General features: G+C 54.3%; 3 protein-coding genes across 7 annotated transcripts in view; 1 reads left to right on the top strand and 2 right to left on the bottom strand.

Moving 5' to 3' along the window:
- DDX6 (DEAD-box helicase 6) overlaps positions 1–9,945 on the bottom strand; it is an 11,977-nt gene extending 2,032 nt beyond the window's left edge. Inside the window, exons 1-13 of the mRNA XM_062014185.1 lie at positions 9,818–9,945; positions 7,239–7,702; positions 5,782–5,845; positions 5,218–5,322; positions 4,668–4,797; positions 4,050–4,196; positions 3,857–3,955; positions 3,002–3,120; positions 2,395–2,523; positions 1,960–2,076; positions 1,082–1,145; positions 573–674; positions 250–429 (exon numbers count right to left, since the gene is read on the bottom strand). Of these exons, the coding sequence (XP_061870169.1) occupies positions 254–429; positions 573–674; positions 1,082–1,145; positions 1,960–2,076; positions 2,395–2,523; positions 3,002–3,120; positions 3,857–3,955; positions 4,050–4,196; positions 4,668–4,797; positions 5,218–5,322; positions 5,782–5,845; positions 7,239–7,438 (1,452 nt within the window). The 5' untranslated portion in view covers positions 7,439–7,702; positions 9,818–9,945 and the 3' untranslated portion in view covers positions 250–253. The remainder of the gene's footprint in view (positions 1–249; positions 430–572; positions 675–1,081; positions 1,146–1,959; positions 2,077–2,394; positions 2,524–3,001; positions 3,121–3,856; positions 3,956–4,049; positions 4,197–4,667; positions 4,798–5,217; positions 5,323–5,781; positions 5,846–7,238; positions 7,703–9,817) is intronic.
- Positions 9,946–12,273: 2,328 nt separating this feature from the next.
- On the top strand, positions 12,274–19,034 carry CXCR5 (C-X-C motif chemokine receptor 5). The gene is made up of 2 exons (XM_010207061.2): positions 12,274–12,442; positions 17,093–19,034. The coding sequence occupies exons 1-2, from the start codon at positions 12,404–12,406 to the stop codon at positions 18,167–18,169; spliced, it is 1,116 nt and encodes a 371-aa protein (XP_010205363.1). The 5' UTR covers positions 12,274–12,403; the 3' UTR covers positions 18,170–19,034.
- A 2,428-nt stretch (positions 19,035–21,462) lies between these two features.
- On the bottom strand, positions 21,463–67,987 carry BCL9L (BCL9 like). Of its 5 annotated transcripts, none has more exons than XM_062014022.1 (8): positions 67,913–67,987; positions 34,681–35,044; positions 33,053–33,175; positions 31,554–31,764; positions 30,713–30,797; positions 27,929–30,311; positions 27,318–27,578; positions 21,463–26,096 (listed from the first exon to the last, which is right to left on the bottom strand). In XM_062014022.1, the coding sequence occupies exons 2-8, from the start codon at positions 34,979–34,981 to the stop codon at positions 24,937–24,939; spliced, it is 4,524 nt and encodes a 1,507-aa protein (XP_061870006.1). In that variant the 5' UTR covers positions 34,982–35,044; positions 67,913–67,987; the 3' UTR covers positions 21,463–24,936. The 5 variants fall into 5 exon arrangements, with proteins under 5 accessions (XP_061870006.1, XP_061870007.1, XP_061870010.1 ...); XM_062014023.1 differs by having other exon boundaries at positions 27,318–27,482; XM_062014026.1 differs by lacking the exon at positions 67,913–67,987 and adding an exon at positions 67,168–67,199.
- Positions 67,988–69,349: the final 1,362 nt, after the last annotated feature.

Genomic DNA, 69,349 nt, shown 5'->3' with positions numbered 1-69,349 from the left:
TGTGTTTGATCTCCTCAGCACACGGTCAGCATTTCCATTGAATGAGCTACAAATTGCTCATCCCCTGCTCCCAATTTCCACACACGCTCTCAGTTTCTCACACCACCAATCTATTTCAAACCCTCGGCTTCACAGTCAAAGCCCCTTTGGTGCATCGGTTGCCCTCTTTCCCCCATGTTAACATTCCCACATCAGCTTTTCTTTCACGCAGCACAACTTCTCTATCCAGGAAAGCATTCACATACTCACACATTTACTGTTTCTCATCTTCTACAGGTTCACTGTGGTATTCCGCCACGTACAGGCTCTTGTCAATGTTGCTCGGTATGGGTTTAATTTCAGTTCCCAGCTGCTCCTCAATACTTTTCAGGTTGAATCGATCATCATAGGTGATCAAGTTGATGGCCAGACCAAGATGACCAAAGCGACCTTAACGAGGAAAAAAAAAAAAAAAAAAAGAAAAAAAAAAGTGAGCAACAGATGTCGAACAAATCTAACTACAAAGTTCAAGTACACTGAATGTTCCTTCATTCAGTTCCTTCATTCAGCACCTTTCTTCGGCATCCTCTCACCTGATCTGCCGATACGATGGAGATAAGTCTCTGCCAGCTTTGGGAAATCAAAGTTGATCACCACATTCACAGCTTGGATATCAATACCTCGGGTAAACAGATCTGAAAGACAGGTCGGGTCGCCAAGGAAGTTCATTTTAATGCGATGACAGTATTTCGCATGCAGAGATTAACGACAACTAACACTTCCAGACATCAACTTCCCTTGTACCAAAGACAGTTTATATAACAAGTTCCTTAGGACTTTTTGCTCTTTAGCTGTTATAAACATGAATAACTCAAGAAGAATGACCGAAATGTCAGATGTGGGCACCTATGCCAAAAAAGTAATTAGCACAGAGCTAATGCCCAAAGCAGCGCTGCACCCAACTATACGCCGGCCCGACAAAGATGTTTCACCCAGACGTTTCGTTTTCTTACAAACCAAGGGATCGTCTATACCTGGGTTAACACCTAATCTGCTTTCAACCACAACTTCGAGAAACGAGACAATGAGTAGGAACTCTTACCAGTGCAAACAAGATTGCGGCATAAGCCATTTCGGAAATCGTGGAACACACGATTGCGGTGCTCCTGAAAATACAGACACAAAGAAAAAATAAGCAAAATGCGCCCAAAATCAACCAACCAACCAGCTCTAACTTTCAGTTATTATACTGAAGTTACAGACACCGTACTTCAATCACGTGAAGTCCTCCACCTCATCATTACAGAACAGACGAGTCAAAGACAGCTGCTAGCAGGCCTTTTTTTTTTAGCGCTTCTTACCCATACACTCTAAAGAACTTATCAGAGAAGCCCTGGTCACCACTTTCAGACAAAGACACTTAGCAGACTGCGTTGTAAGGCCTCCAGCAGTCGTGGCTTTTGCCGAGAGGTTTGATCAAAGCCACCTCCCTGACTTCAGAGGTTCCCTTGCAGTCACAGCACAAGATTTACTCTTTGCAAAGCCACGTAGGACATGAGTAGCGCCAGTTGTCAGAGTACTGGCTTTTTTGTCCTTTGTTCCAAATCGAGCCCATTTCTGCCCCTTTCAGTTGATGCCATGTGGCCTGCCACGGCTCCCCATGCTGGCAAAAGTGAGGTATAAGCCCAGATGAACTTGTACCTTCTGGTTGCCATCTGTGCTTATGCTGGATCACTTAACCAGACGAGAATCCGACATAGCCTTAAACACCCACTGACCAAGCACACCGAATAGTCCGAGAAGAGGTCTGGGGAGATGGGGGTAGGGGGTGTGCGTTTAAAACCAAATAGATAGCAAAGCAGTAGATGTTACAGTTGTCAAAGTAGGTGCAAATTCAAAGCAAGAAGGAGGCTGAATTCAGTTACGCAGTAAAGTCCAAGGTGGCGTGGAAAAAAAAAACGTGGTAAACTTCATACTCACCTGCCTCATTTTAGCATGGATGTAGAAGCAGGAATAGCCCAGCTGGGAGATCTTTTTGGCTAGCAATTCAACCCGTTGAGAGGAATTGCAGAAAATGATCGACTGGTTGATCTGGAGCTGAACATACAAGTAACACACTCAGCAAATGCAGCACTTTACCAACAAACGAACCCAGATCTAAGATCCCACCCAGAAAGGAAGCAGAGTGGATACACCGCTGGTAATTCACGCAGCATGTGTCTTGGTTCCAGGGTGAAAGTTAAAAAGTTCTGTAACACAAAGGTACAGAGCAAGAGCGTGCATTTTCAGCTTTGGCTACTCAGAAAGTTTTGAGAGCAAGCATCGTCGAGCCATCTTGGCCACCCTCCATTTCAGTGTCCCTTCCAAAAGGAAGACAGAGCTGCTTTACCTTCTAGACCCAGCCCGACTGCTTACCCTGGAAAACAGCGTATTGAGACAGTGTACTTTCTGACGCTCGGTTACATAGGCATAGTACTGGGTAACTCCCTTCAAGGTCAGCTCCTCCATCAGATTAATCTCATAGGGTTTCTGCAAATGGGAATTCTGGAAAACAAAGGTAAGGATAAAGAAGGACGATCTGCATGCAAAACACCTGAACGCTCCCCATCCCTCCACGGTGAGGACGTGATACCCTCCCGTTTGCTCCTCACGCTGAACGGACAAAGCGAGTAAAGTTTCACAGAGGGTGGTTTCTGAACGCAAGGCGACAGAGCAGGCCAAATTGGGGCAAAACTGGAATGCAGAGCAGAACTCTGGAAGCGAACAGACGCAGGTGGCACGTAAGTCACGTACAAAGCCGAGAACAGTACCTCGCAGGCGAGAACCGTGCATATCTGGCTTTCCTGCTAACCACCAGGCAGAAGTCAAACTTCTGTCCTCAACGCAGGCCAATTTAGATTAAAATGGTGAGGTTTGGCGGCGTTGCGAAAATGAGCCCTATCAGCGATATACCCCTCATTCACACACTTCATCTGCAACGTCACCACCACTACTACACGTGTAGAACCATGTCTGCACTCACCATGAACTTCTGTACGCTCAAAGGGAAAGTGGCCGAGTAGAGTAAAATCTGTCTGTTTTTAGGTAGCGTGAGAATAATGTCTTCCATTATTTGAACAAAATCTTGAGACAGCAACTTATCTGCCTGTAACAAAAGAAGTAATACAGGGTAAATTCAATCAGTAGGACAAGATTGCAGTCTTCTGTTTTTCCTGAGGCGAAGAAAGAAAACAAAAAAAGAACAGAATCCCAAACAGAATAGCAGGAGCATTCTCCTTGTCCTGACGATAGGATCGTCCCCTTTGGCACACACACCACGGTCCAAAAGACAAACGGTTTACCTGCTGGAGACCAGAGTCGTTAGTAATACGAGGTTTACCCTCTCCTGGTTTACAGAATTTTATTTAAATAGAATCAAATCCAGGAAAAATAAATACAGTCTAAATTGAACACAGTTATTGGGGTTCCTATCAGAGTCATCCCCGAGCTTTCAGGGGACGACTCGCTCAACCTGTCGCTCAGAACCCTGTACGCTAGGGGACTAGCTGTTCGGTCAAGGTTTATACACAGTTTGCTCATTGTAAATTGAAGCCAAACGAGACGCATTCCTTTGTTTCAGAACAGACTGTCAACCTATTTGTCAGGAAAGGCCGAGAAGACAGGAATGGCTAAAGTTCTCACATCGTTTTCTTCAACGATTTACATGTGGAAAAATTCTCCCATCAGAATACTTTCTCGAGAATAGTGAGGCAAGGATGAGCTATAATCTCATAGGGCCTCTAAGCAAACTCTGACTTCTTGCGGCAACCAGTGAGGCTCAGAGAGAGACATGGCTGCGTTATCCCGTTAAAATCCCGTAACATTTAACGTGAACAACTTGCCTCATCCAATACTATCATCTGGACGTGTTCAACTTTTGCTACTCCTTTCTTGATGAGATCGAGAATTCTCCCAGGGGTAGCTATCACCACGTGCACTGAAAGGTTAGAAGAGAAAAAAACGGTTAGGGCGATGAAAACAAAAAAAGCCACAAAAAGACAACCACCACAGCTTAGCAAAAGCGCTCCAACCTGTATCATCAAGCCTCATTATGTCATCTCGCAAATTGGTTCCTCCCGTCGTCGCCATGACTTTGGCACCTCCCATGTGCTTGCTGACTTGGATACAGATCTGACTGACCTGCAGGGCTAGTTCACGGGTGGGAACGATCACCATTGCTGCAATTAAAAGCATCAGCGTGAGTTACTAGCAACACACTATCTTACAAAGTAATCCCTTAGAGGAGACAGACTTTAGAAAGGCTTTTGCTTCCAGGGTTTTGGAGTTCCACTCTAGATGTCCTGAATAAGGCTCAGAAATGTCTTAGGACAGACAAGGCAAACTCCACACAAGGGTTCTCCATCCCTTGACGTCCCCTCTGCCCAAGCCCCCCGGCCAGCACGCTTGCTCCCTACTCCAAATCCACTTTCCGAGGCAAGACGGTAAAGTCCCACGGACATCTTCCACTAGAAGCTTTTGAAAGCAACGTGGAACAGAGAACTTCCCCTCCACCACTCCCCGATAACCTTCTTTGAAAGTGCGAGCAAGACGCCGCCCAAATTCATTGATCGGTTTTAGATCCGGAGTTTGCCACGTAGTGAGCGATGCCGTTACCTGGCCATAGCTAAGTGAGATCCATCTCGACTGACCTTGTATATTATCCTTCTTTAAGTCTAGCCGTTCAAGTAAAGGAATGAGGTAGGCTCCGCTCTTGCCTGTGCCATTTTTCGCTCTAGCCAAGATATCCCTACCGGACAAAGCAATGGGGATGCTCTCCTCCTGAAACGCAAAGACAGGACGTGGCGTGAGCAATCAGAAGGCACGCTCGGAGGCCAAATTCAACTCTCCTCGCTAACAGTATCATGTCAAAACAAACAGAACACGCTACTATAGCAAGCATTGCAAACTCGCAACAGAAACAAGGTAAACCTAGCGGTGAAGAGCTCCCCAAGAAGGCCCAATAGCTCCGCTCCCCACGGAAAAAGGGAAAAACTACAAAAATGGCAACAGTCGCTAGCAAACTCCTCCACTGGAAAAAGATATACATCTGTATTGGAACATCAGCACCACCTTGGCCCGGCTAATTCATACCTGCAAGCTCTGGGTGACACAAGTATCTGACATGTAAGCACGACTAAGACTTTTGAGAAATTAATAACAATAAAACACAGCTTGTAATTAGTCTGTTTGTAAAACAACCTGAATAGGAGATGGTTTTTCCCAGCCCATTTCAAAAATTCCCATCAGCAACTCCCGTTTCAAACAGTAATCTTCAAACTCGTTTCCTTTTGTGGAGGTCACGTCCTGAATAATCAAAAAAGCACATCCGTAAGATGAGGTCACACAACCCGTGGCTGCCGATCGGTCTGCCTCAATAAGAGCCCATCTATGCCAGAGAGTGCAAAACCCATTCCGGCACCATACAGGTGGTGCTAATCCATGCGATACCGCACAGTAGAGAAGGGAAGGTTACCTTCCTCGTGACCGCATATGGTACTGTGAATATACACTGACAGCAGCCTCCTAAGAGACAGCAATAATCAGTCTCACGCTGCATCACAAAAGAGGTAAGAGATTCAGAGTAAATTCCGTTTCAGAGCTTCCCAAAAGAAGCTTCTCTCCCAGGTGACGGTACAACACGCCAATTTAAAGCAGCAGGAGCCAAACTGCGTTAGAATCTTTGCTTAGGACAAACGTCTTGCCACCGCAGCTTCTCCCTCATCATTTATCTAATACTTATTCCTACCATTCATCGATCCTTACCGAAGTTTTGATTCTCAAATCCTTTGGAGGGAGTTTTAAAGTCTTCTTCCAGTCATCACCAGGTCTATAGCAAAAATAAAATAAAATGTAATATTTTTATAAGCCTGGTTTAGTCATTTTAGCTTGCGTTTTTATTTTCTTTGAAACAGTTATGACCATGTAATGTTTTCACCTCCTGCAAGCTACAAGCGTCTACAGATGAGCTCACGTCTTCTCTCAGCTAAGCAAGACACAACAGGCAGGAAAAGGTAAACACAGAAAATCAGCAGTCTGCCAAGCACACGCAAAATTGCTGAAATCCTTATCCAGTTGTGACTCAAGTCCCGCTTATAGGGCCCCCAAATCAAGCCAGTAGAACATACATTTAAAACTGAGCACTGACTTAGTCCTGAGACAGAAACTAGTTGTAACAAATCTGCACAAGAATATTTCATTGCTTTGAAGGAAAAAAAAAAAAAACCCTTTCAAAGGAAATGTCCATTCTTTACTCAGGAGTAATGTGAGGAGAAAAAAAAAAACACTTTGGGAGAGCAAACTAAGCAAGCTCATACTTCACTTATCGATCCAACGTCATCTTTTGCTCTCAATGAGATTTAGACACCCATCTTCCTTTGAAAGCCACCATAAAGAGGAGACCGAGCCCTTCTTTTCCCCAGGCCCAAGAAGGCATGAGCAAACTTTGATGAGTTTAACTCCTCGGTATCAACTTAAAGAATCCGGTATTTTGCTACCTGCTCTCTGACAACAGCTAGCATTTCCTTTGCAAATAACCAAGTAACAGAAGAAAAGTGAATGTTGTTCAGGGGAAGGAAAAATCACAGAAACAAAAAAGGAACAGTTACCGTACCATCCCAGTCTTTTACACCTTTCAGAACGTCCAACCAACACATTCACATTAGCGCTCTTCCAAAAGCGGTTTGTTGGTAGCAGAGTATCCCAGCAGTACCGTATTAGCTCAGCTCAGGCTTTGAAGAATTAAAGCCAGAGCGGTGCATCGAGGAGAGGAAACGCTACTACTTAAAGTCATTGACAAAAGACAAATGATTTAAATTAACTTCTCACCCTGAGAAAGAGCCACAACAAACAACAAAAAGCATACACAACTGGACCGAGACAAGGTGGTCTTTCCTCATGTCTTAAACACCAGTTCAGTTCCTACCCACTCTCCAACTTCCCTCATACCACTCGCAACGAGCAAACAGGATGCTGCCGCTGCTTAGCGGGCTGCCTCTGACAAGGGGCTACACGTGCTGAAAAGCAAATCGGCAAATTCTGAAACGAACGTGCCGCCAAGACCGCTCACAGAAAAGCTCCATCTTTCCTCACAGGCACATCGTGGGACGCTTCTGACCGCCAATGTCATAAAACAACAGGCTTTGTGACACACAAACTCCGGAACACCTTCCTATATGTGCCTTTTAAACACCATTTTTGTGGCAGATGATATGGACACTTACTTGATAGCGGTGGTCATACTCTGTGCTTGCTGTTGAGTGCCGTTATTGATTGTGTTGGCATTTTTCAGCTGGTTCATCTGTTGCTGAGTCTGTGTGCCTCCACCTCCTGGGCCCCCGCTGGGTTTTACAGGGCCTCTCAACTGCCCGTTCTGACTGGATAGACCCATTATAACAGGGTTCTCTGTTCTGGCCGTGCTCATGTTTTTGTTTTTAAAGATGTCTTTTTAGACTTCAAAACTTTGAAAGTCAGTACAGAAACTGTAATAACAGTTTATTAGACTCTCCAAAACGAAGAGATAAATAAGTCTTGCTCAATATATGAGTCCTTTATTGCAATGCAGGCAAGCACCTGTAAGTCACTCAAAAGTAAAGTAGTAACTTGCTCTGATGCACTGTGGATCAACTTTTTTTTAAAAAAAGCCCTCTAACAAAGTTGAGTTATATCAGAATTCACTTGCTTCAATCTGAAAGAGAAGCAGACAGTAAAAATTAGTATGCAGATTTTGGTCTACGTACATCACATCAGTTCACCTCGTCACTCGACAAATCACTTCTCCCCAGGCAGTTCGCTCTTCTGTTTTCTTGGTAATAATTACCGAGATACTTCTTCCCCCCCTTACTGTAAAGCTGTGCCCAACACCTCCAGTCGCCAAGGATCATTTTCTAAACAGCTGTACTTTTAGTAGCCTTCCATAGTTAGTAACTGCCTGCAAAATACTGTCTGCACCCCCTAAAGTAGAAATTAATTACAATCCGTTGCCTTGCCACTTCTTGGAATCCGCCTGCTTCTAGGACACAGCAAAGCAGCTCTCAAACGCTAAGCAACATCAAGCATGAGTTTGTGAGGAGGGAAGTCCACAGTATAAAGAGGAGATTCCACTCAAAACTGAACAAAAGCTTAAAGTTACTCTCATAGCCCCTTCCGTTTTGACACAGAAACAGCATCTACCCTATTAAAACAAAGCTAACACAGCTTACCCTTCTCTGAACCAAAAAGTCAGTTCGACCAGCTTACTCAAACTTTTAAATGGGGACTTAATTTAACACTGTTCCAAGTAGCGAAACCAACAATAACATCAGGCTGAACTGACAGTAGCTTCCTGTTTTGTTAAGTTTCAGTGACTGGGCCAAAGCTGAAGTGGTGAGTAATACACATTTACACCAGGTATCTAGCTTCCTGCTTATGTGTTCCGCATGATGGTACCTTCAGGCTCTCAGTAATAAATCTTACTGTGCTCAAAGATAACATTCAGTACACAAGACTTAACGTTACCACCATATTTAAGAGAAAGGTCATGAAAATTGTAGAGGCATAGTACAAAGTCTGAACCTTTATATTAAGCAAGCACAAACCAGAGCTGAAAAACTCCTTATGATGCTACTAGAGAAACAAAGCATTCCCAGCCAGAAATGTCTGGGAAGCAACAGAAAGCAAGCTTGCCTGTAAAATTTCTCATCATAACACATCTGGGAAAATGCACAGGGAAAAGCGGCACACTACTGGCTCCCTGACTTCAGCACCCACAGAAAAGTGTGCTTCTCCCCACTGAATAAAAGGCACATTCAAGAGCATTTCAAGAGGATGGAAAAGAAATTGACTCTTCCCAGACTTCCCACCTGTTTCCAAGCACGTCAAATCTAGCGTGACGTAAAAACTGAGAAGTCTGCAGAACTAGGTTTTTTCTGCTAGTTACGTCACTGACTAGAAGCACCGCTTCAAAGCACGTCTCAAGAGAGCTCTCTCCGGCCCGTTAACTTTGTCAAAACCGGACGACACACACAAATAACTGCAGTCACCTCAAAAGCCCAGGTACCAGCACCGAGGAGTTCCTCGGTACCGTACAAGCCAAAATTTCTCCATCCCTTAACGTTCTTGGCTTGTAAGCACCCATTAGAAAGACGGAGATTAAGGGAGAACGCGCAGCCTTCTCGAACCCAATGAATTTCCCTCTTCCGAGAAGAGCCACCATTTCGCAAATCGGCGGCCCAACGGAAAAAAGGGCCCCGTAACACGACTCTCCGGCCGGTGAGCTGGCGATCGGGGCAGCCGCCGCTACGCCTTTGCCTTCTTCTGCCGACGGCCGAACGCCGCGCCTCGGCAGAGGAGGGCCGGGCCGGCACAAAGCGGCCACACGGCTCGCCCGGGAGCAGGAGCCCCCGCAGTGCCCATTGTTGCCGGCGAGCTCGGGCCGCACTGCGGCGTCACTCCCACCGCGGCGAAGAGCGGCGCGGCCCCCGGGCGCCGCGACGGGGCCGGCGCCGCCCGTGAAACGCAGCTGCGCCACACCGGGAGCTCCCGCCCGCGAACAATGGAGCGGCCCCCGCCCGCCACCCGGTCCGGCACCTAACGCCGCCGCGGCCCCGCCCCGCGTGCCAGCCGAGCCGCTCCCGCCGCGGCCTGGCCTTGCCGGTCCCCCCACCCCGCTCGAGCCTCCTCGGCGCCGCCAGGCCCCGCTCAGGCCCCGCCGCTCCCGCGGCCCGCCGCAGGCCGCGAGGCTCGGCCGGACGGCAGCGCCCCCCTCCGCCCCGCCGCTCCCGCGGACCCGCGCTCCCTCCCCGGCGTCCTGGCCCGTCCTCACCGCCACCAGCCGCGCTCTCCCCTCGCCCAGGTATAAAATCCTCCGGCTCCCCCTTGGTGCCTTGTTATGGCGACTCGACGCTCCAAGATGGCGGCTTCCTCCTTCCTCCCGTGCGCCCTCCCCCTCCCGTCAGGGCAGGTTGGCCCCGCCCCTCACGCACTCACGGCGCAGTCACGCACGGCGCAGTCACGCACGGCGCGTGCCCCGCCCGGCTTGTAGCCGCGTAGGACCCCCCTGCCCCGCGCAGCCTCCGCCTCGTGACCGCGCCGCGCGGGTCTCGTTCACGTGTCCGGGAGAGGCGGAGGGAGGCCCCGCGCGCGCTGCCGGGAGCTGCGGCGCGGAGGTAGGCGCTGCTTTTGAGCGAGGCGGTGCCGCGCGCTGTTGCCGATGAGGCTGCGGAGGCAGTTTCGCCTGTTCAGGTCTAATCAGTGTCTAAAATAGATGGGGACACCAGTGACCCAAGGCACACGCCGCCAGCACCGGTGACTTTTCTTGCTCGGAAACAGCACGCGCTTTACCCCTATAACGTGGGTACTGGAAACATTCGCGTTTCCCGAGAAACAGCCTGGAGAGGTAACGCGGGTTCATTATGTAGCCATTAAAATAAAGCTCACGCAAACGTAAGGATTAGTGACCCCCCCCCCCCCCCCCAGCACAACAGGTTGGAAGCAGCGCTGTCTTTCGTAGACAACTGTTACTTAGGGATTTTTACACACTGAGGCAGAAAGGAACGCGATCTTAACCAGGAGGCTAAAAAATGCTGGTAATTCCAAAACTCTGACAAGTTTTTGTTCAGTCCCAAGAACACAAGGAAACTTCATTGTTTCTCCTCACATTATTGGGTTTTTTTTTTTTTCCTAATCCATCACATCTGCATCCATGTTTAGACATGTACCTCGTGTTCCTCACACACCACAGAGCTGGCCTGCCCTCGGTGTCACAACAGGCCTGTGGGTCACAGCGCGAGGAAGATGCTGTGCAGCTTCTTCCTCTGCCAGCCACAGCAGAATCATCTCCATCAGGCCCAGTGACCCTTCTGGTGGGATGATGTCACATATTCCTGCCCGATTCTCTTGGAAAATCAGATCAGCACAGCCTCATGCTTGATTTCTGTCTTTTGCTCACTCCCAGGCTCACACAGCCAGTCCCAAACACACCCCACACAGGGAGCAGCAGCCTCATTGCCAACCCTTGAAGTCCCCGGTGCTGAGTTCTCTACCTTCCAATTCTAGCCCAGTGAGAATGTCCTAACCTCTCCATCTCCCAGGCACAGCAGTACCCTGCTTTTCGCCTCACCCCACAGCCCCAGCAGCACAGAGCCTCGGGACAGCCAAGCCACACGGGACAGGGCTCAGTCCATCCTCCTGCCACAAGGCAGGGGACACGCACAGCACTCCTCATGCCCTCCCTCCCGCTTTGCCGCTCTCGGTCCCCTCGCTTTGGAGAGAAGGGGTGTCCAGAGACCGGTGTGTCAGGTGGGCACACGCAGGGGCACATCAAGGCCCTCACGGGCAGGGGAGGATGGCAACTTCTTTGGGGAACCAGGTCTCATCAAGTCATGGTAACAAGGCTCCTGCTAAGACGAATATGGAACAGCTGAAATCAAACAGTGCCCACCTGAATAACACTGCCTCTTCAGCAGTCCAAGTCCCACCAGGCTCCTCGCTCACACTGAAGCTCTGTTGCAGCTGTGCTCAGACAAGAGGAAGAGGGGCACCATGCATAGTGAACCGCCTCGGCTCCTCACAGACAAGAAGCTTTCTGCCAAAATGCCAGTGACGATGCCCGGGCTGGGGCTTTCACATTATGATTCTGCTACTGTGACATTACTGGACAAAATATCCGTTTCCCTGAGCAGAGGAACTCTTTATTTCCCACTTGGATTTTGGGCAAGACAAGAACTGCAGGAAGGTGTCTAATCAAGGAGCTTTTCTGTCACACAGCAGACTGGCCTCTGCTAGCTAGCACCCATCCTTAGAGCTAGAGAGCGGCCACCAAGGCCGTGCTTTCCCATGCGAGCCAAGGCAAGGGGCGAAACAGCAGGAGAAGGAGCAGAAAACATCCACGAGTCACCAAGGATAAAACAGCCAGGAGGACCCTGAGGCAGAAGGTGATGGTCATACAGACCAGACTCATGCATTTCATCTGAGGTGTCTTGCAAGTCTTAGCTACAGAGAGGTATCCAGATTCAGAGAGATTTCTGGTAAGGGTGTCCGCAGTGCAGAGCTTCCAAAAGCCTTCTGGACTGCCTGGGATGAGGATGGCCATGGGCAACACCCTTGCAGGTTTCCAGGGAAGACCTATGGATGTTCAGGATCTTCCTGATAGAGACCAAAGGAATGTGGATTCTTCAAAGTGAACTTTAAAAAGTCAACTTATGGCACTGAAAACAAAATTGATGATAAAGCGAGATGCTAATCTCTACATCAGTTAGGTCATTCTACGCCTGGAGCTCATTTGCCATGCAAATACTCTATTGTTACATGCTGGGTCCCTCCCTACTCACTTAAACGATTAACTCCACCCCAAAAGAGAAGAACTTTTGCCTAAACTGCTGGAGGAGAGACAGACTCGGCCCCTGAAACCATGGGGCCCGTCAGCTACTCATCAGAGACCTATGATTTGGTGAGTCCAGCCTCGCTTGGCTTGATAATGGGGAGAGCAGGTAGATCCAGGGTGGGCCAAAAGACACAGTTTTTGTCCATCTTACCCTCCTGTTGGCAGAGGGAGAGCTTGAGCAATTACTTAACGCTGGAGCAATCAGCCCTCGCACCCCTTGAGCCCAGACGGGACCGATGAGGGAACTGCAAGCGACAGCACTGTGCTTGTGGAGAGCCAATGTGGCCGCAGCCACTGCGGTCCAGAGGCACGAGGTATTCCCTGGGGCACAGCTGCAAAGTACCAGCACTGCGTGCAGAGATTCTGGCAGGCGCCGAGCCCGACCGCGATCATCACACAGGGACCTAGCACAGTCGCTGCCGATGGGCCGGGCAGCTCACCGGGACAGCTGAGCTGCTTCAGTGTGCAAAGTCCTGACACTCTCATCTAGTATCTCGACATAACAGGAATACCCAACCATATCCAATGCTGTCTGTCCACAAGTGAAGACCCTCAGTAGGGCCACACATGCTCGATGCCCACTTGCCTTGTTAACAGACGTGCTGCTGTAGACTCTAATGGCCAAAAGGGGAATACGCAATATTTTTACAAGAGGGGAATTTTGAAGAGGGGAAGATAAATTGCAAGTACTTCTTCTAAGCGGGGAGTGATGATGCTGTGTATTCTGCCCCGTAGTTCTCTCCCTTGCGTTTGCAAGTGAAAGACAGCAGCTGTGCCTTTTAGAGTATGTTGTGCTGTCCAAGGGGAAGTCCACAGCAGTGCTATCATTAGCTTGGTTTTCAAATGCTGCAGCTCAGAATTTATTTTTTAATACAGAGGCCCTCTCCAGCAGACCTCAGTTTTTGTTTAGTTTCTCTAAAGGGAGACATGCCAGGTTTAATTTTTACCAGTCTTTCTGTCCCTCCTTTGTCCTGCACACCAGAGTAGAGATGGGCAGGGGTAAGCCCTACCCTCCTTGGATTTTCTCACTTATCTGGTATGAAAATTCCTATGTGACCTGTGGTTGTTCCTTTAGAAGTTTTTTTGCATCTGCAAAAAACTCTTCTCTCCTCGACCTCTGCTGAAGTTTGGTGGCAGTGCCAATGCTTGTCGAGAGGTTAAACTCAATCCCAAACCTTTTTCATCTCCATGCCAGTTTGTACCTTCGGCCGAACTCTCCACCATAAAACTATCCCGGCCCTAGAAGAGCAGCAAAGCTGGAGCGTGCTGTCCGCCCGCTCGTGGCATGTCACGTGCCCTAAGCAAACAGCTGTTTGTAGCAAACCTCCGTCATTTTTAATGCAGGGGGATTAGGTAGCATTTGGATTTGTTCTGTGGTTTCTAGAACCTCAGCTTAGCTATTTTACCTCTTCTGTGAATTATTACCACTTATAAAGGAGACTCACGTGAGGGGGGAAACAGCTAAAGCGCTGACGGTCAGGTGCCACAGCGAGAGCAGTTTTATGCCTTCTCCCAGACTTGCCACAGCCGGGAGTTTGTGACACAACATTTCCCACCTCTGTCTCCCGGTAGCTTCCTCCCATGTTTGGCTCCCTCCCTGGAACACAAATCTCACACAAGCAATGCCACATTTGCTTCGGTGGTGCCATACTTTGTTTTGCTTATATTTGGTACTTGTAGCAGCAACCTGCCCCCAGAGATTTGCAACAAAAGCCTCAAAGGTGTCCTGTCAAAGTGGCAACATAAACCTTACCAGAGGATCCAGAGAGGATCTTGTGACCAACTGAGCAAACAGGGAAGGACGAATGATGAGAACACTCGCGTTGAAAGGGCACTTGTCTCGGTATCCACCACTGAGCGCAGCGAGGGCCTGACTTAAACTTTGATACCGTATCTAAGTCATCTCTAACCTTGTGCAAAAGTAATGTAGCCAAAATGGTAACCCAGTTCCTCTGTATCAAGAAAGTTTTGCCAGCTTAACCTTCCTCGGCTGCAGACTGGAGAAACAAAAACACGGTTGCAGAAAGACTGCTGAGATCTCCACCAGATCCTCTGAGAGGCTGAAGGCCAGTTTTAATCGCAACGAGAACAACGTGGCTGTAAAGGCACCTGTGCCACAGCAACACGGCATTTCTGCAGGCTTTGGTCTTAATTTGTGGGCTTCCCTACTTCAGCACCCAAAGAGGGGATGAGCAGAAGCTCTGCCAGTAACTTGCACTAATGCAGGCAATTTCATTTTTAAGGCTTTGGGAATGAAGTGTGCTTCTCCTGGCCCTGGCATGGGCTAGAAGGGAATGACTCACGTGGAAAATCCCTAGTAGCGCACAAGCTGCTTCTCTTCTGTGGCCAAATGTTTTGATGGCTGGCAGTTGTGGGGAACCGAGAAAAGCAGCTGACACGTGGGGACCGGAATAACTCCGAGATGTGTGTTAGAGGGGAAAAGGGATCCCTGAACAAAGAGCACGTGGGAATGGGCTTCCCAGGCATGCACTTCACTGCTTAGTTACAGGAAAAGACACCACTTCATCACCCACCCACAAATCTGGTTGTAATTGTATTTCAGGAGGCCTGTAGAAAGGTCTCCCAGCGTGTGCACTGCTGGCTTCTCCCATCCCACATAGAGCAGCCACCTGCTTCCAGTCGTAGAAATGGGAATCACAGGAGAGTCCCCAAAAGCCTTGTCTCCTCACATTCAAGGATCTCGTGCAGCTCTGGTCTCTACTCTTTCTATCTTGTCCCAGACTCTGATTTTTCATCCTCTTTTGTTTGTCTCCAACTCATCTCTGTCCTCTCCCACCCACACTCGCTGCTCTACTCGGAGATGCACATGAGAGGACGCCTCAGACATGGCTCAGCGCACGCTTCCCCTGCCCACAGCGAGTAGCTTACAGTAAGAGCCTTACCTGCCATCTTATCAGCAATCAGATGGTGTCTGATAGTGGCACTCAGCCTCCATACCTCCGGCTCTGAATGCAAGGCGATGCTGGAAACCATTCTGCAGGTCTGTGTACGAACTAGGCAGGAAATATATTTGAGCCAGGGAGAAAACAAACCAGGAGGGATTTTTAAAGACTTTTGTCTTTAGCAGCCATCTCTGGTGTCCAGAATCATATGCTAAAACAGAAAAATAATTGTTCTTCAGGAATATGAATAGCTTCTCACCTAAGGCCTGAAACCCCACCTTTACATTAGGGGAAGAGTCGTGTGTGTTTGAGGTTTTGGCGAGGGAGGGCTCATTTGCCCTCCTGCTGTCCAGTGCCGGGGGATCGCCTGAGCTAGCCGCCTGCCCCACACCTACGGCAATGATCCGTAGGCTTCTTCCCAATTGACGTGCCTGGGCTCCTCTTAGAGCCACGCAGATGGTTTCAGCAGCACGGCAGTTTGAGATGAGCCCTGCTGCTGTGAAGTCACCTCTTTACCCCAGATAGTCATGTGCAGAGGCATCCAGCGCATCGCCCAGAGAAGGCTGTCAGAGAGAAAAAATCAGAAATCACCCTTCTCTAGCTAGGCACAACACAGGACTCGAGGCTGGTCACGGTCATTTGGCTTAGCAGCACAGGGGGAGAGCAAAAACCCCCAAAATGAGCTCTAGAGCTGTTTAAAGCAGCAGTAATATTTTTAGATGGGAACTTTGGCTGAGGAGGGAAGGAGCAGCAGGTGCAAACAGCTACAGCTGGTAGTGAAAGGTACGAAAGCAGCAAGCAGAAACTTCCGCTGTGGTTGACACCGAAGTGTCAGCGCTGGTCTCCAGAGAGGGTGTGGGTGGGGGGAGCTCAGTCTAACTGCTGCAGAGCTCTTCCCAGTCGTCGCTAATTTCTCAGCTCCCCACGAGCCTCCAGTGCCACTCTTTGTTCTCATCTACTTCTGAGCCCTTTGCTTTTGCAAATGCCCAGCTTCTGCAAGGCGCCTGAGGCCAGCTGAAGCATGCCCACTGTGTAGGGGGAACCTGTCCAGAGCACAAGTCCAGCTTCTGGGTACGCAGGACTTGCCTGCAATCTCAGTCCAGATACAGGCCATTCACCCGGTGAGGAGCTACAGTAGCAGGCTCTGCGCAAATCACATCTGCAGCAGCTCTACCACACTTTCTTTACCAGGTACCAGCCTGGGGGCTGAGTGGTGTTTTCATATTCCCTTTCCTGTTCTGATGGCAATTCATTCAGAAGCATAGGGTTTACCAGCAGAACGGATTTCTCTCTCCAGCATCTGTCCCCATAGCCGTGGCACTATGGCGCCTCAGCAGCATTCCTCTGGTTTGTGTTCAAACAGCCGTCCCATACCGTTCTCTGAGCCCAGAGAAAGAGATCCCGAGAACGGCACCTGTCATCCTCACCTCGTCTTGGTCTGCCCCAGGCAGCTCCAGTTGGTGCCAGAAATGGGTGGAAAAATCCCGAAAGCTGGTAGGGGAGGATTCTGTGCTGAGAAAGTAAAAGCCAGGAGCTGGTAACTCATCAGGAACCTTCTGGTTCTTGGATGAAACTGGAACATCCCCAGATATTCTAGTTAAAGATTACAGACTGAGCAGCCCTCGCTATCAGAGATCAGGGCAATCCTTTCCAGGCCTCCCAGGTCCTCGTGCTGCAGGCAGGCAGCGCCTCCTCCTGACACACGCGTGCTGCGGGACATGGGGCACTCGGCTCCGGCTCTGCCGGTTACAGCCGAGGGACTGGGTTCAAAAACTCCCCTCCGGTAACTAGACTCTCTCTCTGTCTTCCCCAGAGTCAGGTGGAGCTGAGCGGTTACTATGAAGCAGAGAATACCACCCCTTCTTTGGAGGGCTACTTTTGCTTCAACCCAGCCTCTTCCGTGGTCGGCAACCAGAGAGACCCCTTCCGAAAGGTCTTCATGCCCCTTATCTATCTGCTGATGTTCATGTTGGGATCTGTGGGAAATGCCCTGGTCCTGGTCATTTTAGAGAGGTTCAAGCGGTCTCGCACTACCACAGAAAATTTCCTTTTCCACCTCACTCTGGCCAACCTGTCACTGTTGCTCACCTTCCCCTTCAGTGTGGTGGAGAGCTTGGCTGGGTGGGTATTTGGGAAGTTCCTCTGCAAGATCCTCAGCTCTGTCCACAAGATCAATTTCTACTGCAGTAGCATGCTGCTGGGGTGCATTGCGGTGGACCGCTACCTGGCCATCGTCTACGCAATCCACACCTACCGCAAACGCAGAGCTCGCTCCATCCACCTCACCTGCACAGCTGTCTGGCTCTGCTCACTGCTTCTGACCTTACCCGATCTCATCTACATGGAAGTCTGGACTGACGAGAGCAATCGCAGCATTTGCTATTTTCCGGAGGTTGGGATCGATGGCAACAACGCCTGGCTGGCGACTCGTTTCCTCTACCACACCGTGGGCTTCTTTGTGCCTCTGCTTGTCATGTGCTACTGTTACATGGCCATCGTCCGGGCTCTTTGTCAGTCCCAGCGCCTGCAGAGGCAAAAAGCTGTCCGCGTGGCCATCCTGGTCACAGGCGTCTTCCTGCTCTGCTGGAGCCCTTACCACATTGTCATCTTCCTGAACACGCTTACTAAGCTAGAGGCTTTCACCAAGAACTGCCTCCTGGAAGACCAGCTGGACACGGCCATCATGGTGACAGAGGCCATCGGCTTCACGCACTGCTGCCTCAACCCCATCCTCTATGCCTTCATTGGAGTCAAATTCCGTAATGACTTCTTCCGGATCCTGCAGGAGCTCGGCTGCATCAGCCAAGAGACCCTGCAGGAGATCCTGGAGGTGACAAGAAAGGGCAGCGGTATCGAGTCTGACAACACCACTTCTATCTCCACTTTCTAGCTGGGAAAGGCAGCCTACAGGGCAAAACTGCCCGAGGCTCGCCTTCCCAGTGGCATACCTGCTCTGGCCTCAGTCTCAAGGTTCACAAGCATCTCCACCGCTTTCTTCGCTCCTCGAGGAGCTGTGGTCCAATAGCCACCCAACACCCAAATCCCACCAGATACCTTCCTCAGCTCTTCCTGGTTCTCATACCTGCAGGAATCCGCCTGGCAGCTGTCAGTGAATGCTGGCTGTGTGACGGTCACTCAGGCGCAGCCGGATGAATTCGAGCAGGTCGAACCTGATGTTTCCGTGTCAGGTTTCCCTTGAAAAACCCACCGTGGGCCTCCCATGCCTCCCGTACCAGGCACGAGACTGGGGTGCCAGGACAGGGGAAAAGATGCAGCCAAGTAAACGTGGAGTCACGTCAGTGAGTGAGGTCTGAGGCCGGAAGCTAGGCGGGTCTCCATTTCAGCACCTCGGGCCGGTAAGGACATTGGACTGCCACAAATTTATTTCCTGGCACCAGCCACGTGCTTTACCACTCGTTTGATCTGTTTTACACGAGTTGGCATGCGGGGCAGGTGCAGCAGACTCGGGCAGCCCACTACTTCCTAGTAGGTCTTGTCACAGCGTAGCATCACAGCACTGCTCCATTACACTGCTCTCGGTAGCTAAGCTGTGGCCTCAATCGCACAGGAGCAATAAGTACTGGCTGTCACACAGACACAACCCTAATCATGAGCACGCTTTAAAATCTGCTCTACTGCTCACCTCCCTTTTTGAACCAAGTCGGCACGACGTCAGTTCTCCTGCCGCAGCAGGGATTTTGTGCTAAACTCGCTTTTGAAGTTCAGCCTGCTAACAAAGGGCTCAGTTGCAGACGAACTTCACCGAATGCAAGGGCCTCGCTAAAAAGACCGGTCATTGTGGATGGGGTCATATTGCCAGGCTCGGGCAGAGATCTCAATAGCCTGTTCTCAAATTGTGACTGGAGGAGAAAACTCCTTGAGCAAAAGACTTTTACACAAAGACGAGTCCACCATTTCCTGCAGCGCTGCATATTCAAAGCTGAAACCTGCAGATAATGGTGACCACAGTTGTCCATAGCATGCACAGCAGAGGAAGAGCGTCTCTCTGAAGCCCGCCCTTGCCATCTCCACGGTTGCACTGGTGAGCAAACAGGTTGCAGATGCGTTGTAAATGCCTCCTCAGCCCTAGGTCTGATGAAAACTCTGTTCCTATGCAAAAATGTTACTGAAGAAGAGTCAGGGTGTAAAAATCTGACAGTGTTCACAAGGTACAAAGACAATCTGCGTGCAAAATAAGAGTGAACAGAGCTATTGTTACTATAGTTTTTAGTACTGGTATGTTAGTAAACTTTTACAAAGTTTTGACATGAGCTGTAATAAACTGTAATAAACAGCTAAAATTTTGTCTCTTTACTTATAGTGCTTGCAAGCAGTTGTACACAGTCACATCACTTTCGCAAATGAAAAGCATCAGAGAGCACAAAGTGGGTTGAGGGGACCTTTCTGACAAGCATCGCTGTTCACATCTGGAGACCACAAGGCTCGTAAAAGAACTTTCCTCAGATTTCCTCTGACCAGTCCCACAGAAGGCTCTGTTGTTTGCAGAATCAGTCCAGATCTATGTTGTTAGTTCCCTGCTTACAGAGCCTCTTCCCCTGCCTGCAGCACCTCCTACCCTGGTTCTACAGCAGCTGCTAACTGGAGTGGAAAGCTGCCATTGCACCCACATTTGGCTCCACCAGCCTGAGGAAAGCTTGGTTTGGAGTCATCAGTCCCTTCCCCAAAAAGCCCACACTGCTCCTCCTGCAGCTGACTGCAGCCAGCCTGCTGAATGGCGAGGAGAAGAAAGCAAGGGCAACTCTCTCTCCTTCAGCGAAGGGGAAGTTGGGCTTTCCACCCAGTGAAATCCAACCGGTCTCCCCAAGGCTCAGAGCGGGCTTCCCTGCCAAGCGCAAGTGCTCGTGCTGCCAGAGCCATCCTTGGCCGCTGCAGCCCTTGGGCTCCCCCGTGGAGCTCTGCTCGGCCCCCAGCCCACACCTACCGAGGCAGACGGGCCTCAGGTCACCAGGAAGGGGAACTGAGCTGAGGGGAGCTCTGAGGTAGGGAGTGGGGAGAGGGGAGCCGAGTCACCACCTACCCTCAGTGCATGCTCCGAGACCCTGGCCCTGGGCTGTCTCTGCAAACAAGGCTGAAGAAAACAACCCAGAGAAAACCCTGGTCCCTGCTGAAGGCAGCCCCAAACAAAGGGACACAAAAACCCCTCCCCAACAGCACACCGCTGTGAATTTCCTACAGGGTGACCGAGCGTCCTCGGAGACAAAGCTGGGGTGTTTCTGCAGAGCATCCTGCCACACACACAGCAATCACCGGGCTGTGGCAGGCGGTGGAGCATGGTGAGCCAGGGAACGCATCACTGAACGCGTGCTTGGGAGTGCTGCACTATGCCCTCACATTCCCCCTTGCAGCTCCAGCACCCCCTGCCCCACCGTGACTCACATACAGTTTCATTTTCCTTATGAAGATTTGCTTCCTCACTCTGATCTCCCCAAACCAAACAGAAGGCTCAAGCACCTCTGTATGTGTACTGCTGTCTGTCCTTATTTTGAGCACAGGTGGCTCTGGACATATGCCATCACGGCCACCAAGGCCCACGAGCCTGGGTCCCGGGCAGCACGCCACAGGCACCACCCTGGCTCTGTGCATATACAGCAGCACAGGTCCTTTCTCCCTCCAGGCCCCTAGAGCCAGCCGCTCTCCTCGCTGCCGTCACAGCGTACTCTGCATTTGCTCTGGCTCCCCCCAAGCACTCAGCAGCTACAGCACACGTGAGCTTTACCACGACTCAAAGTGCCCAGAACAAGGAGGGAACCAAACAAGCTTCAGCACTGGCAGACAGCTTGGGCAGCGAGTGCCTGCTGTAGGCCACCTCTCTGCTCTCGGTACTGCCCAGGGACCAGAGACATCTAGGGTGGCCCCGTCTGGTCTCCCCCCAGCCCTGTGCGTGTCCCTTCTCTCATCTGGGAAGACGCTGTGCGAAGGTGACTCCCTGACCCCGGCCCAGATTGCGGCAGATGCCGAACAGCCGATCCCTCATGAGAGGGGGCTGCTCAAATTTCACAAGAAGAAAACTGTACCTCAGAAGAGCTCTGCTTCTCTCCTCTCTGACGAAGCCCCTGCCTGATGCAAAGTATTCCCAGCAGGGCCAGCCGAACCAGATGACACGCCTGCGTGCAGCCCTCAGAAAGTCACACAGCCCACCGAACACAGGCAGAAGATCAGGGTTTGAAATTTGTCTTTTTAATAAAAAGGCACCTATAAAACAGGTCAATACATTACAGGCAGCACAGATACCCAAAAACAAGCCTAAAAATCGTTTCAAATAAAAACCAATAAGATGTCTTCACATATTGTATTTATATATTTATATTTATATATATATATTTATATAATGGTACAAAATGACTGGGGAAGTTTCTCCATGGGATGACAGAGAACAGGTCAGTCACCATTACCTTGACGTGAAAGCTAATTCCGGGTGCGTGATTATCTGACGTACTGAGAAATATGGTTTCCCAGCGTTCACTTTTTTGGAGCTGGGGAAACATGGCAAAGTCATGGCTAAAACATGGGCAAACCTTTTACTGTGATTAGGTGGATTCAGTACACAGAACTCAAGCTGAGAAGCTGAGCAATAAACTACAAGACACGAGACTAGACACAGCTCACGGCAGCGGGAGACTGGCTGATGGCAAACCCCGCCCGAGTCTGACAAGGACTGGCTGCTACCAAGCTTCCACGGAAGCTCCTGCCATATTGCTGTTAGCAGACATGGTCAGGAGCAACATCCGTGTGGAGGGGTGTTAGGTGTCTGGCACTACTTCCCCCTGTTGTTCAGCCATCGCTCGGTATGGGTACGACTGGCTCTGGGGAGGTGGGACTTGTGTGGAGGAGCGCCTACCGCTTCTCCAAAGACCCCAGCTCTGACCTAGCGTCAGGATTTCTCTTTCGTACCCAGGGCTGCCGAGCCAAAGGCTTTGCTTCCTACATGCCCATCACCGAAGGACAAGCCTTCCTCCTGTCACCAAACAGAAACACCATCATGCCGCCTCTTCCCCCGCTGCACCACAGTCTGCGGGCTCCGGCCGGCACGGGGACCACACACTGCCAACGCAGCGAGGACCGCACGCCACTTCTTGGTCAGGCTGGGCAAAAGGGATAACGGGGAAAGTAGGGACACGGGGAGATCTCAACCGGGCTTAAAACAACAAGCCGTCTACAGACAAACAAAAAAACTTCCCTACGGAAAAGTGTATGGCTTCAAATTGAGACTAGCTGGTGGATGATGAGCAAGGTTTGGGGCTGGCCCTGGCACTTGGATGTTTACGAGGAACTACCAGCAGCCAACACTCTGAGGTGCAGCCAAGAGAAGCCACGGCCTTTCAGGCAAGTCGAGCTTAGAAAGAGCGACACCTGTTTGAGCCACATCCTCCCACGTGAAACGCACACTCTGAAAGGGTGAAGAATCCAACCAGCTAACGCAGCAGGGCTAAAGTGCACCTCGTTAGCCCAGGCTAAAGATTATTCCTCTGCTCCAACTGTTAAGGCAGAGATGAGCACTTCACGGGACTGTTCCTGTTTTGCCACCTCCGAAAATGCTGCTCGCTCACATGGTACGCAACAAAACCACACAAGGCAGGCCAAAGCAAAATCCTTCCTCGAATCCAGACCTGTGCTTCCCACCCAGTACTGCTCGCTACAAAGTGCCCCGAGGCTCCAAGGTATTCCTAACTGGACTCAGCGAGTCCATCTTCTCCCCCACTGGATCGAGACAGCGGCTGGGATGACACTTCAGCACCCGTCGGCCTTGCCAAGCACCTTGCAAAGTGAAAAAAAGCATTGCCGTTCACTCGCTGCTCGACAATCTACCCTAACGAAAGCTATCTCCTCCCCGTGGTAGCAAGTAGGGAGAGGTGAGCTCTGTTACGACAGAGGTAGTACGCTAAGTCTGGTTCTGCAGAGACCATCCTTCAACTGGTGTGCCTCCAGCAATTGCCTGCCCCGTGTTCACTTGGATACCCACAGGGTACGCCACGCTGGAATGCGGCCCAGAGACACTGCAGCGCGTGCTGAAGCACACACGCGTCACCCTGCGGTCCCCTTGGTGAACAAATACAGGAAAGGCCACCAGTGCCACATGCAGGAAGATCTTATGGAGCCGAGAATGGGGAAGGTGGTGCGCATCCAGAAAAGCTGGAGCTCTTCCGATGACGTGCTTCTGCCAGCCTAGGAACGAGGGGCTGCAGCGCAACCACCGCCCCTCGTCCGAACCAGAGGATGGCCACACCGCTGGTACCGTACAAGCCGACTCTCGTACCGAGATGGAGCGTCACTCGCAGGGATAGGTGGCCTGCGATAGCCAGACCTCTATTATGCCGTACGGTTGGGCTGCTGCTGGGAGCTCAGGGCGAGATGGCGCAAAGGCTGCCCGAGACGCCGGAGGAGGACTGACAAGCACGAGGAAGACCTGGGAGAGTTTGACAGCAGAGGTAGAGGGGCACGTCATGGACAGGTAACGGACTGGGGTAGTAAGGCTGCGAGAGGAGGGTTCTCAGGTAGCCTGTCCTGGAAGCACAGGAACGCATCACCTCGCTCAGAGCCCTTCTATCCCTACACACCACCACCCCCACCCACAGGGGACACAGCGTGAAGGGAGGGGACCAGAGGTGACGCGGCTGGATGAGACTTTTGGGTCCAGCCTCTTATCATCCGCCGAAGGCCAGAACCGTAGCTACCTCTCTGGCCAAAGGGCCGGCACTCTCACTGTCCCAGCCACCGCAGCTTTGCCACGGGCTGCCAGCAGCTGCATCCTGTGAAGCTGCAGCCTCCGTCCTTCGGCTCAGCGCTGCTCCGGCAGCATTTCACCACGGCTACGGCTCCGACCTCCCTGCAGATCCTCGGTTGCGTTCATGTACTCGGCACCGCCTCCACAGGGGCCCAAGAAGTGCATGAAACTACACACCCTGCACATGCAAACCGTTCAGACATGTGAACAACACAGGCTTGACACAGAGTCATTCTACAAGGGGATCTCCCAATGCCCTCTGCACCCTGGGGGAACCTCCTGCCTCCCCCAAGGAGACTTTTCAATCCTTGTACACTGTTGCCTTCAGCATGTTTTTGTTTCTGTTTTTTTGGTTTTTTGGTTTTTTTTTTAAAAAAACATGTTTTGAGGCTTCTATTAAAACACAGAAATACAGAACAATTAAAAACCAGCACAAGTTTTGCCTTTCCCAGCGACCTATTTACAGTGAGTTCCAAAAACCCTCTTGCATGTTTTGGTTGCTTAAAAAAACAAAACCAAAAAGAAAACAAGGGAAAAAAAAAAAACAAAAAGGAAAAAAAGAGAGGGGAAAAAAAAAAAAGGAAAAGAAAAGCAGTTGAAGGAGGAAAACCATAAACCATAAACTTTACAGACTGCCACAGGGTCTGGATGTCCCCAGTCACCACGCAGGCTTCAAAGTAACAGCCCCGACTTCCGGTCCCCTCCACCCTCTCCTTCCCTCTCAAAGAAAAAGAAACGCAATTCACATCAAGTTTACTGCACATCTGGTTTTCTGTGTAGAGGCAAATCCGCTCTGAAAAGCATCCCGCGTGGTGTCCTCCACCGGCGCTGGCCCCCAACCCTCCCCCGACAATAGATTTAAAAGCGTCCGTACGGGTGGCTCCGTCCCCTCCCACCCCAAGCACCAGCCAGGCTTAGAAAGGCAGGTTTGCCATGTTCCCAGGCCCGGGGATATAACTCATCTGGCTGTCCAGGGAGACACTCCTCTGCCTCATCTGGTGCGTGACCATGAGGTTCTGCTGAGGTGGGGGCCCCATGAGAGAGCCCTGAGGTGACATCATATGTCCTGTCTGGGCATACATCTCTCCCGAGACAGACATGCTCCTCTGCTTGGCCTGCATCAGCATGAAATTCTGCTGGGCCATCAGGCTCTGCTGCGGAGACATCATGCCCTGGTGCATGCTGTTGCCCATCATGCCTTGCTGAGGCGGTATGCCTGTCCTGCCCAGCATGGGCACTTGTCCGGGGTGGCACATGGGCATGCTGAGTCCCCTCTGCATGCCCTGCTGCCCGGGGAGGCTGGGGGCGTTCATACCTGGCCGCACCGGAGGCTGGTCGGCCATCATGTTCTGCAGGTTCATGAGGTGGAGGTTGGAAGGCTGTGATTTGGGAGCTTGGCTGTCGCTCTTGGGGAAATACTGCAAGGTGCTGCTCGGCTTCTCCGATGGGATGATCCTGGACAGGTCAAACTCGGGGATACCCGTGGGCGTGGGGCGGATGACCTCGCTGAGCTCAGGGTCGTTCAGCACCGATGCCACCCCGGGGAGCACGGGCGGGTAGGGCTCGCCGATCCGAGGAGGGATGTTCTTTCCCATCATGTGCTGCTGAGGGGGCATCTGGCTGGGCTGCTGGGAGGGAAGGTCTTCAGGCGGCAAGGGCATCCCTGGCGGGTAGTGCTGCTGCATGCCAGGGCCGCCCCCCGCGCCAGGGGCCATGGGCATGCCTCCGGCGGGAGACGGCATGGCATTGTGGGGCTGCTGCATGCGGGGGAACACGAGCTGGTTGGAAGGAATCACCTGCGAGCTGCTGGGCACGGGGCCACACTGCTGGTTCAGTGAGTCCTGGGGCCCTGGGGGCAGCATCATGGGGTTCTGGGGGGGTACGCCGGCCCCCGGAGCACTCGGGTGCAGAGGAATGTTGGAGCCCAGAGGGTTTGGGGAGGACATCATTGGGGTGGGGGGTGGTTCGTGGGAGAGGGGTTGCTGACCAGGCAGGTTCATTCCCATGGGGCTCTGAGAGGATCCAGGCCCCACGGAGTTCATGTGCAGTTGATTGGGCTGGTTCCCTGTCACACCTAAAGAGAAGATAAAGAGAGAAGAGTTAACTCTGCCCACAGACCTCTGAGGGCTGTGAAAGGGAAGCCTGCCGAGCCCTCTGCTCCGAAGGCCCTGAGTGTGGAGCTTGAGGCTCAGTAAACAGCCGCAAGATGGGCTCAGGCTCCAGCTCCCCAAGCTCCTGTGCAGCAGAGACCTATTCGTGCCTCATCCGGGCCCACGCAGGATCTGCAGCTCCCTATCATCCTCTGATCTGAGAGTCCCAACTGATGGGACTGCCCTACACCACAACTTCAGCTGCAGGGCTGTCAGCTGCCTGGAAGGTGTGGAGGAGTGACCCTCAACCACCGCCTGTCTGCGCAGTTGGCCACCCGGGGAGCTCCTTCGACTGCTCGACCTCAAGCAGCGAGGAGAAAAAAAAAGTGAAAGAGTCCTTCAGCCCAACACAGGCCCTGTCCAGGACAGAGGACGTGGGTACGGCACAGACGCCGGTGCCTGCGGACGGGCTTGGGTTTGGAGGGAGTCGATGCATTTGCATGCCTGCGGTCAAATTAAGTGACTACTCAGCAGTGAAAAAGTCAAAAAGTTGATTTTTCATTTCGAAAACTGCCAAAAATACTTATCAGACAGCTTTAAACCCCTAAATCAAGTGGTACAGCATGCTGGAATTCCCCTCGGGGTTGGTCACCAAGTGACAAAAAACACTCATTTGCCTAGCTGCCTTCACCAGTGCCACCAGTTAGTGGAGCGTATCTGGCCATCACCTACTGAAATCAGAATTAAGCTACGGCATGGCCTTGCCGGTGCAGGCACCTGGGCTCCGCTCCAAACACCAGACTCGATAACCCTGTTAAGAGCATCCCTGTCTCACTGCACAAGAATACAAGGGCTCCAAGCAGCAGACCTCTGGCTGCAGGTCCCAGGCCTGACACACCTGCAGGAGCCTTGAAACTTTGCAGGCAACGTGTGTGCATGGGGTAAAAGTAGCTCCGAAAACCTCCTGAGCTCGCAGCAAATGGGTGTCTGAAATGTCAGCCTGGTGCACGCCTGTCCGGATGGCATGGCCGAGGCGAAAGCCAACGGATGACCCGGGCAAGGGGTGGAGAAGTGAGCAGGCCGTTAGGAACGAGGGCAAACGTAAGCCATTTGACATGGCAGTCGAGGAGAGAAGACAGTGCCTGATGCTGTCCCTCAGGCCTGCCAGCAGCAAGGAGATGGTCCGATCCTCACCAAGTACGTACCTGACATGCTCCCTGGCGGGAGCATAGGCCTGTCCGGCAGCAGCTCGTCATCAGAGGTGGCAATCGTTTTGATGGCATTGTGGTAAAGCGGCGTGGAGCTGGGCATGGCATACTTGGACATCTGGGACATCATCAGCGAGAGGGGGTTCTGGGAGGGGGATGGATCTGGAGAGGAAGTAAAAGGCATGTTGGGATTCATGGTGCTAGAGGTGTTACTGGCTGATGCGGAAGAGCTGCTCCGAGGCCCAGAAGGGAGAGAACCTGCAAGCGAGAGAAAGAGCAGCTTAGTACCGCCCACATGCCCAGCTCCCGTCGCACAGCAATCCCGTCCCCTCCCGATGGCAGCAACCAGGAGAGGCTGCAGAAGAAAGAGCTGATCCAGCCCACCACCCTCCGAGCCAGGGTCGAAGAAAAAGCTGCTCCGTTCACCTTCCCATCTACCTGAGAAGGCCCCATTTGGACTGTGGAAAAAGCCTCGCTCCGTGGGGCTTACGGGCAGGCAGGGGCACGAGCGCCTCCCCCTCCTGCAAGAGCACACAGGCTGGAGAGAAATGCTGTCAGCACGCTCACCGAAACCAAGCAGACATGCGCACGCGAGACGGCCGGCATACCCTGATCCAGTCCTCCCATGGAAGCGGACGAGTTCATGCCGAGAGGCTGCTTGCTCTGGTTGACTCCTGGGCTGGGCATGGTGGCTTTGGGAGACGGCACCCAGCCAGGGGAAGGAACAGCCATGGGAGGAGACTTCAGGCGGCTCGGCGAGCCGGTCGGAGACCGGACGTTAAGCGAGCTCATCACCTGGGGGGACTTGAGGGGCCCAGACTGGTTCGAAGGCGGCATGCTGACCATCTGCGACGGCGTCTGCGGGGACTTGAGGTTGGCAGAGGGGGACGTGACCAGCGGGGAGTGCACCTGGCTGAGGGTGGGAGACTTGAGGTGACTCATGCTGGGGGAGTTCATCTGACTGATGTTGATGGTGAGGTCAGAGGGCCGGCGACCCAGTCCCCGGGAAGACACCGGGTGCATGTTGGGCAGGTTTCCCCCTTGTGCGGGAGCAGGATTGGAGGCCGGAGGCAGGGGGATGTGGCTGAGCCTGGTGGTGCCGCTGATGCCCCCGACAGGCACTGCACCCTGCTCGGGGCTGAACATGTCCGAGTTGCTGCCCATCTCCTGGGGCATGTTGGGGTAAGGACCTTGCCCGCCCGAGAAGCCTTGCTGTCCTTGGTTGGGGAACTGGGAGGGAATCATCACTTTCTGGGGTCCCCCCAGCATTGTGCCGCCATTGCCGTTCTGAGCCCTTGCCCTGGCCAGCTCTTCGGGGCTCACGCCCTGGTGAGCCATCATATCGGGGCCCCTCATCTTCTGCGACATCATCATCTGCTGCTGCGGGGTCATCTGGACATTGAGGTTCATGTTCATGTTCATGTTGACATTCATGTTCATGTTGAGGTTGCCGGGGCCCATGGGCGCATCCATGTCCCGAAGGCCTGACTGACTCATAGGGGGGCTGAGCATCCCCCGCGTGCCTGCAAAATCCATTCCCATCGGGGCATTGCTCAGGCTGTCCCCAGTGATCTGCCCAGCGAACATGGACGGATCCATCTGCCTGTGAGCCTGTATCATCCTCTCCATTTCCATGCCCTGGCTCATGGAGTTGCCAGACATCCCCAGGGGCCTCTGCATTGCCACCGGGCGTTTCTCCATCAGCTGATGCCGCAGAATCTCCTCCCTGGCACGGGGATTCATGAACCTTTCAGGATCCCCTTGCCCCGAGGGGTAGGGCAGGGTGCCTTGTGGAAAGTTTCCGGGGCCTCCCATAGGAGGCATATCATCGCTCCATCCCATGCCGGGCCTGACCGGCCTCTGCATGGCATTCATGGGCCCAAGAGCATCCAAGGGCACGTTCTGCATCCCTCCGAAGCCAGAGACTCTCTGCATTTGATTCCCGGGGAACCTTGGTCCCGGGAAGGGTGGTCCTCCCCGCAGCTGCATAGGGTCCTGCACATCCATAGGCCCTCGCAGCTGGCTGCCCATCCCCGGCGGCCACTGCTCGCCAGGCTTGCTGTGGTAGGGCGGTGGGGGCCCACGCATCATCATGCTCCCCATCGACTGTGGGATCATGATCTCCTGCATGGGCCGGCCGTGGATGCTGATTTGCTCCTCTTTCCGTCGCTTTTCCTCATAGTATTCCTCCTGCAACTTCCGCCAGGCCACTTGCTCCGGCGTCAGGCTGTCCTGATTCAGCCGCTGCATCATCATGTTCATCTGCTGCCCCATGTCAGCACCCGGGTGGTGAGGCACCTCGTGTTCCAGGCTGGGCCCGCCAAGGCTCTGGGTCTGGGAGATCATGGACTGCAGAGGCTCCTCATACTTCTTCATGGTGGCGGGGGGCGCGGGGGGCTGCGCGGAGGCAGCCTGCGGCTGAGGGGCCGTGCCGCCCTCACCCACGTTTTGGCTGGACTTCATGAAGGGCTCGGCCTCCCCACTGCGCAGCAGTAGGCGCTCAATGTCCCGCAGGGTTTGCAGAGAGCGCTCGCGGTGCTCCAGCTGCTCCTTTGAGAGCCCTTCCGAGTTCATGGGGTTCCTGGGGCCCAGGCCTGCCTGCCCGTTCCCCTGCATCCCTGGGCCCAGGCCCTCCCCGAGGAGACCGGAGCTGGACGTGGTGGAGGAGTCCACTTGCCCAGGCTGCATGGTGTTGGCAGACGCGGTGGGTGTATTTGGGTGGTTACTTCCAGGCTGGGTGCTGCCACCGTTGTTCCCCAAAGAGTTGGGAGTCAGATCTCTCCGGACATCTTCACTTGTCCCTTCCTGAGGCAGGCTGCTGGGCGCAGGCAAAGGTGTTTGACTGATGGTCTGAGGCGCAGACGGAGGCTGCTGCGGGGGAGGCTGCGGCTGGCTCGCTTGAGGTGCCGGTGGCTGGGACTGTGGAGTGTTCGCAGCAGGAGGGTTAATCGGAAGTGGCTCGGCAACACCCAGCACTTTGGCAGCTGGCGCCTGGCAGGAAAAAGGAAAGAAATCTGAGCAAGAGAAACCCTGAGGAGGTATTCTTCCTTGCACCCTGCAGGAGATCCTCTGTGTCCCACAAACACGACCAGAGGCAGTTCACCTTCGTTCCTTGTGGGGAAGACATAGGCCCTATTACATGCCCTGGAAATGCACGATCCAGCGCTTTGCCCATGGGGCCGTACTGGGATGTGCTATGCTCCGTCCCAAAGCCAGGACTCACTCCAAAGAGGTTCCACAGCAAAGCAGCTTCCCACCCCACTGAAAAGGCATCTGACAACCCCTTCCTCCACAGCGCAGCCAGAGCTGGGGAAGAATGGCCACGTCAGAAGGGAAGGGTCAGCAGTTGATTGCACATGCCAAAGGAAGCGTTTGGTTCATTGCTGGCATACCTGGTCTAGCTTTGCCCGTGGGACGTTCTGCTGATGGTAGGCCAGAATGGAGTCAGCTCGGCCCTGCAGGACAGCCTCTGCAGCTCTGCGGAGAGAGCACAAACAGCTCGAGAACACGCACTGTGCCCCATCCCACCTACGCTAGGCCCCAGGTGCCACCTCCGCTCTTCACTCCTGCAGGAAGAGGGAAATCTCTGAGGTCACCGAGAAGAGAGGAATACTGAGTTCTCTTACCTGTCCCGCACAGCCCTCAGTGAGGTTTTCAACTGACAGTGGCTTGCCCTGGCACATCCCTCTTCCCATGTCCTGTGATGGGCACTCAGCTCTGCCTCGTGGCTGCTGCCCTAAGGTGGCTGTCACTGAGATGCCTCGGGATCTATCGCACCGCACCCATGGTATAGCAGAGCTCTAAAACTAAACAGCTTTGCTAAAACTCCACAGATCACAGAATAAAGGGCAGAAGAGACGAATCGAGTGGAGAATACCAAGTGTTACAGGGCACTCTCCATCACACTCCACCCCTTAGATACTTCCAAATCGGACCAGTAGTTCATACTTCTTGGGGGGAATCTTTTGCCCAGATGACACCTAGACGTGCTCTAAGGCGCGTGTCAGGGAACGCAGTGCTGGGCACCACGGGGAGGAAGCGTGCATTTAAGGCAAAGTTTCCCCACCAGCAGGAGCTGCCAGAAAATGTCCTGAACCTCAGAGGGACCCGCTCTGTGCGAGCAATCAGACACAGATCTGTCTAGCTCTCATACTCAAGTGCAGCCCACAGCAGGCAGGTGTGACAGGGCGACCCTGTAACAGCGGAGGACTGACGACCGAGTGTCCTGCTTACGTGTTAGCAAGGTGCGTCGTGAAGACGTAAACGAACTGTGAAGGCTGCTTTCCCGTTCCACTGGCTCCGCCTCCCGCAGCGTCCGACCGTAAGCCAGGGGCAGCACCATGAGGCACGCTGGAAGAACCGGTCTCATTCAGGTTCGGCAGCGGGTTGGACCCTGGGCCAAGCTGTGAGGCCGTGGACATCGCAGGATCTGCTACATTACAATCTGAGGGAGCGCCAGAGACAAGCTGCTGGAGAGTGTAACCGGAGGCTGGAGCGGGCTCTGCCGCCGGCCCCCGGGCAGGGCTGGGCAGCGGGAGGCAGCGGGGCCGGCAGGGGGCAGCACCCGCCCGGTCGTAGCCTCCCGCTGCCCGCAGCCGCCCCGGTGGGGATGGGGGGTGACGGATGGGATGTTGGGGACACTGGAGCGGTGACTGTTGACTGCCAGCCGTTATTAAATACTATTTCTAATTAATATTAACAAGCGTTGCAAGCTCCGGGCGCGTGCAGCGCCGTCCTCTTGCCTGGAACAGATACAGAAGCAACCCTCCCCGATGCAGGCGGAGCTGCCGTCCTCCCGGCAGCCCTCACCTCGCCCTCACTGCGACTGCCGGCACCAATAGCGCAGCCCTGGCACAGCAACACGTTGTAGCCACCCGCTCCAGAAGGACGAGGGACCTGGAAAGCTGGCAGGGAGACAACAGGCACTGCCTCACTGCTAGCTCCTGCCACCCTGACCCGCTCTAATTGGGCAGATCTCAGAGCCGGCTGCGCACCGGGAACATCCTGGAGTGGAGGGCTACAGTGTGCTGGCAGGCACAAGGGTCGTACTTCTTGGTTTTATACACTTCCATGTTCTCCATTGGCTGTGGCCCTTGGGCCCTACGGGAGCTTGCCCTGTCCTCTCAGATATGCTCCCTGTTACAATTTGAAAGCTAATTGAATTCTAAAAATGAAAAATCATAGAGCTCCGATGCTTTTGCAAAACAGAACAGACCTACAGTTTGTTGCCCCAAGCCTTGTCCAGCTCAGCCCTGCCTGAATTGCTGTCAATGCCCCAAGTATCTCTTTAGACTCAGTTGCCTCTAAAGCACAGCTGCAGAGAGCTGGGTGGATGGACCGGCACAGACTTAGCTGTCGATACGAGGGCAACACGTGTTGTGTGGTCTGGCTGCCACCGTGACCAAGCAGGCAGGCTGAAATAGAGTGCTGTTAGGCACACTCTGAAGGCGGCAATTCTGCTGCCGGTGTGGCCAGAGTGCTCTACAGTAGGGACACTCAACTTCCACACCTTCTCCAGCATCTTGGTAGCATTTCCACAAATCAAGTACCACACCTCACTGCGTGGATGCAAACGTTCTCTGAGCACAAAGACCGCCAACGGCAATGGCCCGTGATGCCCGACTATGTCAACATACAGGCAAGGCTTAAGGTGCCAGTACCATCTGCTCTGCTGAGGTGCAGAGACCTGTCTGTATTCAAGCTTCTGAGCTGCTAAGGAGGTAGACACTCACTGTGTGCACTGCTGATGGGCTTGTCGTCCTCCTCGCTGTCCGGTCCAGAGCACCATTCGTCCCCGCTGTACGGCTGCTTCCTTTCCAGAACACACCGTCGCTTGCTACGGGGAGCCACCTCACCTGCAAAGGGACAGAGCCATCAGAAGAGCTGAGGAGACCTGGCAGGGGCCGGGATGGCTGGGGCCCTTCCCAGCTGAGCACTGCACACTGGCACGGCCAGCCCAACCAGGATGCACCAAGCAAGAAACCGGATACTGACATCTGCCCAGCCCTGGTGAAGATCCTGAAGATCCTTAACCCTAAATTTAAGGAGTGTGTGATTTAGTAACTGAAACCTAAAAAAATGGAACGGGAGGGCACGTTCAATGCTTTACAGGAGCAAGAGCCAGACCCTGCCCTTCACAGATATCATCAGGCAGAGCCCTTTATGCCCTCTGTAAGGCCGGGTGTTCCCTCCATTTCTCATGAGGCTGATGCAACTCCCAGAGGAGGTACCTGGAACTCATGGAAAATAATTTGACACAGGATGTCTAACTTCCAGTCCTGTGCTTTAACTCTGATATAACACTGTCTGGGCTTCCTTTTTTACATCATCTAGTGGCTTCCAGGCCATATTCATTATTGGTGCTCTGCAGCACCAACAGAGGAGATTCAGGCATTCTCGACCAAGCCACTTCAATGATTTTTCTGTGGAAGTCAGGACAGTACTGTGAGAAAGATAGAAATGCATGTGATCAGTGCCATACAAGTAATCCCCCAATGCCACGGGGAGAAGGCATTCCTAAGGCCAGGAAGTCTCTCCAGGCACATTCTACCTGTTCCTCCAAGGCACAGCTCTGGCCCAAGCCAGTCAGGCAACATGGCTTTGGCTGTGAAACCAAACGCTTAGAGGCAGAAGCCAGAATGGCGGCTCTGCGTGTGAGGATCAGGTGCGAGCCTTGGTTGGAACCGAGAGCACCCCTGGGATTTGTAACCCTCTGCAAGATGCTCAAGCGTCCCATGCAGCCGTCGCGCGTGGAGCTCGGTGGAACACAAGAGGCTGCAGGGAAGGCGAGCGAGGACAGGGAAGCCAGAGGGTTTGGAAGCATTGACTCAGCCCTTTTCCAGAAACCACATGCTGCAACACAAGAGTCATCCATTGCTGACGAAACCACAGTACTGTTCAGACAGTGACTCTCACAGTACCTCCTTGCTAACCACGACCAAGTCATTGGGCAGCTACAAGAATGCCACAAAGGCGGCTCTGTCAAGAGCAAGGAGACAGAAAACAACTCAAATCGGTCCCAAGTTGAAGGTCTGCACGCTGCAAAGCAAGGGCGTTCGGTGCAGTTTGAGTGAACCAAGCTCTTTCCTTAGCAGCCCATGAAAACCAGCATCCCAGATTCTTGGTGGAACAAACAATTTACAGTATGAAGCGCAAAGACAACGCTCAGCCGCTTTGGTCCTAAAATAGTGGATGCAACGAGCAGTGATGCAAAGACACACAGGCAGCCAGGACAAGCCCAGACAGAAGCTGCAGCGCAGAAATCCAAGATGCTCACAGCTGCTCCCATTCCAGGTCCTGCCAGGAGGCTTGGAGCAACTGCGAGGAGGACATGCTGAGGCAAGGTTTGGGAGAGTATTACCTTTTGATTCTGCCTCCTGTGAAGGGGTGCTGACTTCTCGCTGTTCTCCAGAGTCCACCGAGATGCTTCGTTCCCGTTTCACCTTGCCTTTCAAGGAGCTGAAGTTTGGGACAGTGTTCTGGCTGTTTTTCAGTCCAGAGTTGCCAGGGGAGATCTGAGTGGCCTTGCTGCCATGGCTGCCCGCCCCCACACCCTTCGAGCCCAGGTTGCAGGTGGGTGCTTGGCTCACGTTGTGGTGCTGGGCCGGAGCACCGCTGCTGCCTGCCTTGCCATGGCTGGGCAGTTTGTTGTCAGGGTGCATTGGATTGGCTAAAGCTTCCCACAGTGCCAGTGTAGTGAGCTCCCAGGCCCTTTGATCAGAAACCTGCAAGAGAAGAGGACAGCAGGTGAGCACGGTGGCCCTCGCATAGGCACCGCTGCCAGGGCGCTGCCTGGGCTGGGGCCGCTGCTTGGCCAGACAAAGGCCACGGCCAGGCACAACCCAGAGCCGTTTGTGCCGGGAATCACCCTTGGTCCCTTCCAGCAAACGATCCCCCTCTGCAGTTATGTGTGTTCGGACGAGCAGCAAACTCCCATCCAGGCATGGCAAGCTTCCCGGTGCCCCGAGGCACAGGCACAGACGGGAGAGTCCTCATTTCTGAGGCTGTGACGTGAGTGAGGTGCTCTGTGCCAGCCCGGCCCTTCAGTGAGCGGGAGGATCCTCAGAGCCATCGGGCAGGTGTTCGCCAAGTTCAGATAACTTTGTGACCCGGAACAAAAATTTGGTGCCCCGGTTTCAAGGATGCCTTCTGTGCTAAGTAAGTTGCCTCTGCTCCAGAAGAGACACAAGAGACAATAGACAGGGATGCGGCTCCACAATACCAGAGTGCATCACGTGATCTGGAAGGCGGCTACCAAACCCTGGTTCAACAGACAACCCTGGTAACTGCAGGGAGCATCTCTCCTGGCCTATAAGTACCTCCTACTTGCAGCAAGTAGCCTTCTTCAACAAGGCGCAGTTAGTGTGGTACATCAGCCAGACTCACCTCAGGTGCTGCTGGAGTGGGTAGAGGACGTCCCTGACCTCCAGACACAGTTCTTACATGTTGGCTCTTCCTGATGTGAACCGCATTCACTGCTAAGCCCTCAGAGACAGTCCCAGCACAGAAAGATGCACATCCCCATGAGAACTACTACTGGCTTTTTTTCATCTAGAGCACAGTCCTGTGTTCATCTTGTGTCAAGAGTCCCACGTTCCTCTGCTACAGCCTCCTCACTACCCCAGTCAGTGACCCCAGAGCTGCAAACTCCTCACTGCCTGCCACAGTCTTCTCCACTACTTGGGAGCCAGGGGGAAGGAGAGTAAAGCACATGTTCATTGAAGTTGAGGTATTACTCTCCGTTTGCTCACATCTTCTACCTGCTTTGTGTAACATCTCTGCAACATGCTCAAGAGCCTTTCCTACTCACAGGGACTGAAATTTCCCAGCACATGGGGGTTACAGGGCCCATGGTCTGCTCCTCCCCTGTGGACAACGCAGGCCAGATGCTGCACACAGATTGTTCCTGCCACCCAGGGACAGGAAAGCTCAGGCTCCAGACCAAACCCTGCATCTCCGAAGAGTGCCGCGAGAGCTCAGCAGCACCAGGCGCGCTGCTCCTGGCTTGCCAAAGTCGGACCTGAGACATACCATCGGCAAAAGCCGAGCGCTTGCTCTGCTGGGGCAAAACACCGTGTCTAGAACTGCTTGCGACCAAAGAGCAGAGCACACTTGGCAGACTCGTAACCCCTGAAAGACGGCGAATGCCGTGAAGTGCAGGCTGCAGCTTGCCATCCACCGCCAGTCAGCTCCCTGCCTGCAAAAAGGGGCTTCTCAGTCAGCACCTGCTTCCCTGCGATGCAAGGCTGGCTGGCACGCCAGAGCGCCCGAGCGGGAGCAGCCTGCACAGGCAGCTATCGCGCGGCCCGCCCAGGCATTCCTGGTTAGTTAGTGGGATCCTTGGTGCACAGCCTGGTCTATCGCTGCTCCCTAACTAGCGAGTCGTTAGTTGCTCCCTCCTTCTCCGCCTCCTCCCCGAGAACCTCGTTGAGTGCTCTGCTCTAGCCTGGAGGAAGATGGTAAGCCACAGCGCTGATTAATTTTCACAGCACATAAGGGAGTTGCTAGCCCTTTAAGTGTCAGCCAGTCTCGCTCGCTCGGTCTTGTTCTCCAGGGACCTATTAATAGCAGCTGGAAAGATCACATCACTCTCTGGATATTTATACCCCTCATTCCACACCAGGAGAGATTTATGTCAGAGCTGCCGTTCCCGTGCCTGCCCAATTGCTCTGTCAAACCGCTCGCAGGGGGAGGGGAGCAGAGCAGGGAAGGAGACACAGAGAGGGCAAGTGGGGAGGAGGAGAAGGTCCATGTGGCACAAGCTGCAGCATTAAGCACACACACATGCGGCCTGCAGCCACTGGCTGGCCAGCCAGTCAGCCGCAGGGAGCCTTCAGCCCCACTGGAAGAGGCTGCTGCCAGACAGCATTCCAGAAAGCAAGCCCCGCAGCAGCTGCCGCCGCTGGTGGCCCAGAGTCCCGTCTGCTGCGCCCATCTTTGCAACACATGGCACTGCAGTCCCGAGGGTCACAAACCGATTGACAACAGGGTGTGGCTAGATCCGCTGAGAATGTGCCACCATCGCCACCGTCCGTATCGACTGCAGGCTGGGAGATGCAACAGATCCCAAAGTGCACCACCAAAAATGTGAATGCTCAGCAGCACGGCAGCACAATCCTACTACAGCATAGCACAGGCGCGTGAATACTCTGGGAAGAAAATTGCAGCCCTGCTAAGACCATTCCTGCAGAGTCCAGAGACTACGGCTCGAGACACATCCTCGGTCCCTCTAGTTCTCAGGTCAGATTGCAGGGAACACACGCATTGATCCAGATGGACCTGGCAGCTGTGACAACAAAACCTTCGGATGCTGCTTGCAGCGTGGATGAGCCTCGCTGGCTGCCAGGTCCCTCTAGAACGTTTTGCTTTTAGAGTATCCTTCATTTTGGGAGTAGGCTGGTGCTCCGGGGAGGACAACGTTCAATGCCTCGCCTCAGTCATCTGCAGGACAGAATGTCACCCTGGGCTGACAGGGGGGCCCTGGCCCAAGCTTGCAAAGCCCTTCTCTTCCAGTCATCACTGAGACTGACCGCACTTCCATCACAGTTCCTAACGGGAGAAATCCCAGAAGCAGCTGCCTGAGGATTCTGCTGTCTTTTGTGAGCAGCAACAGTTGGCTCCTGTTGCAGATGCATAGCGGGGATCCACCCTGGCCTCCCACCGGCCGCTCGCAGCATGCCAACGGGCATCTCGATTGCTGCAAACTCCTTGTGCCCGCCCCTAGGTTCAAACTAGATTCCAGCAGCCATGCCACACATCTGGGCCACAGAAGATAAGTAATTAGAAAGTAGATATGCTGACAGGAGGAGAGAAATGATCCAAAACATCTTGAAAAGAACATGACGAAAAAGAGATCACACAGAAATCTGTCTCCCTCTGCAATTCAGCAACACGCCCACTCCAGCCCCCAGTAGTTTTAAAGACAATAGCAAACTTAATTCCTGATGGTTAAAGCAAGGAGCCCAGACTCCTGGCTTCTACACCCAGCTGCCATCAATTCCAAGCGTGACCCTACGCAAGATGTACCGTTTCCAGGTGTCACTGAATGAGGAGACAACCCAGCCTACCTCCTGCGGGGAGTGAGGCTGACAAGGCACAATACACATCTCCGTTGAACGAAGGGCTGCATCTAAACGCAGGGAGTATTTGTGCACGCTACATCTGAAAAGCCAGACTTTTAAAATCAAAGACTGGGACCTTACCAGATGGGAAACCTCAAAACAAAACAAAAAACCCTGCTTTCAGTAAATCTCCTCCAGTAAGGTCTGAACAGCAGCAGAGAGGGAGGAGGGAGCTCGGGGCGAGGAGAGACTGAGCTGACTTATTCCCAATCCGGGAATCGCTAGCTGATAGTTCAAGAAACCTGAACCCCCGCCACATTCCCGGAGGACTTTCGGGTGAATCATGCTCCTGCTCGTTCCGAAGGTCGATAACGCAGATTCCCAACAGCGCCACAAGAATGTGGAGCCCGCGCCCTGCCTCCCGACGGGCAGGAAAGCCTCCCGGCCGCAGCCTGCCCACCCCCCAGCTCCCACGTCTCAGTGCCAGCTGACACTGCTGCTGTGCTATCCCTGTGGGGAGAAAGGGCAAGGGAGGAAGCTGGGAAACAAGAGCCACCATGATTCAAGGAGGAAGGAGCTTTACAGCACCTCCCTCCTAGCAGATGCTGAGGAGAGCTCTTGTGAAATTCAGGCAACTACTGGCTTGCGCGTACACAGCAAAGACCAGAACTCGGGCCTCCCGAGCTGTGCTAACACGCCCCACAGCTCACGAACGCCAAACCTACAAAACGAGTTGTGACACGGTAATGCAACAGTCACCCAGCCCCTCTCTGTGAGCCAGTCCAGGAAGTAATAAGACCAGGTTGATAGTGCAAGCGCCCTCTAAGTGCATCACCTACACAGATGACCACCCACTCGCTCACTACAAGTGGCAATCCTGGGACAGGTCCTGCCCAAAATGTCCCGTGGACACCACCGCAAATGCAAGCTGAACGTCTTGGCTGTGGAAAGTGAGGTCCTAAGCAAGCTCAAGGGCTTCTTGAAGAAAGGCATTAGGCAGAAACTGGCACGAGGAGAGACCCCAAAGGTGTACTGCCCCTCCTAAAATATCTCTCACCCCCAGTGTGGACGAGTTCACGAGCAGGCTGCCTTAATACCGCTCCTACCAGTCCTCCAAGAGTTAACAGTAGAAGAGGCTGGAACGCCTCCAAAGAAATACCATATTTTCTCTTTAAACTCAGGCTATGTCACAGAGGCAGAGGCCGCAACAAACTCTGCAGAAGCAAGATTTCTGAAGCCCATGACTCTTGGATCGTTTCTGACTTGAGAAAAATACCAGGATTGGAAACTTGACCTTTTCCATGAAAAAATGCTTGTTCCAAAACAATCCTTTTCGCAAGACCATTCAATGGGTTTGGAGTCTGCTCGAGTGTGAAACAAAACCCTCAAAAAAACCAGTAGCGAAATAGTATTGCTGTAATCAGCCAGCTCCAGCCAAGAGTCAGCGATGGGCTCTAACACTCAGATGAGCCCTGGAACCGACCTGAGCTCAACAAGCGCAGTGCCAACCAGCACACTGTTTAGCAGCTAATAAGTGGAGGAGTGTTTCCCTAACCCCTGTACAGGAGCACTCGCCTGAACATGTTTATCACCAGTGAGAACAGCCTTAACCTGGGCTGCCACTGCTGAAGGCGCTCTGAAGTGAGCCTCGCCTTTGCTCAGCTGCGCCAAGGCAGCGAGTTCCACTCTGTTGACAACTCATCCATTTTCAATGTGTCCTGAAAGCATCTTGCTCTTACACTGTGTCAGGCTGACATCCCAGAGAAATGCATTTCCCCTTTCTTGGATCATTCTTGTGTCCTTTCCCACAGCAGAGAAAGTGGCAGCCTCACAAGCTGCACAGGAGGGTTCCAAAGGACCCGCAGAGAGACCCTAACGCTCTGTTGAATCCTAGCGGTTCCAGAGTTGTTTTGGCAGTCCCTGCTGATCTCCTGCCATTTGAAGCTGCCTCAGGAACGATGCATTTCAGCAGGGCTGCTGGGCCACCAGCCTCAAAGGTCTTTTAGTAGGACAAAATCTCAGATTCACGTTCCCTTCTACCTGGGGACAGACATCTTCACTTAACATGGGTGCAAACTGAGGCTCAGAGACACCGCAGTGAATCGGGAATGGTGTTTGCTTTCTGTCCCTTACCTGCTACCTTTCTTTTGTCGCAGCTTCAATCCACTGGTGTTTAAAGAGCTTTTCTTAGTACTTTCTGGCTGCCAGCTCAACAGTTTCTCCCACTCTTCTGCTGCTTACTGCAACCCCAGGCAGAGCCTGGTTTCCTGTCCTATGTTGAGTTTCCAGGTCTATCACCAAATTCGCAGGTCCATCCAGCTTCTGAGTCCAACTGGCACGTTCCCTACAGAAACCCTGCATGTTCCAGGCATTACCTGACGGTCACAAGTGGCTCTACCGGGATGATAACGAGGAATTGTTTCCTAGGTCGGCTCACACGACCTGACGGAAGCTGCGGGTGCCCCACGTGCAGAGTGGCACAGCCACATGCACGCTGCAGTTCAGCGGGCTGAGGTGATGTAACAGCATCTAGGAGGTCAGGGATCAATGCCAGAAATGTCTTCCAAAAGCACTGCTGCTGCTCAAGGAGCTTTGATTTTCCTCCAAGGCAGAATCTCTCCCCCGTGCAGTTGCTACATGGGATTAAAAGACCTCCTTGGGCAATTCCAGCCAGGGTTACTGGGATTGGGTGAGTAATGCTAATAAGCTTACCTGGTTAGCTCGACCTCACATTGATCTCTGCTACACCAGCTCTCCTGAGCAGTGGGGTTTTTAGCCAACACATTGAAAATCCAACTTTCCCACAAGAATCACAAGCAAGCCAAGTCTTGTCTAGAGACGTGTGTCAGGTCAGTGTCTGATGCAGTTAAGCCCACATCATATACAAATGGCCTTTCAATTGTGTCTGGAGTAACTGCTTGGGGATTCTTTGGCAGTAACTGAGGAAGCCAATGAGATGCCAGTAGCGTGCAGGATTGGAACCCAGCAATGCTAGAGCTTCATAAGGAGTTGCAGAGCTTTAACACAACAGTTTCTGCTCTTTACAGCAAAAAGTCTCTCTGCAGGGCTCCGTGACTGACAAGGACCATCACGCTTGGTCCCTCCACTGCCTGCTGCCTCCAAACCAGAACCATGAAGGCTCCCAAGCGCCGCGAGGCCTGTCGCCCAGCGCCGGTACCGCGTCGGCCTGGCCGCCCAGCAGCGGGAGCCGCTCAGCAGCGGGAGCCGCTTGGGGCGCTGCGCCCCATCCCCGTGCCCGCGGCGGCGCCGGCGGGACGGGGCCGGTAGGTGTCGCCGCCGCCCAGGGCACCGCGGCCCGCCGGGCTGAGCGCGGCCCCGCCGGGGCACCGCGGGCTCCCCCGCACCCCGGGAATCGCCCCGGGCATCGCGGTGTGCGTAGCGGTGTGCTGGAGGACGCGGCCATGGGCCGTACCGCTGCAGCAGCCGCTAGCCCCACTTCCTCTGATAAAAGCTGCACTGAGATGCCTGGCACGCTGGAAACGAAGGCTGGAACATACTATACCACCTTGCAGAAAGCCTCCCCCGAAACAACAGCTCCCCCTTGGAGCACGCCAATGCCCACTTTGCGGCCTGAAGGAGGGCAGAGGCTTTGCAGACACAGTCCTGTCAGGAAGCATGTGGCAGGGACAGCCCTGCCACTTCTAGCGCCACGTGCCCAGCCGCACTGCATGGGACCACGAGCGGGTTTGCCTCTGAGGATGCTCACAGAGGAGGAAATCAGACGTTTTAAGCAACACACAGGAAGGTTTGGTCCGACAGCCCTACTTTGATCTGACTATATGCATTTGTCAGATTGCTCAGTATCCCAGGGTTCTCAGCCTGCACTCAAAACAGACCTAAACTGGGGAACAGTTAGGCTCCCTTCCTGAACTTAGTACCAGCTCAGTCCTGCTAGTAAATGACACATACAAAGGATACACCTGCACAAAAGAAAAGCAGAGGCTGGAGCACCTAGGGGCCAGCAAACCACCCAGCTTGCAGCACTGCATCTGCACATGACCACATCTGCACACTGTGACCTCATGTATGTACCCCAGCCCACGTGGGGTACGAGATGCAGGGAAGAGGAGGGGAAAGCAAGGCCATCTGACCCGGCACCTTGCCCCTCCGCTGCCCTCTGCCAGCTCAGACTGCAGAACAGACACAGAGTCGCCAAGCACTCCTCCAGGATTATAAATACCAGGCCCAGCATGCAGCAGAGCCTGGGCTCTATATTTAAACGCCAGCTGAGGTCACTTCCTTTTCCCAGCAGTTCCCTCCAGCCCCCACCCATCGCCTCATATTTGCATGCCATCATGACTAAGGCACATTGGGGTTTAAGGTCAGAGGGGAAGTGGCCTTGCATCTGCCTCACAGGAAATTCCACCCTGGGAAACCCACCACCTTGTCCAGCGCAGGCTGGAGATCCTGCCACTGAGTGGGGGAGCTGCCTACGGGCAGCATGGGACCCCAGCACTGGGATGGAGAGGGAGGAAGACCTCGAGGAGAGGGCAGCCCATGCTCCCCACCTGGCTTTACCATCAAGAGTCTGGCCTTGCAATGATCTGGAGAGGGGGTTCCCCACTGCACACCTCGAAAGGGCATCTACTCTGCCTCCTCACTGTACTTCACCTCCAGAAGCCTCCTCCACGCCTAATGCTGAAATTCCCCAGCTTCTCCCACTCAGGGAGTCCAAAAAGGCAAGGCCTTCCTCACACACCTTAGCCTCGAGGGCTACTTTGCAAACCCTCCTCCAGAGACACAGCGACCTGACCTTCACCCTGGCCTCCAACCACCCCAGAAGAAACATGCAGAAAGGGACAGAAATCACCCCACCTCACTCACTGCAGCCCTCTGGGGACAGAAAGTGGGGCTGTCAGGCGGTCCCAGCTCAGCCCCCGGCCCTCCACACTCAACTCTTCTTACACTATTATTCAAAAACCAGAACATAACAAAAAGAAACGTTACTGCATCGACAAAGACCCAAGGTACAAAGGAGAGGGAAGAGGGCAAAGACTTCCTATTGGGAGACCGGGTAGCCGTTTAGATTATGGTACAAGTGAATTAGTTGCAGAGTGTGGAGTAGAACTAATTGGTGACACTTGCACAGTACCTATTAGGTTTCAGAGCTCTTGTATGTCGGGATTACTGAGCCAATTCACAAGCTAGCACAAGCTAGCACAAGACACGCGAGGATCAACATCGCCAGAGATGTACAGCCAGGAAGTTTCCTGTACGCAGCCTTGGCATGCCAGCTAAATGCCTCTCCCTCACCCCTCAGATTCTGGAAAGGAAATATGCGACAGAGCAGGGGTGCTGAGGCAGCCCTATAATCCCTGGAGTGATCTGATGGGGAAGCAAGCGCAGCAGAAAGCTGCGGGGAAGCATCACAGCTACTGACAGGCAGCGCAGAGGCAGCGGGTGCCCAGCTCCTCTGGCCAGCAACAGGGTACTTCTTGTCCTCTCAGGCACAGGGACATGGCGCTCTGGCTCCAAGCCTGCACCCTGGCAGTGTGAGCGCACTGGCAAGGCATGCCTGTGCCCTCCAAGGCTCTGCCTCTACAACAACAACAGGAACCAGAAGCCACAGCAGACCACGAGCAGCTCGTTGGCCCGTGATCATGTTACAGGACAGGAAGGAAGAAGGCACTTTGATCAGGCTGGAATCGCTTTAAACAGCTTCCACACACCAATACCTCAGCCACTGGAATTAGCACCCCAACACCCCAAAACATCCCATTCCTAAAGACACGTCCTGCTCCGGCACGCATGTCAGGGCCAGAGCATCGCAGTCGCTGGCTGCTGTGCCAGGGCCAGACAAGAGCTGCTCCTAAAGCAAGGTCATGGCAGCAAGAAGCCTGGGAGAAGGCAGAGAGCCTCCCTACACCTTGCTGCAGGAAATCAAGGCTCAGGGCGGCCCTGCCTCTCTGTGTACATCTTCACCACGAGCCTCTGCAAGCCATCCTCAAAACGGCAGCAGCCAGTGGGTTTGGAGGCGGCTAGCAGAGAGGCTGCCATTCCCCTGCAGCCGCCCTCCACCTCCACCTGCCCTCCCATTCCACACATGCCTCGCTGCCTGCTGCTGGCAGACAGAGGGTTAACGATGCCCAGGAAGCTGCAGACAGCCTCCTCCTTGCCCTCTCAGAAACAATGGGGCCATTGTAGGAGGCCAGGCAAGTATGGGCAGATCCCTGGGACTGGCAGTTACCCACAGGGTGGGTCAATCCTGCCACAAACTCTCCTCCTCTACTCAGGTAGGAGAGTTCATGGCTGCTGGCCTTGGGCCCTGGAAGAAAACAGGGCCAGTCCAGCCTCAGGAAGACTATGCCAGCCGGCCCAGTGGCCCTGCTGAGCAATCTCGCTCCTACCAATTTGTCTGGGTACGAAATGTAGTCAGACAGCCACAGGCACAAAGCTGCCAACCGACACCAGCATGCAGCAGACCAGACTGTGAGTCGACTGCTGAGCGCTGCCAGCACTGCAAGTACTGCACCTGGGTCTCCAGCAGCATCAGCTGCGCTCTCAGGATGTGCTATGGGGGGGCTGCAACAGAAGGAAATTGGTTTTTCTCACATTTCAACAGTGCACCCAAGTGCTGACCTGGGACCAAGAGCTTCTGGGAAACCTGAGAACTCCTCAGCGTGACACACACGTGAGCAGCGAGAACACGGTTGCGTATGGGGAAGATAACACAACTGTAACTGCTGGCTTCACAAACCTCCACAGTCTGAAACTGGGAAGCAAGGGAGCAAACAGATGCAATGGACTCCTACTATCCTACCGATCTGCACCTCCTGACCCCAGCAAGTCAGCCAAAGAGAACTCAGGACGTTCTGAATTCATGCCCCCCCGCCCCCAAGACACAGAGCCAAGCCCCAACACAGCAGCAGCACTGCCGGCAAGTCCTATGCCAAGGTAAGGCCAGCACTCTGTCACCCTTCCAGACTTTTCAGCGATGTCTCGTGCCTCCCTGGGCACAGGATCGGGGTACACGACAACAAACTGGGCCCACTGAAGTGTACACGGAGCATTTGCCCAAAACCCTTGTCCGGGCGCCTGACTCTGGACTAACAACCTGACTTGCAGCCGCTGCACGCTGCCTCTAACATCAGAAGCGGCTTCAGCTGGTACACAGGAGCGTATCAGTGCAAAGAGAAGCATAAACAGCCCTGTACCGCTCGCTCAGCTCTGCCTGCCAGGGATCCTTGTGCTGGCCACAAGCCTGCGGGCGATGCTGCACAGCATAGCTCCAAACATCTGGGTTGATCCAAGGCCCAACAGAGGGGATGTGTCGCATGTGCCACCATGCACAACCGCTGAGGCTCAAACCCTACAAGACTGAGTGCCTATCCTTTTGGAAGAGGTCTCCTTTTCCACTCCACACCACAGCACCTTCCCCCATCTCACAACTAGACTCAATCTCCCTGTCTCCAGGAGTACCAGTACAGGCCAGCACAAGTCTCTGACATGGAAGCACCAACTCTGCTTGCAGTCCCCAGCTCTGTTTCTTTTCTGTCGGTCTCACGGTGCCCTGCACTAGCTCAGGAGCGCCACTGCTCCCTATTATTGCCAGAGCCGGGCCGACAAGTAGCCTGAGCAGACTCATGCAGCTCCCCAGACTTGCATCCCGGTTTATGCTTTCAGAGACAGAGCCTTCTCCCCTGCAACTCCCAGATTACTATTCTGTAATTTATTTACATGTCCCACCTGAGGGCATTGCTTCCTTCCTTGCCCCGAGATTGCTCTCCCTCCTGCTGTCATTACTCAGCTCTGCCAAGCCCACTTCAAGACATATCGTACAAGGTAAATTCAAGACTACTTCAGGTCCCAAACTGGAGGCTGGCTGCTCTCAAAGAAAGGGCTACAAATACATTCATCAACCTAAATGTGCTGTGCTGCCCACCTTGCAGCCAGCTCTGTTCGACAAACCAGCACAGCCTGCAGATCTTCCCTCAATACTCAAGCAACAGGGCCCGAGATGACGGTAGGTAAAAACATCTGATGGATCCGACAGTGCAGGGTTTAATCTGTGTCTCTTTATGAGGCAGCATGCCTGGAAGAAAACACAATTTATCCTTCCAACAAGGAAAAGGAAGAATCTGGGTAACCTCTGGCAAAAAGAGAGAAAAAAAAATATCAGGGCAAGAGGGACGAAACAATCTTTGTCCTCATTTCGCTGGTCAAGCAAGCACAGGGCAGCCGTAGTACCCGCTGCCCCAGCTCGGACAACAAGCAGTAAGCAGGACCTGCCCAGTTTCACTCAGGCTTATCGAAACCAGGCTCTGTGGTCTAGGGAAAGCTGCGTCCCTGTGCTGGAGAAAGAGTGCAGCATAGACGGGATTTCAATACGATGCTGATAATTGGCTCACAGAAAGCAGACAGGACAGCACACCCTCAGAGGTCACCGCTCGGCTCCAATGTTCGCTTCACACGCCATTCCTTTAAACGTGGCTCCAGAGACCACACAAGGGTTAAATCTGCCTATAAATATCTGTTCTCAGCAGGGCTGCTGCTCTGAACCCTCCAGCCATCTGTTCTAGCTTTCCCCCGTGTAAGACACTAACATCTGAAACACGCTCGCAATTCTTAGGAGTGCTCCCAAAAATAGACCAGCGCCGTGGCTCTCTGTCGCTGCGCCAGTGAGTGCAGGGGCACGGACATGTGCGCCTGAGCTGGCACCAGCCTGGAGCCGTGCGAACACAGACACATCGGCCTGGCAACGGCGAGCAGGCCGCACCAGCACAGGCCGATCGCATCCGCGCTGGCACGGGTGCGCCCGCTCCAGCGCCCGCCTGTGTGAATCCGCGTGAGTGTGTTGACACCGGTACGAACATGCATCCGTACGCGTGTGTGTGTCTGGGCCAGCGCAGGGGGGTGAGACAGTGCCAAGGCCTATGCCAGTGGGCACGACAGCAGTCCCACCGCGTCCTCTGCCCCAGCAGGATGGCAGGGCTGCAGGATGCGGGCCGGCACCTCTCCTGCCACCGCCCAGCCCCACGTGGCCTCGGCATGAACCAGGTATCCTGCAAGGTGCCGCTGTCCCCAGGCCCTGGCACCGCAGCCCAGGCAGGGAGCCTGCCCTACAGTGCGGCAGGCAAGGGAGGACGACAGTTCTCTCATTCAACGCTTGGCTCAGCAAATTCAGCAACCCCACCTCTGGGCACCAGAACCTCACCGTGAAAGCAAGTAAAGCCTGATCTGCACGGGGCCAGAGACACACCACCCTGCTCACATCCAGCTGGGGCTTGCAGGATTTCCGCAAGCGCTCCACAGAGAAGGCCAGGGCTAGACTCCTACTACAGATGAGTGCTTTCTCTTGGAGCACAGCAGCCTCCAAGTCTCTCCTAGCTCTTTCCAAATATCAAAGACATCAGTAGGTTCACCCTTCCGACTGCCAAGCCCATTAGCCTCACTCCAGGTGGCCAAATCCAGAAGATGATGATCATCTTCACGCTCACAAGTCAAAATAGGAAACGAGCCATCAGCTCCCAAATCTGGACATATTGTCCGGGAGCAGGCTGTCCTCCTGAGCATCCTCAGGGCACAGTGCTGTCCATCTGCTCTGCGCCAAGCACAGCTCATATTCAAATACCCATTATTCAGCAGGGACCACCACAAAGCAGCTCAGCCCTGGCTGCCTGCCCCACTGACACCACATCGTGGGGCAACGTGCGCGCACAGTCGCAGGGAGAGACAACCGGCCTCCATCCTCCACGCGGTCACCACCGTCCAAGGATCAGACAGCAGCTAGGTTTTTGCCTCTAATACATTCCACCAGAGTGATTTTCCTAGCCTGAGTAAAACTACAGACAAAGCCTCAAATGCAGAAGTGCCTGCCTGCAATATGGGATGGGGCTGTCTCAGGGTGCTCCATTTCTGCCGGTCACTAACCCTACGGTGCCGGGGTGGGCGCAGCACACACAGACCTAAGTCTCCCCATCCAACACACACACACAGAGCCCACTGGTGAGAAACACCATGGCAAGTGTCTCAACACCATACCTGCACACGCTGGGCTGGTGGAAGGCACCAAGCGTGCGGTACTAGAGTGATACGCTATTGAAGCGTCATTTGGCTTTTCCTGGAGTGCATCCCGAAAGGAACATGACTGGTAGGAAGGGCAAAAGAGTACCTACCACCACAGCTTTGCTCAGCGTTTGCCAAGCTGTGTCTTTCACTCCTCTGATGTACTCAGGATAGCCAGCTAGCTCCAAGACTTTCCAAGAAGTCTAAAATGCGGGTACACCTTAAACTCATGTGACAATGGAAAGAGCTTGAAATTGCAGATCTTCATTTCAGGCTTTGGTGGGGAGATGTGCTGGAAAATAGCCTTAGCAGACTGAGTCAACACAGCTATACTCTCCTTCTGACAGAGGAAAAAAACCCAATTGATCCGAGTATTGATTTGATGCGGGAGTTTGTGTTTGTTTAAAAGTTTGCCTATGGGCCAGACCTTGTTACAAGCATCTTTCCTGGTGACGAGGTTAGAAACAGACTGTGCAGGTGTCTGGTCACCTGCCTGGGAAGCAGAATGTAAGCAGGAGTAGAAGCTAAGTAGTCCCTCAGGGATGCTTCTCTCTTCTACTCCCCCACCATTAAAAGCTGGGTGAAGTAGCATCACAGGCAGCCGTAAGGCAACACAGGCATTTTGAGGAGTACAGCACAGCTAGGCTGTAAATGTAGGGCTGAAGGCCAGGCAGCTGGTCAGAGGCTTCAGATCACGATGTGGAAAGGACCGAAACAGCAGATCCCTCTTTGGGTTATCCCCCACTCCGGCCCCAGGCTCCCTTTCTCTCAGAAAGAGCAATGGGATTTCAAGATCCCCACAGGTTCACAAGTCTCAGGCAAGGGCTTGAGAACCAGAAAATGATGCCGATCGGGACAAAAAATGGAACGCACAAGTCTTGTTTTCTTCTCTCCAGCAAAACCCAATGCCAACAGATGAGCGCCAGGATCAAGTAGGTACTCCACTTCCAAAAGCACTGCACACAAAGAGCTCCTGCACCAGCTCAGGCCCCAGCGGGCTCCACAGTTCGTGCAGAGGAACGGCCTCCGCTTCAGCAGCCATCCACAGGTGTCAGCAATCGGTGGGTCACTTTGAAACGTGCAGCAGCCATTGCCCTCTGCTCATTTCCAGCCCTGGAAATCTCTGCCAACAAACGCCAGATTCCAGCAGCACTTCTGGGTTTTCCTCACCGCTGCTGCCCTGCTATCACAGTTCCTGCCTCAGCCGCAGATGTATGCACACTGCAGTGTTTTCAGAGCTACAGTACAGGCAGGACCACCGGCCACCAGAGGAGAGGTGGGGGCACAACTACATGTGCAGAGAGACATCTTTTATGGACGAAGACGACAGCTATCATTCCCCTCACGTCTGCGCTCCCCACGTGACACGAGGCAAAGAGGCTCAGTCTTACCAGGAGCTCGCAGGCACCTTTCCCCTCTGTGTTCCTGAGCCTCCCTGTGCACCTTTAAGTACCTTTCATTTCACTGGAACAAAATAATCTGGAGGATTTATTTTGTCTTTTACATTTCTTAGCCCATCACATCCTCTCCTGCTAATATAAAAAAGAGTATATCGATTTCTCCCCTCCCCTGCTTTTGCTGCCTTGGAAGTATGTCTCACAATTGAGCGGTGATATATGACGGAGGAAGCAGCAAACTAGTTCAGACCAGTGTGGGTATCCTCAGATACCCGCATGGCTTACAGCAGCCAACCGGCTGCTCGCTCTCATGCAGTCCTCTTGCTAAACCACACAGAAGCCAGAGTCGGGCTGGAGCATTTGCTGTGATTTATGCATTTGAAATAGCAAAAATCAACATACAAATTAAGAAAATCTGTCTCTCAAACCAACCAGCCTTTTGTATCTGAGAACTCCTCTCCCCTCTGAGAAGCCTCTTTGTTTGCTCAGTAAGTTTTACTCCTGTGAGGTGCCACACACTCCCCCGGCTCCCAGTGACCCTGGGAGCTGGGACACACAGCGAGACCCCCTGACCTGCCCTGCAGTTCGAGCCAGGGTGCCGGCTGGCCACAGGCAACAAGCTGAGGCGGCAGTGCTCCCGAAAGCTCAGGGGAGAGCGTCGCTCCCGAGCCGGGCTGCTGCTTCCCGGGAAGGAACAAACCAAAGTGGAGGCCCAGGAACACGGTCAGTTGAGAACAGGGGATCTCAGACCTTTTCTGTCCACATCCAAGTCCCAGTGCTCTGCTGCACCCTTTTCACCTCAGCGCTTGGTGCAGCCAGCAAGGAGAGATGTGCAGTCCCTCAGCTGTGGGGAGTAATATTAGTGCTGGTTACCAGTGATAACTTCCACCGTAGTGGAAGCAGCCAACTCATGTTGTGTCCTGCCACAACAGCACCCACGGGAGATGCCTGCACCCCTGACCCCAGGACACTCACATCGCCTGCAGCCTGAGGCATCCGAAAGCCAGGCAGCTGCCCAGGCTGAGCGGCCAGGTGCCCCTGTGCCCTCCTCCACAACCCTCTGCAAGATGTCAGTCTGTTTTCACAGTGGAGTCGTTGGCTCCCACTGGAACAGCTGACTCCGGGGCACATTTTAACCATCCTCACCTGCACCATGGCAGCTGGAAGCATTTGTTAACCCTCAGGAAGGAAGCTTCACCTCTCAGCTCCTCCTGCCCCTCAAAAGCCAGCCTGTGGCTGGCACGGCTCCCGGGTGCCAGCAGCTGAGGAGACTCAACTCCTCAGTCTGGCCTGCACGGCCTTGAGCAAGACACTTCACCTCTCTGTCCCTCCATCTAATTGTCTGTCGGAGAGCAGATGCTGCCATCAGCCTGCATCTGCCTGCAGCGGGCAGCTCCCCCTCCTCCCAGACAGCAACGCTGAAGGCAGAAGCAAGGCAGCAAAACCAGGCTGCCATCCTGCCCCTTCTCCCCACAGACCGATTCTGAGAATGAAAACCAGCTTCCACTTGTGCTGGCCCCGAGAGAGAAGGAGGCAGAAAGAGATTTGTTGTCAATACATGAAACTGTCGCTAAGTGAAGGAGAAAAAAAATCCAGGGGGAAGGCAGGGGGGAACGAGGGAGGGGACAAAACCGCATTTCTGCTTCTGGTGGCCAGCCAGCTGACTGACTCAGCCAGTTTGGTCGCCTGCCATATAGATTTAAAAACAAAACCAAACTCTCGGAGAGGGGAGTGCAGGGGATTCGATGAATGTGTTTTTTTGTTGCGTGTCAAGTAGATCCTAGACTGGCCCAAGGCATGTTTAGGAAAATGGCTTCCCTGCCACACTGTGCCCAGAGGCGAGGCACGGCACAGGTCTGCCACACGCAGCACGAGGCTCCCGCCACGGCACCACTCCCGGTGAACTGCTGCGTCTGGAACGCACCAAAGGTTCTGGGGCTGCCCCCAGAGCTAGTCCCTCCAGCCACCTCGAGGGTTAGGCACAACGGGCTGGGTCCCCAGGCAGCTGCCATCTACCTGTGGGTGGCACGGCAAGGCCAGGACCGGGACGAGGGCTGTGCAGCAGGCTGCTTGGCACTGCGGCCACCGAGGGCTGAGTGCTGCGGGCAGCTCCCCACCTTCGCCCGCTCCCCGCTGGAGGAATGTGCACAGGAGGTGGGAGGAGCAGGGAAGAGGTTGTTTTGAAATACCAGCTCCCGTTTTTATTTATCTGGATCCCACAGTGCCCATGGCACGGTAGCCACTCGTAATGAGAGCTTTCTGTTCCCAAAGCTCTGTACAAACACGAACACGCGTTCCCCACGCCCTTTGCGGCAACACAACATGCTGGCACGCTCAGCACGGCACCAGACACGCAGAGCTCACCGCCCCACGCCAACTCGGTGCTTCCACACAACTGGAGAGTCATGAAATCGTACGTGAATAAGCAGTGCTTGGCACTTTGCAGCTGCAGCAGGCATTACAAATGCTGGCTGGTGAAGCCTCCCACGCAGTCATCTCCCATAGAAACTGGCCAGACTCCCTGGAGATTAATGCATCGCTCATTGCAGGCAGCACAGACAGAATAAGTTACCTACAGACCTGACAACAGGTAAGTGCAAACCCTGTGGCTTTTATTCCCACTTCAAGATAGCAGCACAGAGGCTGAGAAAAACCGAGGCCTTGCCCAAAGCCACCCCGGCTGTCAGCAAAGCCGGGAAGAAAACCTTTGCCCTTTGGCTCCCAGTCCCCAGCACGGACACTAGGACAACACTGAAGCATGGTCTGCTACCTGCCCCAGACCAGATACGATCTCCAGCAGCATCCCCACCGGCCTCGTGAAGGCTCGGGAGAGAGGTGCAGATGTGCACCCCCTGGGCAGGGGGAGCAGATGGAGGAGCCACCGGGACTGCTGCGGAGAGGCAGCAGGGAGCCTGCCACCGCTGGCACCGGTTCCCGCGGGAAGTGGGTGGACGGAGCCGAAGGCAGCTGCCAGGCCAGACGGGACCCGCTGCCACGGGGCAAGAAGCATCACTCACAGCCCGGTGGCTCCAGCCCTCCCCAGCCTGCAGCCTGGGGGCACAGAGGCCAGCCTCACTTTCAGAGATGTTCCTGATTTGAGCAGAAGGAGTAAGATGTGAGGCTGGGGGCAGGGAAGCCACGGGTAGAGGTTTGCAGCAGAGCTAAAAGGGGAGATTTAGTAACTGTCGAAAAAATGGCTGCTTTATTGCAGGCAGCTTGTAAACCCTGGAGCCTGAAGGTCTGGGAGTAATTTCTCCCTCCCACGTGCTGGGCTCAGTTTGTACTGGGGGTCAGAGGTCAGTGCTTTTCCAAAGCATTCTGGGAAAGACGCCAACTGGAGCAAGCTGCTGAACACTCTCCTGCAGCCCAGCCTGGAGAGCAGGCGGGAGCACGCCGTTAACCCTTGGCGCGGAGATCGCTCCCTCCCGCCCGGCTCCGTCCCAGGATGAGCAGGGTGGGGAGGAGGATGGCTGCTGAGACCTGCTGGGGATGGCCTCTACCAGAGCAGGGCTGGGGCTGGAGAGGCAAATCGCCTCCCCGCAGTGCCAGCTGGTGCCTCAGTGCTGATGGGGGCCCGGCCACAGCCGCCCTCCCGCACACTCAGCCCCTCTCCTGGCTCACCTGCAAGCACGGTCCAGAGTCAGACTTCCAGCAGGGTCTAAACAAGAGCCCAGCAGCGCCTGGGGTACAGCCCTGCACTAGCTTTGCCATGGAGGGAAAGGTGTCTGGCAGGAGCACACCTGGCACCGCTGCACAAGGGAGAAGAGCTGGATACCACTGTCCTTGAGTCCGACAGCAGTCCCTGTAACCCACATACCTGTCTCTGTGCTACTGCCCTCCGAGAAGCCTACAGGCACAAAGCCATGACCAGGCATACTAACCCAGGCACCCACAGGAGATAACGCTCCCGGGAGCAGGGTCCTGATGGACTCCTGGCACCGGTTCTCTGCTCAAGGGAAGGAGCACATTCTCCCCAGCGACCTCCTGGGCCCTGCAGCTCCCTGTGCCTCCACCCATCAGTGGTTCCTTCCCAGGGTATTGTCATGCCTTGCTGCCTTCCTCCTTTCCCCCTCTCTTATCTCCCGGGGAAGACAGTAACTGGCCTCAACTGGCCTCAGTAACTGGCACCTAGTAACTGGCATGGGGTAAACACCAGGACCTACCCGTCTTTCCTCCAGCTGCTGCTGATTCGCCTGTTCCCCAGGGAGTCTTTAAAGGCTGCCTGACAGGGCTCCCTTATCTCCTTAGCCACCTCCTCCTGGGCTCTGGGACAGGCTGGCTGGGGAAGGCATGGCTTTGCTGTCTCCCCGCTGCAATGCAGCAGATCTGGATCACCTGTGCAGGCAAGAGCACGGCTTCCTGTGGCATTTCAGCTTCCTCTCCCAGGGATGTGTGCGAGTGTTTCTCGCCTGCAGCCCAGTCCCACTGCCCCCACCCCACCGAGTATCCGCCAGCACACAAAGAGGAAGGGAGCTCAGCTCTGTTTGTCAGCGGCATCTCTCATCTTCCTCTCAGACGCACACCCCATCTTTCCCTCGCTTCATCTCCTTCGAGCTCAGCGTAGCGCTGACGAGGAGGAGGGGCTTGCGGTTACTGCCCAGGTAAACAGGAGACCCGAGCACTCAACTTGGGTCTGGCTGCCAGATCTGCTCTAGGCTCTTCCCCTCTGTGCAGCAGCCCCAGTGCTGGTTGCAACAGGCCAGCACCCAAAAGCGTGCTGACCGGTGCACCAGGGCCCTTGGCTGGTGACACCACAAAGCCTTGGCCTTACTGCCACTGTCAGCCCTGCCCCCAGCCCGGCTGCCCCTACCACTATGCCGCATGCTTCACAGGCACTCAGGTGATTTCACCGGCTCCTCCGGTGGCAGCCACCCAGCTCTCCCAGTACCATTTCTTCGATACCTGGCCCGGGCATGGGCCGCAGCCTTGCTAATCAAATAGGGAGGCCACAACCTGCTGTCAACAGAACGCAGGCTGAGCAATGCTCCTCTCTAACATCGCGCTTCCTCTGAGCTGGCGGGGGGCTCTACCTCTGCACCCCTCCACTGCAGAGACGGTCACACTGGAGATCATCATCCCTCTCCCTCCAAACACAGACTTGTGCTTTCTTGTCTAAATCCCTTTGAATTGCACTCACATCTTTCTGATCCAGATACAAAACAGCAAATTTCCCCACTGGCTTCGTTTATTCCATCTTTCCAGCCTTCTGTTTTCATGTCCCACCTGCAATCCCTCCAGCTCCTTCCTCCAAACCTGCCTTTACAGTCAGAGCTGCTGAATCCTCTTTCATCCTCTACCATCTCTTCTGACTAATCCACACACCTCAGCCCTCCTTCTGGGCTTTCCCCGAGATCACAGCCCGGCATTGCCTTCATGCTCCCAGCTACTTTAAGGAGAAAGGAGTATGCTACACCCTCTGTGCCCTCTTCATTAAACCCGACCACTCCGTCCCTCCCAGCTCCTCGATTCTCACCTCTGGAGATGGCCTCAGTCTAGAAGCACGCTGTGGTACAGCCAGGGCATCTCAGCAGCTGCCGTGTTGCAGGACTGGCTGGGCTCAGGGTAAAGATTCCTACCGCCGTGCTTTCTGGTGCCAAACGCATACCCACAGACGGGAACTTGGCACAGCAGCGTCAAGAGGCCGAAGCCACACAAATGCCACTTTGCAGAGTGCTTCCTGCTGCGAAGACGGCAGGACTACTGACCCTGGGGGTTACTCTCCGGAGCCAGAAACCCACAGCCTTGTTGCCCTATGCATCCAAGCAGCACATCATCCCACCGCTCAGCCACAGCAGAAACAAATCAACCTCTCTTCTACCCAGAGGGGCCAGATGAATACCTGGAATGGGGAACTTTGCCCCCCCCACAGCTGCGCAGGACAGACCTGAGCCAGACATCGCACCAAAGCATCCAGCTCTGGCACCAGGGCTGCAGCTCACAGCTGACCTTGCCACATCTGCTCCTGTCAAACGGTTCTGAGCTTCTTGCCCCAGACTCAGCGCCTGCCTCAGGCCCCAGGCGCTGGCTGGAGACCTGCCAAGGCGAGGGCTGCCTGTTTGAATTACAAGCCAGAACCGGGTAAGCATCACCTTTAATAAGCCTTTCCCCTCCATCAGGCACCCTGATTTTTTTCAGCTACGGCCTTGTGAGACGGAAGGCTGCTTGGAGCCGAGCCAGCACCCAGGAAACCACCATTTCAAGGTCCTGCAAAGGAGCCTGTAAGAGCAGAAGGGAGCTTTGGTCGGGCGTGCAGGGGGTGATGCAAAGAGCAGGCTGTTCACTGGGAAGCTGCTGCCGCTTGCCAGGAGGCAGTGGGGGAGGAGGCAGCAGATGTCCGCAGACAGCATTTGCCGAGAGCTTGCAGCACTCCAGCCCTTCGAGGGGAGGAAGGCGGCGGCTGATGCCGCTGCTGCTGCATTGTAATTGCACAGGACAAACACAACAGTCCGCCGAGAAAGCTTACATTGCCTTTCCCTCCGAGAACTGCTGCTTCAGCAGCAGGAAGTGGGAGTCCCAGGACCCTGGCTGGGGGTCACACAGACCTCAGCAGGACTGACGAGAGCCTTCAAGTGCAGGAGGAAAAAAACAGCCCTGCCACGAAAACTGCAAGACCCTTCCTCCCCAGGAAGCAGCGGCGGCTGCAAAGCCCAGCACGGCCACCACACCAAGGCTGAGGTGCACCTGGGTGACGGCCGCGTGCCACTGCTCATGAGCTGCCTTTCTTGCTGGCATATGCAACAGTCGGGCACTGACAGCCTGAGCCCAGGCAAGTGCCTGAGGACAGATGCACAGCAGACTCCTGGCAGAAAGAGGAAGAATCCAGGAGCTCTGGCTGCAGCCTCTCCCTTTGGGCAGTGGAATACCGGTGGTGACAGAGGCAAAAGGGGAGACCTCTTGCACTGAGAGGAGTCTGCATTCCCCCACACACTTTGCAGAGGACACAGAACAGGGCCACCAACGCCATAGCAGGCAGCCAGCGAGCCCAAGCCCAGTCATGCTGCTTTCGGTGGGAGCGCGAGGTTCATCGGGGCTCTGAGGAGGAGCCCACGTGGCTCTCGTTTCCTGCCTCTGGGCAGGGGAGGTTGGCTTCCTCCCCACAACACAGCGGTGAGGCCGACCAGGGGAGTGCTGCAACCAGCAGCTACCCCACAACCACCCTTCTGCCAGAGGTTTCATCCTGCACCCAGGATGGAGTGAGCCAGGTAGCATTGGTCTGACAAGATGTATAGTGGCTGGGAGCAGCACCTTAGAGAATTGGTCCCGTGACACTGGGACACCCGAGGGCAGCGGGGGGTCCTAGGCAAGCCATCCTCCCATCAGACAGTATCCTGACAGCTGCCAGGCTCTACACGACCCTCTCACTCACTCAATGCCCCGACTGTTGAAAAAGATCTTAAAATCCTCAGAAAAATCGTCGCTTGCCTGTCTCAGGTAGGAAAAACCCGACTTCAGACCGAGGGGTCTTTGGCTCATTAAGCTATGCCTCCCTCAGGCTTGTTGTTCAGATCAATCAAGCAGTTCCTGGGCTCCTCCTACAGCATGCTGAGATGCAGTCTGGCACTTGGGTCCACTTGAGTCCTCTTAAAATAAAAATTAATTGATATGCAAATCAGACAAGGCATGAGACCAGCCGAGCGGCCACGGGCAACGCGCAGATTCCCCACTGTTGGATGCTACAGTCCCAACTCCCCCCATGCCTCTCCTCCTTCCCAAGCCCAGGGTCAGCCATTATCCAGAGCAGGGAGGACCTTGAGATGCACACCTTGTGTGCAAATGGAAGCCTGGATGGCACATGTTCTTCTTGAGCCAGGTCCCAGCTCTGCCTCGTCCCCACCCTGGCTACCAGCATGTCTCATCTGGCAGGAGCGCTGCTAGGCTCTCAGCTCAAGCCACTTGCCCACAGTTTGAGTCTGCTAAGCAGGACAACAGAGCTGCTCCGGGCACGGTAACGCCTGTTCCCAGTGGGGAGGGAAGAAAGCAGAGAGAGAAACTAGAGCCTGGCCTCCTCACTATTGTGATTCTTCTGTCCATTTCCAAGAGAGATCAATTCTCTGCGTGGCTCTGACAGCCTTCCCAAACGTGTAGCAAGGAGCAACCACGGTCCCAGCCATCGCAGCACCCGTGGCCAGGACCAGCCACGAATCAAACAGCAGCCATCCAGGACCCTCAGGGTCCAGAGCCTGGAGGAAGGGCAACACCAAAACACAGCACTACTCTTGGACACGCTTGCCATGCCTCTTCCCACTTCCAACTAACCAACCCTCAACTACAGCTACCCTCTTCTGCAATCTTGTTTCAGCTTGAGGCTGGGTAAAGCAATTAACCTCTCCATCTGGTTGCAGTGAGGCAAATACGAAGCTCAGCATCACCACCCAGACAGGGAACATCAGCCCCGAGGGATGTCAACGTCGTCCCTTTCTGCCCGAAGGGCCTGGAGCACAGCACTGCCAGCATCAGTCCAAGAACTATGAGATCCTAGGCTGGCCGGTCGCCTTCACTGGTGTTAAACTTACACACTGTGGAGCTTTGGGGGCCTGTAGGCTGCTGCTGGGAGTTCAAAACTTGTGAAAGGCAGCCTATTACCACAACAGTCTTTGATTTGTTGTGTATGGGTCCATACCAGCACCGGGAAAACACCAGGAGCCCTTCAACTAAGAAGGGAAAAAAATACCAAACCCTGCTAATATAACTAATGTACTGTAATTACACTAGGACTTTGTGAAATTACTTTTGATTAAGAAGCATAATAAACTAAACATTAAACGTTTGCTGCCAGCAGCTGAGTGTCTGAGTGTTTCTCAGTTGCTGTACGGGGTGGGGGGTGGCTTCTCACGCTTAAGGTCCCGACCCCACAAATGCTCAGGTGTGCAAATCCCTGTCACTAAAACAACAAACACACCTGCAATATCAAGGCTAAAACTGCATTTACATAAAAATATCTCTACGCAGCAGGACAGCTCTTTCTGAAGCTCTACTTCAGACAAAGTAGCTCCTTCTTTATCAATAAAACATTTATGACTTCAGTTATGAGGAAAACTAGGTTTTGGAGGGGGTTTTGTTTGCTTGCTGGTTGTTTTTAAACAGGCATCAAACCACAGATTCAGACACCGAACATTGGGGGGTTATTTTTTTAAAAAAATAGCTTTTAAAGAGTAAGGAGCAGAACACACACTGACCTCTCCAACAGAGGCTGGCAGCCCTAGGCAGATCATTATTGAACCTCTGACCTGTGGAAGTGTTTTGGAAGGAAAGGTGCTACTGACTGAAGTAGAGTCGTACCTCCTGAACTTATCTGTTCTTCCTTCGGGTTTGCACTGTTCTCATGGCAAAGATGGTAAACGGTGCTTGGGACTTTTCTGTCACTGTGTCAAGGTCATGAGAAACAGGATTCCTCACCAAAAATCAGGAAACTAAATAAAAGTGTACAAAACCTACCCACTTCAGACACTCAAAACCAGATACAGGTGGATGGCATCACACAAATAAGTAACAACAGCAAAAAGGTATTTCACTAGGTTTTGAAGACTAAGTCCAGCAGCTCCCCACACTTTTGGAGCTCTGAGAACAAGCCGGGAGGGAGAAGCTCATCTCTGTGAGAAGCTAACAGTAGAGCCGTGCTTGCACTTCCCAGCAGCAGAGCAAAGGCGCTTGGCCTCCACTGTCAAACGCAATCTCATCCTCTGCCCGTGATCCCCGTGAAAGGAAAGGGGACATCTCACTCATTTTCCAGGTGGAGGAGGGGGCGCAGCCTCAGGGAGGTGCTTTCTCCTGCCCGACAGGGCAGAAAGCCAGGGATGGGTGGAGTAACAAAAAAAAGGGAGAGGAGGGCACGGTTGTGGTGACTGCATCCCTCTCTTAGGGCTGCCAGGCCTCCATAGGCTGCCAAATCAAATAGCCATCCAGAGCCACGCTCCTGACAGGCGTAACAGGCAAAGCCCTCAAAGCAGGGCTGGCACAAGGCTCCTTCCACACAGAGCCATCCCTGCCCATGTCTGATGCTCATCCACCACGACTGGCAGCAGCTGATGCCCACGGATCGTACAGAAACCTCGATCCCTCCCACTGAAGAAGCCCCACAACTCCCCAGGCTGCTGCAGTCTTACAGGCTCCAACCAACATCCCTGTCCTGGTCCCTGCAGGTGCCTTTTTACCACAGGAAAGGGATCTGGGACACCATGAGGACAAGCGAGGAGGATGGCGAGGACCAGCCCATACCCCCAGTGCCTCTTCGGATTGAAGCGCTTGTCAGGAGGTCAATGCTGCCATCAGTGGGCTCTGCTGAAGGAAACCAGACAAAGGCAAGAAGCAAGCAGACCTTCAGCACCTCACTGAGGGGGATTTTTCTAAAACTGAGGGCTCCCAGCTCCCTTCTCAGCGCTGTTTCACCAAGGGAAGGCAGGCAAGTCAGAGCTTATTTTGTGCCCTGGTTTCTCCTGCTATAACACAGTTGCTCAGCCAAAGGGGAAGATCACACAAGGCTGCCCTTTTGGGGTCAAATGTCGTGCTGGTGACACCTTCGTTCCCTCATTCCTGCACCCAGCAGCACCCTGCCTGGGCAGTCTGCCGTGCCCCATGACAGGGAGACCACCAGCCCAGCATCCAGTGGCAGTCCTTCCCGTGAGCCTCACGGACTGACACGCATCACATCCACACACAGGAGCCTCTGCCTGCGACCACAGTAACAACAAAACCTCTGCCATTCAGAAGAAGTCTGATTATCACAGATTGAGCAGCCAGTAGCTCTGCTGGCAGGGACGACCCAGAGCACTGCCTCCCCGTAGAAGAGGTGTTGCTCTCCCTTGGGAGAGCCTCGCAGGTCTCATTCCTGCTGCGTCCAGCTCGGGCAGGAGGCTCCGAGCCCACTCGCCCCTATCACTAGAAAGTATATATATCACAGTCCACAAAATCCTTCCTGTCTTCTTTTCCAAACCCATCTCACCCCCTCTCAGCTGGGACCCCCTCATAAAAGTAAGAAGAGACAGGCCTTTGCTGGCATTTCCTTTTTCTGAAAAGGCTGTAAAATTTTCCAAGCGTAGCCAGAGCCAGAGCAAAGTTTGTCAGGAGCTCAGCTCGTTAGGCGGCTGCTCAAGGAGCCCCGCGGGAGGCGCAGGCTACATAATTCAAAACAGCTTGGACCCTGGAAAAGAAAATAGAAACCAGGTTGCAAGAGTGAGGGGGGCAGCTCCAGCTCCAGCGTAACCCCTGCTCGTGGACCGCCCCAGCCACAGGGCTCGAGAGGAGCCCCAGCCCCAGCAGAGGTGCTGCGGCCAGCCCAAGAGGAGCTGGCACCAGGCGGAGGAAATTCCAGGCCTGTTGCTTCTGGCAGCCATGCCGGGCCCTGGCTAGGACCTAGGCAACCTAGAAACTGGCTACTCAGCAATTTTCTTGCTATCCAGAGGGCTTGTTTCTGAACCACAGTTTGTCTTCCCCCTCCCTGCATTGCAGCCTGAGAGGCAGGGAACACCAGAGGCAAAAAAAGGCTTTGCTCAAAAGCTCTTGTGACCAAGGTCTCCCCCAAACCGTTCCACTCTGGGAGAGAGTCTGGAGCTGCTGCCGTTCCCCTCATTGCATGGAGGGGCGGGGAGAGCAGAGGAAACTTGCTTGGACCAGCCCTAGGTCTCCCAAGTTCCTTTTGCTCCTTGCCAGAGAAAAGTTCAAACAAGGCTGCACAGAGGCAGGACACAGGCAGCTTTCAGCCCAGCCTAACTGCCGCGCTTGAGGCTCGCCTGTGGCCGGACCCACTCCGATCAGGCCCCGTCTGGCCTGATCCTCTGCTGCAGAGTGGCGCTGGAACGAATCCTGCTGAGGAAGCGGTGAAAGCTCCAGTGCTGCAGGGGTTTCCACAGCCTTGGCCAGCTTATGCTGTCAGGGAGGGTCACCGAGAGATGCAGCCCTTGCTCTCAGCTCCCCATCCAGCTCCTCGCTGCCCTGAGTGTGGAGACCTACAGGGTGGCTACTCAGGACCCTTGCAAACACCGTTCTAAGCGTCAGCATCCTCTACCAATTTCATCCTCACACTGTGCCTTTCCCAAGAAGCCAGGAGCCTAGCACCAAGTAACAACAGAACAAAGCAACAGTGGCTGTAGCCGCTGCTGAAACCCCTTTCAAAGGGCAGCACAACTATTCACCGATATGCAGTTATTTAGCAGGGCCCTTCTGCCAAAGATGGTGTTAGGAATACATTTTATATTAGGAAGATTGAAATGCTAAGAGTCCCTGATGGGACAGTTACCAGGTCCTGGGTGGCAAGTCAAATGACACCATCCATGAAGCCAGCTTCAGGATAGGACACACTAAAAACAGAGAGAAGTGGTTTCCCTCGACTTGAACCCTTGAGACAAACCTGTGTGCGACTCTCCAAACAAGAGCACGGTATTCTCTGCAGAGTGCACACTGGATGAGAACCACTGTGCTCCTCAGAGAACTGGACACTCATCTCTCTGGCCAGAGACACAGTTTGTGACTTCTTCTGTAACTACACCAGTTGTAGCTTTCTAACATTGTTTTCAGCTGGGCAGTTCCTGGAGATGACACACACAGTGACTGGAAAGCTCACAGACCCACCGAGCATTGAGGATGCTTCACAAGAGAAGCTCCTGACCTGCAGCTTCTCAGGGGGCTGGAAAATCTTCTGCAGAACCCTCAAAACCTCCTCCGGCCCGTGACAGTGCAGGACATCGCTACTGCCCAAGGCTGCAAGACACCCAAGGCGCAGGAGACACACTGCTCACACAGACCCTGGCAGAGCCTGGCATTTCCTCTGCTTACATTTCGAGAAGCACGGAGTCTGTAAACAGTCGGTGTCGTGAAGTATCTTTTACACAAACTATATCCTGGCCTGTTCCTGTCCTCGGCCACTGCAGTAAACAGCTAAGCAAGGAAAAGGAAAGCTGCTCAGCTGAGCTGTGACAGGAGGCGCAGCGCAACCGCACACAGCATTGCTCCAGATAGCTCTCCCGCGAGGAGGAAGCGCTCAGTAGCAGCAAGGATGGGGAGGACAGAGCAATGGGAGAGGCAAGGTTAAAGGGAGAAAAAAATCCTCCAAAAACTACACTGTAGAAAACCAACCCAAGCAGCAGGCTGAAGAGGCAGGATGAAGCAGGGGTGTACAGCCCTCCTGCTCCCTAGCAGGTCAGTCTTGTGGCCACCCACGTACTTTGGGGAGAGGGAAGACCAGTAGGCATAGGCAGGAACAAGGAGCACTCTGTGGTTTTGCTTGGTATTTCAGGCCATCTCTCACACAGGAGGAGCTCCGCTTTGCTTTCCAAGTCTCGCCCTCTTTGGCACGGATCACAAACCTGGCTCCTGGCCCAGGATTTGGCTCCAGCAGAGCTCCTCACCAAACAGGGTGACGCCCCACCTCTGGGCACAGCACACAACCCAGTTTTTAAGCCATCTTGAGGCTATTACCCCTGCATCAGAAGAGGCTCCCCATCATCCCTGAGCTGGGACTCAAGGCATCTTGAGTCGCAGCTGAAAAAGGCCAGACCTCAAACCTAGCTCCTACTCTTGCCTGTGGACAAAGCACTGTTTTCTACATCAGTTCTGGCCAAAGTTGGCAGACAATCTGCCTGCATTGGGGAAGCGCAGTCTCCCAAAGACGCTGAGGCACAGCTGGCACGTTCCTCTGCCTGCAGCTGCCCAGAACAACGCGGTAGCATGAGGCCAGGTGAAGGCCCTGCCCTCTCATCACCGGCAGCCTGAAGGGGCTGGAAACCATTGCCTGATGCACCCGTCTGGCAGCTCAGACACATACTGGGATACAAGGGAGCCCCTTGTGCCCAGACACCAGCGACCGCCAAAGTAGCAGCCCATCTCCCTAGAGAGCTGAGCAAGTGGGACACAGATCTCGCCCCCCTGGCTGCGCCCAGCCTGGACACACACCTAGCGATAGCCCAACTGGTTTCCACTGATCTCTTCGGGGTGCTGTGGCCCATCATCCTCAGGCAGCTTTCCCCAGCACAGGGTTGTGGCCAGCAACAAGAGGGGCAGCAGGAGTACCAGGTGAGAAGGGAGGTCCAGGACCGAGCGAGCAGTCAAGACACGCAACACAGAGCCAGTGAGGACACCTGACAGCAGTGCAACCATTCCCAAGTCTCAATGCAGGCTTCAGATAGACGTACTGGGCCAGCCCACGCTCTGTCTGGCCGCACCAGGCACCAGGCTGCCCAGGGCACCAACCAGCACAGCTCTGCTTGCCAAGGACACGGGGAGTGCGCAGGGCTCCTGGCAAGTTGCCCCTCTGTAGTGTGGCTCTCCCTTAAATAAAAAGCAGGTGCCAGTGACACTGTTTCCTTTACGCTGGCTCCTGCCCAGTCCGGCCCTGGTGGCAACTGCAAACGCCACCACGAATTGGTCCCAATTAGAACAAAATCCATCACCACTCCGCCTTTGAGTTTCAAAGAAAATCAGGTAGGAAGAAAACAAAACCAGCTCCTCACTCCCACAAAGGGCCTGGTGCCAAGCAGATGACCTGGAACATGCACTACAGAAGGAGGAAGGGTGCCTCTCATCCACGCCACGTGGTCTGGCTGGTGCTGCCTCCCGCGGAGAGGCCAAGCAAGGGCAAAATACAGCAACAGAAACCATTCCTGACAACCCCTGGTAACGGTCCCCTGGTACCTTCCTTCTGGGTGTGCCAGGGATGGTGCTCTCAGAAGGGATGCTAAACCAGAGGAGCGAAGACTGACCTGCCAGAAAGCAGCAAGTGGCTTCAAAACAGAAGTCGGCAAGAACCGAGGAACAATGTTTTGGCCATTCTTAGCCCCCGCAACACACAGAACTGCTGGAAACGTGCAACTGAGAAGCAAAGCAGCTGCAAAGTCTCCCATGCCCCTGGCAGCAAGATGGGTGTATTTTATCACAGCTTCTGCACTACAAGAAACCTCCTGGGGTAGTTTTAATCTCATGGAGATCAATTACAAATTTCCCTGGAAATACAGAACCACACACCAGGTCACCCGAACATGTATTTCCCAGTCAACATCTCCCTGGGAGGAAAGGAGAGCCGAGCGACACTGAGTCCTGACCTGCATTCTATTTTGATTTGCCAGAAGAGTCATGCTGGCAATCCTCCTAGCGCTTTGCCAATGCAGCTTAAATAACGCTGACAAAATATTGCCGCATCCGTACACCATATCGCTGGGACATCTCTAGCCCTCATTATATCACACACCCATGTACCACTTTTCCTCTTCAAAATGCCCCAAGAGCAAGTCTCAAATGTAGCACGACTCTCCTATGCTCTGCCTCATCTGCTCTCCCTCATCCAGGGTGCTGGCAGGATGCGAGTATTTCCCAAAAGAGCAACAGCACCAGGAAAACCACATTTGTGGGGCAAACTCTGGGCTTGCGCTCGGCTTAGACCCCGCTCACAGGTGGAGCACAGTCCTGGTGTATTCTTAGATAGGAAGAGCACACTTGTGACATTCCACAGGGAAATCGCTTCTCCAGAAGAGGTCTGCTTGGAGGTTCGTTAGCCAGGGTACTTAAAACTTGATAGAGCCCTATGGAATTAAGGGCTCGAAGTCAGCCTGCGCCATCCCCAGGAAACGGCCAGGCCCAAGCAGCTTAAAGCCCATCATAGCAGCTGGAACACGCAACTGGTGCCAGCAAGAGCACATCTGGACCTTGTGGGGACAGAGAGAGATACTCAAGCACTCCAGTGGCAAACAACTTTCACTCTTAGCGGTAAAAATGAGGGTAAGCCACAGCCAGAAATGCCTCTACAGCAGCAAGAAAGAGCTATCAGTTGGGACACAGCTGATGCTCCTCGCAGAGGGAACCGAGAGCCCCCTACACATGACAAGTGCTGCCAGAGGGAGAGTGCTCACAACATTTCAGCAAGAAAGAACAGCACTGGTGAGAAGGAAAAGCAAAGCTTTTCACCTGACCGAAACAGCCAGTATGGAGGACACAATGCCAGCTAGGTCAATGACTCAACAGAGAAGTCAAAGACCAAGTTCAGCTTGGACCTTAGGGACTTTGAGCCAGCACAAGCAAATCCCACAGCTCTATGGGCTAGAGTTAGCCTGGAGCTGAAGTGCAAGTCCAGTGCATTCTAAGCAGCTGCCCTGGAGCAGCATATCCCAGCAAGCTCAGTACTTCCAGTCTTGTGATGGCCCAATCGCTTCACGTGGAGGTCTGTCCCCTCTGTCACACAGTGGCCAAACACACACCTTCCAACAGCAGCCCAGCAAGCTGCAAAAGGCAGAGGGCTTTAAAGTACAAAACAGAACTGCTTTACTTTCTTCGACTGAACAAGTGTGGCTTCAAGTTTCTGAGTAATCTTTCTTCTAGCTGATGCCTGTTTTTATCTCCAGTGAGAAAGGGGTAAGTCTGGAAAGGAGAGGGACTCCCAGGGGCAGGGAGACATAGTAACACCTACAACATTGCAGGGTAAAAAACACCAAGCAGCACGAAGATACAGGTGAGGGTGGTGGTGAGTCTCCAATCACATCATCTGCCCAGCTAAAATGGCAAAATGCACATTAAAAACCAGACAAAATGGTTCTAGAGCACTCAGGGTGCGAATGCTCTGGAAGAAGCCCCCAATGAAAATGACAATTGCTGTGGAGACAGCATGCTGATCCACTCATTTTTCTACCAAGGAGAAAAAGGATCAGGCAACAATGTTGACCTGCTAATATTTTGCACGGGAACCTTGGGTGGCTGTCACATACCAATGTCTGGCAGCAGCCAGAGTTATCGTGAGCACCAAACCCAAAGAAGGGCTTGCTTCAGCACTGTCACAGACCCGACACATGATCTTGGGCAAATCACTTCCACGACAACTCACTTTTCTTATCCCTCCTGCCACCAAAGTACCAAAACAAGGCACACAGGCATCCCTTTGCCTAGACCTGGCAGCTGACGGATGGAAAGAGTTGCACATCGTTCCTGCATGCCTGGCATGAAATAGCGCTTGGGCAGCGCAATGAGTGGCAGCCACATTCGTGGACCCTGCAGGTCAAGAGCACGTGGCTAATCTGCCGTAGCAGCACTCTGCAGGGATGCACCGCAGCCCAAGGTCTGTCCTCCATGCCACACTGCCAGGGGCCCTGCACAGCCAGGACAAAACCATATGACACTGCAGCTCGAGACCCTGTCAAACAGCACTGCCCCCGAGGCGTGCAGACGCTGCACACCAAAACACAACAGCCTGCCCTGTCATGTAGCATTACTTATGTGTTCAGATATGCATCCTTCTCACATTTCTACTCCAGCAAGTGGTTGCTAGCAGAGCGAGGCTAGGACGAGTTCACCACCTGCTAAAGACTCGTCCGTAATACAACGCAGGGAAGGGTTTGTTACATTGGTTCCTTTCCATGCGTAAGGAAAGCATATAGGCACAGTGTTTCTTACCCTCTTTCCTGCAGGCTGACCACATACTTGGTTTCCCTCAGGACAGCCCAGATATCCATCACGTAGGACACGGCAAAGAGAGGGGAGAGGTCTCTCCTGACATTTAGGATGGGCCCTGACAGGAACCTTCACTTAAGCCTCCCGTGAAACGTGGCAAATCCAGATACAGGAATCACGTTCCAATCCTCCCTGGGACTTCAAGAGCAGTGATAACGCCTTACAAAACCCAGAGCCGCCTAAGTAAAAGCAGGCACAGTACAATTAAGTTCTTTGGCCCTGCAGAAATGACCCACGGCCCGGGAAGAGCAGTCCCCAAAACGTACGAGCAAAGCAGGAAGAGCCACGCGGACCGGGGTTGACGTCCAAGCCGTGCCCAGGGAAGGTGAGAGCACTGACAGCACATCTCCTGCCAGCGCAGGCTGCCGGCCAGTCTCCACCAGGCTAGAGCGCGGGCGCCAGGGGCATAGACCCGCGTGGGGAGCGCCCGGCAGGCCAAGCCGTGCCCAGCGTCGTCTCCCCTCCAAGTTCTCGCCGCTCCCACCCGCAGCCCGCGCCGCCCCCACGGGAACCGTGGCACCGCAGCGCCCCGGGACGCGCGCGGCTGACAGCCCCGAGGCGGGCCCGGCCGCCGCCGCGGGCTGCGCGGAGCGTGGAGGAGGGCGGGGGGCAGAGAGCAGAGCGGAGCCCCGGCCCCCCGGGGCGGAACAATGGGGCGGCGCCCGCCCGGGCCCGGCGGGGCACTCACCTCGGCGGCGCGGCTCAGGGCAGGCCGGGCGAGCTCGCCGGGGCGGCGCGGCGCGGCTCCGCGGGCTGCTGAGGGCCGGCCGGCGGCGCGGGGCCGGCGGCGCGGGCCGCGCTCATGGCTCGGCCGCCCGCCGCGGGGCGCGGGGCCGGGGCCGGCGCCGCCGGCGGAGCCCCCCGCCCCGCTGCGCCGCTCCTTCCGCCGGCGGCGGCTCCAGCCCGCGCCCGCCGGCGGGGGTGGGCGTCCGGCCGCGGCGGGCCCCGGCTGCCCGCCCGGCCCCGGGCCGCGGGCGGCTTCCCCGCGCTGCGGCGGGCGGCCGGGCGCGGGCGGCGGGCTGCGGTGCCGGCGGGCGCGGCGGCCCGGGCGCGGGCGGGGACGCCGTGGCGAGGGGCGAGGCGCTGCGTGCCGAGTGCTCCTTTCTCCGCCGGAGCCTGAATAATCATTTGGAGAAACAGGATCATTCACTTTCCTCCGAGCGCGGAGCCAGGCGCTGCCCTGTCAAAATAAAAGCCCCGCGCGCTGATTAACCGCTTCCTGGTCGCGGGCGCTCCGCCGGCCGCCCAGCGGCCTGCCGGGGACCAGCACCGCGCCGCCGGCGCCGGGACCGGCTCCGCGTTCGTCAGCGGCACCTGGGCCTGTGGAGGGGAGATGCCGTCTTCCTGCCAGGGCCCATCCAGGTACGTGAGACGCTGCACACCCTCGGGTACGCTGGCACCCGAGTCTCGGCACCGCGGGCACGCAGCAGTACCGCATCCCGGACTTTGCCACGGCGGCACCTGGACTACTCCTACCGAGCTTCACTCCGCCCGGATTTATCAGCCTGCAAGTCTCTGATTTCGGTCGCGCTGGTACCCTGCTCTTCAGCCACACTGTGCTACGGTGATCCCACACCTCAGCCCCTCTCTGCCACATCTCCCAGAGCCTGCGCACGCGACGCATAAGAGTCGGCCTGCCCCAGCACCTAGGAAGGCCAGAATGACACTGTCTTTCCCAACAAGTTTTCCCAGAGTTTACCATCCTCTTTTTCCTGAGCAACAGCCTCCGTCAACAGCTCCACCGGGGTGGGAGTGACTGGAGCAGGGAGAGGCAGATGAGACCCGAGAAGCAGAGGGACACAGGAGGCAAGAGTGCTGGAAACAGACGGGTACAAGCTCAGGGGGAAATAGCATCCATCTCAGACACACCGTTTGTTTCAGCAGGGCAGCAGAGCGCAGCCCTCCACTGACCTCAGGAGCCGCAGCCTGACTGGAGGCCGCTGTGGTTGCTGCTGCTGCTGCTACAGGCGAGCAGGATGCAGCTGAGAGAGGACACAGCTGGCTCAGTGTCTGTCTGTGCTCTTTGCCTGCTCCCTCCCCCTCGCAAGCAGGAGGGAGCCGCACAAGTGCACACGCACACCAGGCTCGTCAGCCAGTCCACTCACTTCTGGATGATGCCAGCAGC

Source organism: Colius striatus, chromosome 23 (assembly GCF_028858725.1).
Source record: "Colius striatus isolate bColStr4 chromosome 23, bColStr4.1.hap1, whole genome shotgun sequence".
Taxonomy (NCBI): Eukaryota; Metazoa; Chordata; class Aves; order Coliiformes; family Coliidae; genus Colius; species Colius striatus.
Note: the sequence above shows the minus strand (reverse complement) of the source record. Positions and strands in the feature narration are given on the sequence as shown.

Bases quoted from the DNA above. Each gene is read 5' to 3' on its own strand.
- BCL9L (XM_062014022.1), bottom strand. From the start codon at position 34,981: ATGCACCCTGACAACAAACTGCCCAGCCATGGCAAGGCAGGCAGCAGC. The intron at 33,176-34,680 runs GTAATACTCTCC...GTCCCTTTGCAG, and splicing joins ACAGGAGGCAGAATCAAAAG to GTGAGGTGGCTCCCCGTAGC. The intron at 26,097-27,317 runs GTACGTACTTGG...TCTTCTCTTTAG, and splicing joins CCCGCCAGGGAGCATGTCAG to GTGTGACAGGGAACCAGCCC.
- CXCR5 (XM_010207061.2), top strand. From the start codon at position 12,404: ATGGGGCCCGTCAGCTACTCATCAGAGACCTATGATTTG. The intron at 12,443-17,092 runs GTGAGTCCAGCC...TGTCTTCCCCAG, and splicing joins CATCAGAGACCTATGATTTG to AGTCAGGTGGAGCTGAGCGG.